Raw genomic sequence first — 72089 nt, forward strand, 5'->3', positions numbered from 1 at the left:
CATTGTGGTTTCTTTCTCAAGCCCCTCCCTCCCTCCATCCCTGCTTGTTTCCTAAACTCCCACGTTGTCCTGTGGTTCCTAAAGACCGGCCGCTGGCGTTTTCTTTGAAATGGCCTGATAAAAAACAAACATCTATCAGGAGGTCACACAAGGGGAGATACATGTACATTTCCCAACTCTTCTGTAAATAACAGTGTATTATATTTGTTGATGGCGTGTATTATTATATGAACTGAATACATATAGGATCACAATGGAAACAGTATTTTCGTTTGTTTTTGTTATCCTTTTAACCCATTTTGGGGCGGGAACCCCTTTTGGTGTTCCAAGCATTATGTTATACTTTAGCTATTGAAAAATAGCAGATCTACAAGCTTGTAGGTCTGCTATTTTTTTTAAATCGTGAAAATGTAAGGCAAATCTTCTTTCAGAGTGAAAATGTTTAACTCTTCTGGAGGGTCCCTGGAACTACATATTTTCAGATGGGGGTCGGCGGCCAATTACATAATTTTGGGGGTCTTGAAATGAAAATGTTTGAGAACCACCGACATAGAAACATGTTTTTTTTCAGACATTTGTAGAATATTTTCCCTGGTCTAAAATGGGTTAAGCCTTCATTTCATACTACGTGTTGTTTAAATTTCTGACAGCTAATCCAATCCAACCAAATGCCCCTGCTATGAGAGGGTATAAGAGTGCAATGTGTTTCGGTGTCGTTTCCTGATAACAACGTAGCAGAGATAATGAACAACAAAGAAGCCGATACGGGAAAATGAACAGCAGAAACAAACCTGCCAGGGTGATCATTAGACCCCGACGCGACAGAGGTTTACTTTAGAGCACCATGAAAGAAGTTTGTTGTGGAAAGACTGCTGTCTTTTCAGGGTTTTGTGGTGGAGGGGGAGGAGTGCACGGAGAAGAAACTTGAAGGTGTGTGTGTGTGCGCGCACGCGTGTATTCATGTTCATTGAGTCTTACAGGGGGACCCTTTGCCTGCTGTTGGCCTAAAACCCACGCAGGTTGACCGGAGGGGTCCTGTGTGGGTGGACAACTCAATGGAGGTGCTTAGGTGCGTGCACACACACACACACACACACACACACACACACACACACACACACACACACACACACACACACACACACACACACACACACACACACACACACACACACACACACACACACACACACACACACACACACACACACACACACACACACACACACACACACACACACACACACACACACACACACACACACACACACACACACACACACACCCTTCCTATCCATTAGGAGTTCATTTGGTTCGACCAAAACAACACATCAGTTGGGTTTACCAATAGACATTACTTGATTTGTTTAGTGAGAGGGCACACATGTAACCAAATGGACTATGAAAGTGATTTGTTGTCGTTACTTAGATAGCATTTGATACAGACTTATAGCATGTTATGTAGACAGCACTATAATTGCATTGTATGTAGTCATAGCACGTCATAGTACATATGTATAGCATAGTAGTATATAGTTTATATGTATAGTTTCATTATATAGATATTCCACTGTTACTTTCTTAGCTTACGCATGTTTCATGATAAATGTTTGTATGTGATGTACTCCCATGCTTTTTTGTTCTTGCTTAATGTAAGTCGCTCTGGATTAAGAGCGTCTACTAAATGCCTATTTGTAAATTGTAAATTGTTATAAACAATGTGATTCTGATAGCCATCATTGCTAAAATCGAGTGCTTATATTCAGTAATAGGGGGCTGCATTCCCATCTCTCCGGCTCTTTAGTAAAATGCAAATAGAGTGAGTGGCATAAAGTGAGGGGCAAAATTGAGTGGCAAAGTGAGTTTAACGTCGTTTAATGCAATCATATAGGACTTTTCTGTTTGGACATATGCGCAGTCAAGGCGTATGCTCAGTCAAGACGTATGCGCAGTCAAGGCCAGAACGTATCGGTAGTTTTTTTTGCCACTCTGGCGTTCTCGCATAACTTACGGGTATGATGATGTCACAAGCATAGGAACCCCAACCTCATCAACTGCATTTTCTGTTTACTACAGAGCTGGAGAGACAGAGTGGAGAGACCAGCCCTGTTACTGAACAAGCACTCTATACCAATGATTACCGTCACAATATAGAGCTATTTAACACTGTTACTGAACACACACTATAGCAATGATTACCGTCACAATATAGAGCTATTTAACACTGTTACTGAACAAACACTAGTACTCTAGCATCGCTTACTATCACAATATAGAGCTATTTAACATTGTTACTGAACAAATACATACGCTAGCAATGATTACTATCACAATAGAGCTATTTACCCCATTTAGACCTGAGGCCAATTCTAAACAAATGGCTTCTAAATCAGACAGTTTTCTGGAAAAAAATCAATGTTTCTATATCAGTGGTTCACAAACTATTAAGGACCACAAAAAATGTATGCAATTGGCCACCTACGCCCACCTGAAAATATGTTGTTCAAGGGACCCCTCCCCAGAAGCAAAGATTGAGTTAACAACATTCGTTCTGAAAGAATATATCTATTCAAAGATTTGCCACATTTTCAAATATTGCAGATCTGCAAGCTCATAGCACGAGTATTTTTGAATGGGTTACTGTTACTGAACAAACACTCTATAGCAATGATTGCTAACAAAAGAGGTTTATGGAACTAAATGGAGCAGAATGGGTCCATTTGGTTCGATCAGTACACTGCCAGTGTTAAATTAACGAGTATCACCGCTGTCCACCGTGCAGAATAACACTGCACTATGGTGTGTGTGTGTGAGTGGGGGGGGGGGGGGGGGTGTATGTGTGTGAGTGTGAGAGGTGGATTTGCAGCTTCCTCGCCGAGGTTTCTCTGTATTACTATTTTTAAGTCTGTGCACGACACGCCATACGAACGGGGACATCGGTGTGTTCCAGTGCGTGCGTGTGTGTGTGCGTGGCGGGGAGGGCGTATGAGGGGAAAGCAGAGATAGGAGGCTCTGTCATGAAGAGGAGGGATTAGCAGGGATTAGTTGTAGAACCAGACGATTGCTCCGTTTATCAGCTCACCTTTCCTTTATCGGACGTCAAGATAGGTCACACACACACACACACACACACACACACACACACACAGGTGACAAATTAAAGCAGCAATCTGTGAATTGTGTATATGTCCAACCTCAAAATGCAAACCATGTCTCATGCGTGCGTGCATGGCAGACCAAACACCAGTACGATGCAATCCTTCCTCGCTTGGCAAGAACGAGGGAGAAAGTGAGCTCATGAGCTCATGAGTGTGTGTGTGTGTGTGTGTGTGTGTGTGTGTGTGTGTGTGTGTGTGTGTGTGTGTGTGTGTGTGTGTGTGTGTGTGTGTGTGTGTGTGTGTGTGTGTGTGTGTGTGTGTGTGTGTGTGTGTGTACATGTGTATGTGTGTATCTGTCCATCCTATGGCCCTATGAATTGAATGCATAGGGCCTAAATGGAAACAAAATCGCAAGGACGTTTTCTTTTTTTTGTGCTATCCCTTTTGGAATAAGTGTTTGACTGTATAGGCCTACTCTGTTGCTGTTTTTACATGTATGTCTAAAAAACTATCAATCCTGTGTCAATTAAGGATGTTCAAATGGTCCCCCGGCCGACATCATGTAAATCATGTTAGCAAAGCGCAGAAGATGTTTGATCTGTAGTTCTGTCTGATGTTATACTGTGAACCGGACCGAGACAACACTGACCCCATGTGGTACAGATGCACATAACTTGTGAAGAGCATGAGCAGAAAGGGGGGGGAAGGGGCAAAATACTTAATTCTTACCCAAACAAAAGTAGCAATAATTTGTGCCAGCCATGTATAGCATAAAAATTATACTCTGTTACAACAAGCACCAGCCCTGTATTCTACACAAGTATCCCACTGAGCAATTTGAGTTAAAAACGTTCACTCTGAAATAATATATATTCAAATATTTGCACCACATTTTCACAATTTTTCAAAAATAGCAGACCTACAAGCTCGAGTGCCGCCCTATGAGCTTGTAGATCTGCTATTTTTAAATAGCTAAAGCATAACATAATGCTTAGAACACCAAAAGGGGTTCCAGTCTAAAACTGGGCTATATGACTGGTCTAAAAATGAACGTTTTTAGTGGTCTAGGTTTAGCTTAGGTGTTTATTAGCTGTGTTTGTGGGTTTTTTCTATACCTGTATATAGACCGAAATGGCGTTGTTTAAACGTCTAATCTAATAAGCCTAGACCACAAAAAAAACCTTTCATTTTTAGACCAGTCATAACCCATTTTTAGATGTCCATTTAGACTTACTAGAGTGGTGCCCGTTGGAGCCTCTACAGCGGTGCCCGTTGGGCACTGGCTACTTGGAACGATAGTATAACAAAGTATAAAATGGGGCTTAATTAGCCCTTCGCTAAATAAAAAGCGATTGTCCAATGCCAATGCAAATAGTTTAGCAACTGTTGCTATGCAGGTCAAGCTTTCACCACCTCATAGCTGTCCATGTTATTTTGCATGGCTGTGTTGTTGAACATATACACGGCTTAACATTAAGAAAGTTACACGACTGACCCACCCAGGTGATGGCAATAATACTAATGACCGTAGTCTTACCGTGCAACATCAAAACTCCTGTCGGGTGGTCATTAAAAGTAGATTTCTCCCTCTGTCATTTCCTCGTATTTCTAGTTTATTTAAATAATGTCATGCAAATTTGTCCAGTGCATATCCTACTGCAGGCCTGGTTGACTATAGATTTAGAAGACATGTTGATGCTCTTGCTACTGAAATGATCGATTATTTATATCCCGTCATTTAACATGCATCGCTATGTGGGAGAAGGACAGCTTGCCCTGTCTCCTCGCTGCTAACGTGCCTATTGGACAAGGACGGGGGTTGGGGAGGGACTTAGCGAAGGGCTAATTAATTAATGTTTTATTTTTTAATTAATACGAATCTAAATCGAGAGAGGAGTCGAAGTATAAGGCAGAAAAACATGGAAGACCCAAGTACAGTATACGATAAAAGTACCATTGTACTAAAGTCCAATACCAACCTGACCAAATGTACTTCATTACTTATACCACTGTGTGCGTTAGCCCTACAAGCAGAACCCAATGCTACCAAGTTTCTGACATTTTTGACGACCCAGATAGCATGGGGTCCTGTTCCAGCTCTACCCTGCCACCTGGTATGCGGACATAAATAAAACATAAACACCGTGAATACGGCCTGTCTGCGCTCTTTGAGGACTTTTTTTCGTGTGAGGGATTCTGAATGTGTGAAGTATAAGTACCTATACATACCGCTGCGAATATCTCCTGTGGCGCGGAAGCCGTTAAGTATTTTTAATCTTTGTTTGACCGATTTGGTCGCTTTGATTCTTCTCTTCCTTCCTTGTTTATTGACACCTCATTGTACCGCCTATCTGGCTAGCTAGTGGCGCTATAGCTATGACAGAGCAGATCAGAGGCAGGAACGTAGCCGACACAAGCCAACCGCACACCGGGAGGCGGTACAATAAACGGTAAATAAACAAGAAGAATCAAAGCGACCAAATCGGTCAAAAAATATATATATATACTTAACGGCTTCCGCGCCACAGGAGATATTCGCAGCGGTATGTATAGGTACTTATAGTTCACAAATTCAGAATAACTCAAACAAAAAGAGGCCGTTAAACGCCGCAGATACGAGACATATTTATGTCCGCGTTCCAACATTCCCATACGAAAATATAGATACGGTCAGGGACCCTACATAAAGTGACATCCAAATTTCAGAAAAGCTTTATGGAGGGTTCCGAGAGGGGCTATGTGTGCGTGAGACTACATAGACTGATGTAGGAGTCTGGATGTATGAGCGAGTCGACCGCATGCCCACGGGCAGCAATGTTTCACAGCTTCTGAAACGAAGCGGGAAAGAGTCAAAGTGCGGTCAGATGGATATGGATATGTAGGTTTATTATTATTATACATGTAGCAGTATGTTAACCCATTTTGACCTGAGATCAGATTCTAAAAATGTCTTCTACATCCCGAAAAAGCTGTGTTTCTATGTATTCCTACAAGCTCATAGCGCTACGAGCTTGTAGATCTGCTATTTTTCAATAGCTAAAACTTAACATAATGCTAACACCAAACGGGGTTCCCGCCCCAAAATGGGTTAAAGGAATTGATTGTTTTCTGAGCTCAATTGCACACAAAAAACTCTTTAACATTCAATAGATTTTCTGTGGTCTGGGGTTTTCTGGCTCAAACGAGTGCTCTGATTTTCCTGTGGAGTGTGATGTAAGAGCCAGCAAATCCCATATATTACAATGGGATTTGCCAGCAGATGTCACCGTTTTCACTGTTTTGCCCGTTTTCATTGCAGCTCAAAAGGCTTCACAGACACAGAGAAAACCCCAGACCACAGAAAATCCACTGAATGTTCAAAGTTCAGAGGTTGTTTGGGGGTGTAATCGAGGTCATAAAATAAAAAATAAAAATAAATGTAAATTCATCTCATAAAACCTTTAATGTCAGGCAAAACCCTCCTAGCCATATTTTCTAACTGTTTGTGTTTGTTCCTGAGTCTGTGCAGTGTCCACATAGGCTCAGCTCGTATATCCAGCAGTCCGATTGCTGCTATAGATAGAAACTTTAGAAAAGTGCTCATGAGTCTGGCGGTATTTCTCCCGACGCTCCTGTATCAGTTGCTCTCACTCAGTCAGACCCTTCTCATCATGGCCTGTTCATCCTCATGCCGTAAGGGATTAGATACAGGAGTGTGAAATCCAGCGCTATACTCGGCTGCTAAACGGTTTCTTTTTCCCCACGGCAATTTCAGATAGCTGAATCTCAGAAAGTTTTAACTGTACAAAGTTACACACTATGCCTATGGAATGAACTCACTATTTAAATTTGAACTTCCGGACGTAATCTGAAGACTCACTTCTTTAGACTCCACCTAAGCCCGTAGCACTTGCCTGATATAGCCTCGGCAACTTTGCAGGCATATAAGCAACTAAAAATTATTTAAATTAGTTATACGATTGATTTATTTATTTATCTGGTAAAGTTACATTTTAACTGTTTTTTTGTGCACTGATAATCTCGCTGTGGATGTGTGGAACACAATTCTGTTTTTTATGTGAACCATAAAAATGACGAATAAACCTATAAACCTATAAACCTATAAACATAAACCTACAGGACTGTAACTCAAGAGTGTACAAAATGGAAAACCATTTGTACACTCTATAGCCTAGTTGTGGGGGATCCTTGAAATGAAAAACCACCGTACTAAAACATAAGTCACTGGTGATATTTATTGGCATTAAGAGCCCAACGTACCGTCTGCGATAACTCTTATAAGTCAGGACCACACTTTATTCCACCTTCCTGTAAACACATTAATCCTTTGCAGTCCAGTTCAGTTCAGTTCAGTTGAAGAGTTCAGTTTATTTCCAGCCCTTTTGGACAACAAAAAGGTGCATACATTGTGCAATTAGTGCCATTTGGGCCGCAAGACATAATCATAATCACAATCACAAGTCCAAGGCACAAGTTGTCAAGTCCATTTGACATAATGAAGTGTCCAAGTTGCTGGAAAAGGCGACGGGGAGAAGCATAATGCTTATCGAGCCCTACCCCTGGCTCATTTAGCAAAGAATTGAAATAAATAGATAGTTACAATAGGTTTACAGTGATTTATATCACACTTCAACATAACGTAACATAATTTACACACATTCATATAATGACATACCCTCCCTGTGACCCTCGCTCTCTAACACTCAGCACACTCACAACTATCTCTCATGTGAGAGTCAAGACAGCAAAGAGCTATATGTGTCACTGTGGAATGGGTGGTGCAGGTCTTACTGAAGGTATAATAATTATCTATCTATAAATGTCTCTGTCTGTCCGTCCGTACGTCCGTACTCCACGTAACACGAGAACCGTTAGCCCCACCAACTTCAAATTCGACATACGCGTTCCACACCACCAGGGGGTGCCCGGTGTTGAGTCGGTCGGACCCATGGTTGTCCAGAACCGCCAAAAAAGGCCTCTGCCCGGGCTCTGGACCGGGCCCCAGCCCATGGTCCATATATGGAGCTGGCCTGTTCTGACATCATTCTGACATCTGCACAGACTCCATATTTGGGCATGCCTGACAAAGAACTCCATGTGGGCATAAAAGGGACACAGACATAATATCTGGGTGGGGCATGCATTTCCAACTTGTATCGTTCCAAGTAGGCCAGAGCCCAATGGGCACCGCTCTGGTAATAATAGAAATAGGTATAATAATAACTTTTCTATGAATAATGAATTTCCAGGACAACTGAGATCGGATTACAGAAATCAGGTACAGTACGGCAGGTCCTGAACCGAACCCAAAACATTGCTCTCAAGTGTTGGATGCGCCACCAAGCTGCCGCCAGTCAAAATGTGCTTTTTTCAAACTACTTCAGACAGAGAAAAATCATTTTATGATTAACCTTGAAGGGATTGTTCAGATTTTTTTAACTTAAGCTGTATGAAATGCTTGCCATTAATATAGTGGTTGCAAGTGTATTAATTGATTTGCCCGAGTCCCGTGGTGGGAGTTCTGCTCTGGTTTTGGTGAAATATTAAGCAGTTCCGGTCATTTTGTGGGTGGAACTGGGGCCACGCATTAAAAGTAAATTAATCCACAAAACTAACGTCTTGTATTGTCATTTGTATTGTTGACCCATTTCTAAAATATTATTGCAACTTTCGATCATTTTTTTACCCCTCTATCACACGGAACTATATGTTTTTTGTGTCCATATCACTACGCCAAAAAAAATTGTGCCATGTGATAGAGGGGTCAAATACCTACTGTACAATAAAGAATGAAGTTTGAATCCCGACTATGGAGTCCTGCAATTTCCTGATTTGTTTATCTTTCATCTATTGGCATCAAACAATGCTACAGCACATTGGACTGGGGTCGATAAAAAAAGAATGCTTCTAAATCCTAATTATTTTCTGAAAAACCCATGTTTCTATGTCAGTGGTGCTCAACCTTTTTCATGTCAAGGACCCCCAGAATTATCTCTATTGGGCCACGGACCCCCATCTCAAAATATGTTGTTCCAGGGACCCCCCAGAAGGCAATATTTTAGTTAAAAATAAATTCAAAGATTTGCGCCACATTTTCACGACTTTAAAAAAATAGCAGACCTACAAGCTCGTATCGCGCCACTCGGTGGCGTGCTATGAGCTTGTAGATCTGCTATTTTTCAATAGCTAAAGTATAACATAATGCCCAACACCAAAAGGGGTTCCCGCCCAGAATGGCTTAAACAGGTGACCGCTTGCGTGCGTATGCGTGCACGTGATGCAGCGCTCCAGTAGTTGAAACGTCCACACTACATATACTGTACAGTGTACACACCACTGACCGCAACGCACGTGCAACCATCATGCATCGTGTAGTATGTATAGCGTGATGTTTTAGAGATGTACGGAGTGTTGATAACGTGCCCACATGTAGGTCAACCACAGCTGGGTTTGGAGTCGTCAGCTTTATTGCAGTAAAGAAAATGAGGTCAGCAGAACGGGAGTGGTGGCTTTTTGACAAGCATCACTTCTCACCACAGAAGCAACACGCTGGGAACGCTGAGTGTGTAAAACATCTCACAATGTACCGATGTGGTGAGCTTACTGAGCTTATAGCTGGAGCCTGGAGGCTATGCATGTTGGACTGACACAGTGGTTCTCTAACCGTTTTCATGTCAAGGACTCCCACATCGATATGCATTCGGCCGTAGAATATGTTGTGCCAGCTGCCAGGGACCACCAGAAGAGATTTGTGTTCAAACCAATTCAGAATTGTCCAAACATTTTATATGTTTCAACAAAATTTTACTTGTAGGTCTGCTATTTATGAAGAAATCGTGAAAATGTGCCTCAAATCTTTGAATATATATTATTACAGAGTGAACATTTTAACTCAAATCTTTGAATATATATTATTACAGAGTGAACATTTTAACTCAAATCTTTGAATATATATTATTGCAGAGTGAACATTTTAACTCAAGTCTTTGAATATATATTATTACAGAGTGAACATTTTAACTCAAATCTTTGAATATATATTATTACAGAGTGAACATTTTAACTCAAGTCTTTGAATATATATTATTACAGAGTGAACATTTTAACTCAAATCTTTGAATATATATTATTACAGAGTGAACATTTTAACTCAAGTCTTTGAATATATATTATTACAGAGTGAACATTTTAACTCAAATCTTTGAATATATATTATTACAGAGTGAACATTTTAACTCAAATCTTTGAATATATATTATTACAGAGTGAACATTTTAACTCAAGTCTTTGAATATATATTATTACAGAGTGAACATTTTAACTCAAGTCTTTGAATATATATTATTACAGAGTGAACATTTTAACTCAAATCTTTGAATATATATTATTACAGAGTGAACATTTTAACTCAAGTCTTTGAATATATATTATTACAGAGTGAACATTTTAACTCAAGTCTTTGAATATATATTATTACAGAGTGAACATTTTAACTCAAATCTTTGAATATATATTATTACAGAGTGAACATTTTAACTCAAATCTTTGAATATATATTATTACAGAGTGAACATTTTAACTCAAATCTTTGCTTCTTTCGACGTCAGGCCTGAATGGGTTAACCCTGCAAGGAGGGACATTCTGTTTCAGCTTCACCCAAGCTGATGGCTGCTACTGCCGCTCAGGCGGTCATATTGAGCACATGCAGAGACACTTTAGGTACATGCTAAACATACATAGCCAGGCTGGGACTCAAATCTGGGAGGTTCCGTTTCACAGGCAGACGATCTCTACCCATTCAGCTATATGGCCAAACCGATGTGAGGTGATGAGCTCGTATTGGCTATGTTCTGTATTCTGTATGACAGTTGTTAGCCTCGAGTGATTAATTATGCTGCTATGTTTACATTGCCATGTCTGATATATAATGCGAGCCTGTGACTAATGACGTCCCACCTGCACATGAGACTACAAGTAGGCTATAATAGGCTAGTTAGCAGAAATTGTGACCAATCTGCAAAATAAATGCTTACCAACAGCTTTCTTCACAAAATGTGTTCATAAAGGTGTCTACTATCAGCTCTCAATTTGTTCCAAGCCAACTCCCTTGGGGATCTTTGTGACAGCTGCTGATAGTTAGGGTACCATTAACAACCTACAGTAGGCTATTATGCAGGCAACATTTTAAAAGAATCATGCTGAAGTAGCATATAATTATGTGACAGGGGTCGACAATAGGGTTGGCCCGGTGTACTTTCCAGATTGTCCAGGCCAGTACAAGTTATCATATACTGGCCCGGTTTGGCCAGTGGAAAAAATGCCTTGAAAATTAAATAATAATAAAGTCTAATTTCACATTAATGTGCAAAAACTGCATGCAAAAAATCCACTCCAGTGCCAAATTCCCTAATGTCTACCCCTGATGTGAGGGGTCAAACTAGGGTGGGTTTCATGATTCTGTATCCATACTTCCATAGCAAGTAAAACAAAAAGATTCCTTGGGCTAAAAACGGCCATAGTCGTCATCACAAATGTGATGAGGTCATCACATTAGGAAAACACATTAAATGTGTTTACCAATAGCTTCACACATTTTGTGAAGAAAGCTATTGGTAAGCATTTATTTTGCAGAATGGTCACAAAGTGTTACAGTAACTAGGCCCCATCTATAAGGATGCACAGAGGTCTATGTTCTAGAACTGTTAATGCTCTTTTGCTGCAGCATTTCGGCTGCTTCTTTTTTTTTTACCTCGTCATATATTTGGGGTGGAAACCTCACACATGGATATATCCCAAACTGTTACTTTTCAGGATTCAAATACAAAAGTAGCAGATCCACAAGCTCGAAATGTGCTACTTTGTGCCACGTTTTGAGCTTGTAGATGAACTTGTGTGATCAAGTAACTAGGGCATTAATTTACACAAAATGGTAAATGGTGCATTTATATAGCGCCTTTATCCAAGGCGCTTTACATTGATTGTGCATCAATTCACCCACACATTCATACACCGATGGCGGCGGAAACCATGCAAGGCACCAGCCAGCACATCAGGAGCAATTTGGGGTTCAGTGTCTTGCTCAAGAACACTTCGACACCAACTCTGCAGGAGCCCGGGTTCGAACTGGCAACCTTGCGGTTACCATCCAGCCACTCTACCCCTGAGCCACCGCCGCCCCGTAGGGCATTTCAAAACATTTGAATATGGTGATAAGAGGTTCCTGGCCGACAACAATGATATCATAATATATATTATATTTAGCTGCAATTAACTGCCTCGTACGACTGGCTTTTCTTTTTCTATAATTGGTCTGACCTGCATAATATCTCACTGCGCTGACATCAGGGATATGTGAATATCTGCTCTGTTATCCTTCTCCTTCCTACGTCCAATTCTCCCTCCCTTTCTCCTGGAAACTACAAACGATGGGAGCCCACTCAGTCGAGTACAAAACAAACCATTTCACCCACCGCGTTAGGCCCGTAGGCCACACCTGTGATGTCACAGTCGGGTTGAATTTGAGTTCATATGCAGCATTGATTGTATCGTTGCTGAATGTCGGCCAGAAACCTCATATGAGGTCGTGTCGACCCAACAGAGACTGTCACGTAAAATCTGAGTTTCTGAAAACGGGGTCCGTCGGGGGGGGGACCCCCAATAAATGGTCCCCAATGGGGTTTCCCAAGCTAAACATTTTTGCTTGCCTCTTGAAGAGGGCGGTCGCTCTATTTTCTCTCTCCCTCCCTGTCTGTATTCCCTGCTCAGAGCGTCTCTTCTACACTGTCTCTTCGAAACCCCTGAAACTATCAAAACATGGAACTAATCATGGAATTAGTGTGCTGGTCTCTGTACGTGATGGACAACATTTTTTTCTCATGTAAATTGGGTTCTGGAGAGCCTGCTCAATACCCTGATGGATCTTCCCCCGACTATCAGCGTAGAAGAGGCATTATTTGGATTTATGGTGACAAGATTTCTGCTGATTGGGCTGTGCATTGGTCTTGCGTACCGAAGAATTGGAAAAATGGCAACGCTGAACAGAGCCCCTATGCTGCCTGCCATGATAGACTCGTTGCCTTGAAGCAGAGATTGTTGGGCAGGGCACTTGGGGAGATGCATCAGAAGATGGACACGATCTTGGAACAGGCCAGCGCCCTGTAGATGCATCAGAAGATGGACACGATCTTGGAACAGGTCAGCGCCTGAGTGTCATGACTGACAGAGAGACATAACGGACATAGAGGAGAAATAGCCATATTGCTATCCCTCACTCTAAACATGAATCTGGATTTCCCCCCCCAATTGACAATCTCCACAAGAAGAGACAGCGTAAGACAAGATCCTCTGCCCCCCCCCCCCCCACACCTCAACCCCCACCCTCCCTGACACCTGTTGTGACTTCGTCTGGGCCGTGTTCGTCTCCACTGAACCCGCCATGATAACGCAGGACAATGAGGCAACGTGACATGACCTTGGGGAGATATGCCAGGAACACACTTACACAAACACATGGGAAATGAACTTTCCACCGAACTGTTCTCATGGACACACATGTCTTTACACACAGCCGCCTTCTACTGTGTGTGTGTGTGTGTGTGTGTGTGTGTGTGTGTGTGTGTGTGTGTGTGTGTGTGTGTGTGTGTGTGTGTGTGTGTGTGTGCATGCATGTGAGGAGTGGTTTTTCCCCCCTCTCTCCCCGGGTTCTGTGCATAACATCCCTGCAAGCTTATTAACCCAGATAGCATAAATATAGATGAGCCGATATGAGCCTCTAATGCATCAACGCAAACAGCTTCCAAACCGTGCACAGAACCAATATTCTCCCAGGCCCAGATATAGATGAACAGGCCCTGGCACCATTGCGTAATAATGGGTGCAGGAAAGGAAAGAGAGGATTTAAAATTTGCACTGAAGAAAGATACTGCGTCGTCTGCATGTTTGTTGTCAGCATGATGCAATAGGACAGTTCCTGTCCTCGATTTACTAGGCCACAGGTTAGCGCCGAACCTGAGCGCTGGCACGTATATACATGTATACAGTAGCTATATAAGCAGTCAAGAGGACTTTCATCATTTTGCATATAGAGGTCCATCTCCTCGTCACCATGGCGCCCATGTATCTGGTCGCTGGGACAACGGTGCTGCTGTGCTGGACGCTGGTCACGCCGGGCGCCGCTGTTCGTGAGTTCACCTTGAAACATTATCGGTTTTAACAATGTCCATTAGACGCCACCGCTCGCTGGGTTTCAACTTGAAACATTATTTTAATATATTTGTTTACGTAGTGCTTGCAAGGTTGGGGTCCCAGGGAGGAGGAGACACCAAAAGTATAATTTTGGGTGTGTTAAAAGAAAATCTTCCTAATGATGATGTCACTGGAAGACGGTTTCTAAACTGCCCACAGCCCTCCTATGAGAATTTTTTTTGCCATTTTATCATGATTATTAGTGAGGACCTATTATATGAAGATAGGTTGAAAGGTGGTGAAGTGGTCCTTTAAGTGCATGGATGGCTTGCCACAAAAATGATCATATGCAGAGACAAATAGAAGCTAAGACACAAATAAATATCATCATAATTGTTGCTGATGTATGCCAGTTATAGTCAGACCTAAATCATGCATACATCATAGAATATAAATTGCTACAATACTGGTATTCATTATTTCATTCATATACACACCCATATTTCTATGTATGTTTCTGTAAATATATATTTTCCCAATATCTGTTTCTGTACAGTCATACAGAATATATTAAGAATTACATTTTTACTAGAAAGCATAGCTTCACAATTGTGACGCATCTGTCTGTCTGTCTGTCTGTCTGTAGCAGGTCGTCAAAGCGGTGCGTGCTGTACCAGTTACAACAGGAAGCCCATAGCCTTTCGCCTCATAAAGGGTTTCAAAGAGCAGAGCACCCTGGCGAACTGTCACCTCAGTGCTGTCATGTAAGAACCACTTTATACATCTATACATCTATCCATCGCAATGTTCTGTTGCCAAGATAGAGGACAATATTCTTTGTTGCCTGTTGCAGATTCTTCACGACTCGTAACAAGAAGATCTGCACCTCCATCCAGGATCCATGGGTGAAGGAAGCCCTGGCCAGACTCAGGTAGGTATAGGCTATACCGTATAGTCTCTGTCGGCTGGAAACCTCACATGTCCAAAACTGTCACTTTTCAGAATTCAATTAAAATAAAATAAAAATAGCAAAAGTAGTGTTTTGTTTTCTACAGCTCTAAACTCAAGAAGATGTCTAAGCCCAACGCTGCCCCGGGCACAGCCAAGGCGAGGACAAACGGGTTCCTAGAGAGTGGACCATTCCTCAACTCCAACAAAACCTTCCTCAACGCCAGTGGAACCTTCAGTGCCAACGGAACCTTCCTCAATGCCAGCGGAACCTCGGCAGACGTCTACATCTATGGTGGTAATGCCACGACCCTCTCTGATGACTATTAGTGTAAAACCCCCCGACCCCCAACCCTGACTGCTTACCTTGTGTCCCATCAGGATTCAGGGGCGGTTGCATTCCATGCATTCTCCAATCACACCAGGGTTAGGGCATATAGGAACAGACCTAGGACCAGAAAATACCAGAAAATCGGAATAATGAGAATCATTGTGGTCAATGTCAGGCGACGTGTGGGGCCTGAATATGATCCATTATTTGATATAAACATTAGAAAAGCAGATGCCAGTGAATTTAGTTCTCTCTTAAATACTTCAGTACTTCAGTCATATGATGAATACTTAGCAAAACTAGCTGGAGTGAACTTTGTTCGGTGGAAGTTTTAGTATTTTCATTATAAGCTTTCTGTCTTGAGCAATTAAGCACACACCGTAATAAGCTACTGTATGTAATATGAATGTGAAGCATTAAATGTGTAACTTAATTTGTGTTTTTTGCAAAGCCTTTAGGCCACTATACAAATGACAAAATTGTTCTCTCTCAAATATCAAAGCAACAAACAGCATTACTTTAAATTGCACATGAGGTGATGGCAGCCATGCAATATATAACATCCATCTAATAATTGACTGTACAGTGTGTTGGACTGGTTATATGATATGAGTCAGTGAAGGTGAGATACCACCATCGTGTGGCCAGTATACTACGGATACTTTCAAACTAAGGGACAGGTTTACTTGTTTGGGTCATTTTAACGTCTACTCTGGCTTTTGTGAGCACTCCAGGGAGGCCCAATTCACATTCGAAAAAACATTCTTTACATATTTTATGTTATTTTTTACCAGACACAGCCCATTCCTATAAAACCATTACAACTTAAAGCGGCACTGTGTACAAAAATAGTTTAATTACCGGTAATACAAGTGTAAATGAGAGTATGTTATATAACGTAAAACGTATACAATTGGGGTGGTGGTTGTATTTTGTCTCCCTGCTCTTCTATTGAGACATACTTGTCAGGTCATGTGCGTCTCACCTAGAAACAGGATTTGATAAAACAAAATTGACCTGTCAAGGGACGTGCACACATACAGTAGACATCAAAAACAACTGCTCTCTCCAGACCACGAATGCAGCATTTGCTATGGTGAAAGAAGTGCACATGCCCCTCCTCCCCATGCCATACTAGCGGAAGGCAGCATTCAGTCTCCTGAACTTCAACACAGCATTTTGCGTTGAACAAATTAGTTTAGGAATCCATGTCGTTACACCGCATCTCCACTGCTCTAAAGAGTGCTTGGTTGCTCCCCGAAAATAGCTGATCTACAAGTTCTCAACACATCACAGTGTGACGCGTTGTGAGCTTGTAGATCTGCTATTTATTTGTCGTCCAAAAGTGCCCTCTTACGGGATGTCATCCCTTGCCTCTCTAACACTCTCTGCACGCTCCTGCTGTCAACTGATTCAAGTCATCCCCTGAGCAAGCCTGAAGCAGGCAGGCTGCCAGGCTCTATTAGCTGGAAACCGGGTTCAAATCCAGGGTAGAAGAATAAAGTTACATAGTGCAGGTTATTTAACTTGATGAATTTAATACATAGAACCACAATGGAAAACAAGCCCTCAGGGCTTTTTGTTATCCTTTTAGCATTATTGTATGACTGTACCTCTGTTTGTTTTTTTTGCAAACTGTTAATAAAGTATTAATCATGTTTTGGTATGTAATCATTTGTAAATCATGTTTTGGGTGATGTCATTACGCAGCCAGACTTCATTGGCCTTTAATGCATATGGCAGCACAATGGTATAATTGATATCGCAACGCGAGGCTAGTCCATCATGGTAAATTTGGGGTGGGATTTAGTGAAGGGCTAATTGATTACCATGGCAACCCCACACCTGCCAATTGATTACTTAACCGGACCACTTTTTACAGTCAGTTTGCACTCTTCAGGCAGACAGATCTCCATAGACAGTATGGGCACAAAAGGGACACAGATCACAGACAGATAGTTAAAATGGGTGCTATCATTCTCAAGTAGGCCGGTGGCCGACGGGCACGTACAGGTCGAGTGCATTAAAATAGCACAGTTAACAGCATAGACTAACAGAGAATTTTAATTTTAAAGTATAAGTAAGTAAGTACATTTTATTTATAGAGCACTTTTCAAAACAAAGTTACAAAGTGCTGTACAGTAAAAACAACAGTATAAGCATTTACAATTATAGTTACATCTGCCCCATTTACATGCAGAAATTAATTCGGAATGAATGGATTCATTCCAGTCATCAGAATAAAAATGCTCATGTAAACACCTCAATTGGAATAGAATATCCCATTCCGAATGAATTTTCATTCAGGTCTGGAGGGGTGGTACCGTTTGAATCTGTATAGATCAGGGGTTTTCAACAGGTGGTCCGTGGACCACTGGTGGTCCGTGGAGGTATTGCATGTGGTCCCTGACCATGCATTTAGTAATGTAGCAAAGTGAAGATTTTGTATTTTCTTCCACGGAACAGTGCACTAAACGTCTGTGCACTCACTGTTTGCAGAATTACAGTAGGCCTACATTTCAAGCACAACTCAATACAAAGACTGTTAACTGTGAGTGGACGACGCCAAAGCATTACACTTGTTTACAAGAGCGTCCATTGATTAGCCTGCAGTAGTAGGCCCATAGTACATAACTTGCCATCATGCCACAGTTGCCACTGTTCTGCACCTTTTTTCTGTAGGCTTATTTTATGTCAAAATATTAGTCTAAGCTAAGTCATATCATTGATATCAAACGCATGCAGCGTTACGCAATAGCTTTATTCATGATTATGCAACTTAATTTCAGTCACCCACCTGTTTCAGGCTGTTTGCTTCAATTAGCTGAATATTCCTCCTCTTGCTTGCACTCTGCTACGTTCTTTTTTACCCAAGCCTAAAGTTGACGACCATAGCCTACGGTACATGTGCATTAAACTTAAATGAGACATTCAAATGCGTTTCTGAAAACATTTGAAGTGATAGCTTCGGCACTACGACGAGAGAAACAAACTAAACAAACACACAGCCGCACGCAGCTGGTAGAAATGAATCATGCTGCAGTATCACAAACTGTCCACAAGATGGTAATCCTGACCCAAAGGAAGATTTCAAAACCATATAGTTATTTCTTGTCCACATAATACTTAAATAACAGGATGGTGGATTTGACTGCAGAGATTGAATGAATGTCACAAATTGCAACAGTGGACATTTATTGTATTCACATAAGTCAACAATTAAAGGGCCATACACACAGTTTTGACCCACTTTAATTTATCCCATGCAGCTGTACATGGCTGACATGATAACTCTGAATAAATATCACAGGCTAAGACATTGCCACGGAGGAAGGACAATAATAAATATACTTAATAAATAATAATGATGTTGTCTTGTCGTTCTTCCAGCAGACATACATCATAGAAATGACTTTAAATAACTTAAGTTAATTCAATTGGGCTAAAACTGTACGCAAAGTATAGCCTATATAATGTGCACAACAAGATGGGTGTGTCTTCTAAGAGGAAGGGGTAGAGGTGGTCATGGCCGTAGTGCTGTTGGTGATGTAAGAGGAAGGTGTAGAGGTGGTCTTGACCGTAGTCCTGTTGGTGATGTAAGAGGAAGGTGTAGAGGTGGTCTTGACCGTAGTCCTGTTGGTGATATTAGTGTTACTTCTCTGAGCCCTGCGTAGCTCCCTGTAAGACACACAATATGAATGCATTATTAATTGAGGTCTATGTATTTGCATAAAGCCAGTGTAGTCTGGGGACCCCCAGGGGTCCTTGACGGGATTCTGGGGGGCCCCAGCAGCAAATAGGCCTATATAGCGTCACAATCATTTTAACTATAGGCTACTTTATCCATTCATACTATTCACAAATAGCAGGTCAAGCTCACAGCATGCCACTTCTTGCAGCGTTGCGAGCTTGTACACCTGCTATTTGAAATTGTTATAAAAAAATATCGAAACTGTTTGGACATTTTTGAATAAAGATTGTTGTTGAGGTCGTTGTTTTGTTTTTGTTTTTCAAAAATCTTCTCGTCTGGGGTCCCGTCACAGAACAATTTTTAGATGATGGTCTGGCGCCAATTTTTTTTTTTTTAATTTGGGGGTCCTTGATTTGAAGATGTTTAATAATCACTGTAGCTTGTATACATCAGTAAAACAGTAGGCTACATGGATAATGAATGGTTGCTTAAAAAAGGGTGATGCCCCAAAATAAATATTTGAAATATAGACATATCTTTGACCATTCATAAAATATCGGAACTCACTCTATTTCCTTAATCCTCTGCATCACCCAGGGCTGTTTCCAGTGGCTGCACACATGTCCTTCGGTGGTCTCAAAGCTGGAGGTGGACAAAACAAAATGGAGAAGATCAATCACAATGGTCAGCTGGTCACATTGTCAGCCGAAACTATGGATAATGTATGGGATTAATAGACTCATCTTGGACCCTGGAGATGATCATTAAGATGCCTGTTCATGCACTTATATTGTAAGTTACTTGTTACTTACAACACTTAAGTGTTACTTTCTTAGCTTACGCATGTTTCATGATAAATGCTTTTTTGTGATGTATTCCCATGCTTTTTGTTCTTGCTTAATGTAAGTCGCTCTGGATTAAGAGCGTCTGCTAAATGCCTAAATTGTAAATTGTAAGTTGTTACTTTCACTTTACTTAGCTGTGCTGTATTGGAGCCTATACTTGTGGACAGGCGACACCTTCTTATAGCAGTCAGTTATGTTGTTGTAATGAGGAGATTCGTAGCCTAGGCCTACTTGTTTTGTTTTCTGATTATAATAAATCAACTATATTCATAAATATATTATATAACTACTAACTGTAACTGTTACTCAGTTTAGTAGTAGTAGTATAGTAGTAGTAGGCCTAGTAGTAGTAGTAGCTTTATTTGGTCATAAGATTAGGCCTATATTATTAATATGTCACACCATATTAGACCAAAAGGTATATTTTGCATTTCGCCTTCGATTCAAAAGTCAATCGAAATGAAAACACAACGAAAACAAGAAAAAATATATTTTTTTACAAATGTGATCACTCAGATTTGACTGAGTCTTACAGATTGATACTCTCATATAGGACGGCTATCGCTGTATTTAGCTACTTATACTGAAGCAGTTTTCAACAGATAGGCTATACATCTCAACTTGTACTTTTTGGGATGTTTCTTACATGACAGCGCGGACACAGGGCAGGTTCCTCTTCTGGATCCTGTAGCCCAGGATGGGAGCACTGACACTCCTGATGGACGCCTCTGTGCAGCAGGTGGTCAGCTTCTGTGGGGCTCCTGATGAAACCAAACAGGCATTTTACCTTAAGAAGTATGCAATAAAACGAGTTCTCTGCAGCAGTCCTTCTCACCTTCTTTATATCCTTAAATATCTCTGGGAGCAGGACCCCAATCTACACTCACTGTAAAATTTAATATCAAACTGGGGGTCCTTGAATGAAACAATATAAGTGGAAACCCAAGAGAATATAATGACCCTTGGGGGTATACGTGAACCACACATTGAGAACCACTGCTCTACAGTGTTTTTTTTATCAATACATAAAGCATGGTACGGTAAGCGGATTTCTCTCTGCGGAACACAGGATGCCATCATACAATGTTGTCACAGAAGTTGGAATTGCGTGACTTACCGTCTCCTCCCGTAGCCATCATCATCAGGGCCAGAACTCCGCTCAGGAGAGCCAGACAGAGCAGTCTTCTGCAGCAAAGTTCCATGGTTTAGAATGGGGCTGATGTGTTCCGGAAGCTTCTTAATAGCAGAGGCAGAGAGAGGGCTTGTGGCCTGTTCAGATAGGACACGTACGGTGACTGAATTGATCTCCCTAATGGCCAGAGCCACATCTTTAATACTCACAAAAAGAGGAACCGAGAATGACGCCCTCCGGATCTTATCCATGCAACGTCTTCCTGATGAGGATGATGGTGAGGTGTAGGGCAGTGGTTCTCAATGTCGGGTCCGGGGACCCCCAGGGGTCCTTGAGGGAGTTCCAGGGGGTCCCCTGCAGCTAAATGATTGTTAGGTCTAGTAGGACTATAGTAAATGATAAAAAGAAAGCCTCCGCCCCCCTGTCAAAAACGGCTAAAATCCCTAAAACGAAAGAAAGCACTTGCCGGTAAGCTGTATGAAATACTTGCAATTAATATAGTGGTTGCAACTGTATAATTGATTGCCCGAGTCCCGTGGTGGGAGTTCTGCTCTGGTTTTAGGCAATATGAAGTAGTTCCGGTCATTGTGTGGGGTACACAACAAGGGCCACGCAGTAAAAGTAAATTCATTCACAAAACTAACATAATTTGTATTGTTGACCTATTTCTAAAATATTAGTACAACTTTCGTTCAACTTTAACCCCTCTATCACATGGAACAATTTGTTGGCGTAGTGATATGGACACAAAAAACATATAGTTCTCTGTGATAGAGGGGTCAAAAATGAACGAAAGTTGCACCAATATTTTAGAAATAGGTGAACAATACAAATTACGTTAGTTTTGTGTATTAATTTACTTTTAATGCGTGGCCCCCTGTGCCCACCACAAAATGACCAGAACTACTTAATATTTCACCAAAACCAGAGCAGAACTCCCACCACAGGACTCGGGGGATCAAGTAATACAGTTGCAACCACTATATTAATGGCAAGTATTTCATACAGCTTAAATTTAAAAGAATCTGAACTATCCCTTTAAGTACAATTTTGAGGAATCTGTGCATTACTTGAGTACCAGTTTCCAATACTTTTACTTCTGCAGTTCTACTCCACTATATCTCAGAGGCAAGATTTACTTCACTACACATATTTGAAATAGTTAGGCCTACTAGTTAATTTGTAGATTTCCATTATTATAACAAAACACACATTGACCACTCCAGCCCTATACAGATTTCAGCCGATCTACATGCATTGTGAGCTTAGATATCTGCTATTTCTAAAGGATCTTTATGCATTTGAAAACTGTGGCATTCTGCATAATGGGTACTTTTACTTTTGTTAGCCTACATTAAGGCTGGGGGAGGTGGTCAGGCGGATAGGGTGACCCTGGTAAGCCAGATTTTCCACAGAATGTCACCATGTGGGCACCAAGTCAACTCGGGACCAAGGTTATAATAGTTTTGGTTTTTTCATTATAGTTTAGTTTTAGTTAGTTTTGACATATTTTTTTCGAATTCAGTTAGTTTTAGTTAGTTTTTAGAGCGGGTTTGCTAGTTTTAGTTTAGTTTTTATTTTGTGAAAATGCTTAGTTTTAGTTTAGTTTTAGTTTAGTTTTAGTTTTTGCTGCCTTACGGTGCTGAAAAGTGCCGTAAAAACGGCTCGGGAAATAAGGAAAAGTACCGAATTAATTTAAAAGGTTTATATTCTAGATGTCCGTAAGGCATATAAATATTGTTAAAAAAACGATAACGAATGCCATTTTGTCTATCATTTCAGTTCGTTTTAGTTAGTTTTGTGAACACACAATACAGTTTTAGTTTAGTTATCGTTTTTTAATTTATTTTAGTTTCAGTTTAGTTTCAGTTAACTAAAATGTTTTTTTAATTCTAGTTTTCGTTTTTTCGTTAGTTATAGTTAACTATAATAACCTTGCTCGGGACTCCTGGATCGCTGCCATGATCGCTGCCCGGCAAATTAATAAATGACGACTTACACAATTTACAAGAAAGAGAACTACTACTCTTTCAATTCTCCACTCACTCACATTCATACGGGAATCCCTATTTCGTAATTGTACCACACTGCTTCCCTCTGCATAGTCATTTCTGCTTTTCACTTATGAAGAACTGTAGCATTGTCAATGTATCCTCTCTCAATTAGATCACTGCAACTTCACCCAAGTTACTCCTGTCCTGTCTCAGCCGAAGCTCACTAGCATCACCTAAATATCACCCACCTAAATAAGTCTACAAATTAACCAAGGTCCTTGACATTTGACCTTTTCCTTTCCAAATAATCACGCATAACTGGATAATATCCAACAAGTTCTATGAAAATCTATATCATGTTGCTCATGGACACCAGACAGGGGCCTTTACAATATTGTGTGGCTGCAGGCATGGAATGATTATGCAACCACGCTTAAATGGAGCAATGTCTGAATTTAACTTTGAGACTTAAATGACTAGATGGATGTCAGCGATGGACCCTGCTGAACCAACGTTTACGTACCCGGGTCGTCGGCTTCAGAGAAGTGGGGCCTATGGCAGACTGCCGCCCACATAATCAACACCTGACCCCTGTATGGACCACCTTCAGAGGAAGCTATGGCCTCTTCCTAGACCAGGGCAAGGACTGTCTAAAGAGGACAAGAAGCGAAGACCGTAAGGGCGCCGCCATGTTGATCACATGGTGCTCCATGGAAGGAAAGGAACATGCGCAGTTGCAGACCAAGGAAGCTGAACGTGGAAGTGTTGGCTGCATAAAGCCCACTGCGCATGTTTCTTTCCTTCCATGGAGCACCATGGAGCAACATGGCGGCGCCCTTACGGTCTTCGCTTCTTGTCCTCTTTAGACAGTCCTTGGACCAGGGATGATATATTTCACTCACTCCAGAGGGCCACGTTGCATATTACTGTCGTAGCAAAAATAGCCGATCTACAAGCTCAAAACGCGTCACACTGCTATTATTTGAATTGAAATCCTGAAAAACAATTGGCAATTTTATTTTATTGGAATCCTGAAAAATAAGCTTTTTATTGAATTTCAGATGAATTTAGTTATAGTTATGTGAACTTTATGAACTAAATCCAAACACATTGGACATAGAAAAGCGGGTCATGTTTGCATGTTTGGAATTGTAACAGCTGAAATCAATAATATCTCAGTATTCTGATATTAACCTGAGGGCCGCATTAAGTGAAGGTGGGGGCCGCATGTGGCCCCCGGGCCGCCAGTTGCCCATGTATGTTCTAGACTCAAAGTAACCTCGCATCACCAGGCTTTCCACCGCCTCGGAGGAAAGCCTGGTCTCTGTTTCAAAAGTCTGTATGATCCGGGCTGGGGCCGGATGATGTGGTTACGTCATGTTGTAGTATTGTTTTGTAGTCGCCAGACTAAGAGCTTTAGCAATGTGTACCCATGTTACCGAACAAACACTGTACAGTCTACAGCAATGATAACCATAAGAATTAAAACATTGTCAATATATAACTTTGTAATACCAATAATATCACTTACAGCACCATAGATTAAACAGTTTAATGACTATACGTATAGCGTAATGCAGATAAAGAGGCCAATCTTAGCTGTTGGAGTGTGTAGTAGAGACATAACTGCACTCACATGACCATATTTGGAGGGAGAGGATGTTGGGAGGATTTGCGGTCTGTGAATGGAAGTCTGTGGGTTCTTTTTTTTTCTCCCTGGAAATAAAAACGTCTGGGTTTCCGGGGCTAGTGGGTTCATATCTTCCTTCTCCTTTTTAATGAATGAGAGAGAGAGAGGTGTGTGTGTGTGTGTGTGTGTGTGTGTGTGTGTGTGTGTGTGTGTGTGTGTGTGTGTGTGTGTGTGTGTGTGTGTGTGTGTGTGTGTGTGTGTGTGTGTGTGTGTTGAGGCAATAGGAAGGTGTCACATGACCATGCCAACCGAAGCCATATGACTCTACATGGCACATGACAAACATCACTGTACTGAACCCCCCCCCCCCCCCCCCCCCCCACCTCTCTCTCTCTCAGATTCACACTGAGTCACACTGAGTATACCTTTTTTGGCTTCTTCCTCACAGAATAAGTGGTTTGGGCTGCCAACCCTCTCCGCCCCAGCAGGCCGCCGTCTCTCTAGGGCCGTAAGGGCAAAATGCGGCATGAATTATCTGGGTGACGCATGTGTTGACAAACATTATCAAAGCCCCCCTTGCAAGTTGCGCTCCCTTCCCAGACCTTTTGTTAGGATGTTTAATTTAAAGAACACTGGGTGTGAGCTGCCCAGTGTGGAGGACCTCTAGTCTACACCCAGCACGTACTGCCTCAAAAAACTCCCTGAGGATTATTAAGAAGACCCCACCGACCCACCCACAAAATACTATTTTCACCCAACAAGTCAAATAGGATGAAGGGGAAGGGGTACAACTTGTACCCCTACAAGGTCCTCCCACTATGCACAAGCAGGCTGAGGAACAGTTTCTTCCCACAGGCTGGCAGGAAGCTAAATGCAACTTAGTGACTATGTGCACTGTGCACCTAGCCTGGTTTCCAGCCCAAAGACCCCACCCACTCGACTGAGCGCACTGGTTCTTAATCTGGAGGCTCTCAGAATCTGACAATTAGGCTAGGAAAAACATGCACCTATGTAAACGATAGTCTTTCTTTACTCTTTGTTTGCCCTCTTTTGTATATTGTATCCCTTTGTTTGGTGTGTTTGCTAGTGTTTGATGTTATATGCTGCTGCATTGTCTCTTATGTAGGCCTACCTGTACACAAGATAAATATATATAAACAATAAAGTACAAGCTTCAACCTTGAACCTGTTATATTTGTTATTTTGTAGGATATTTGTTAATTTGGAGCAGAACCCCATTGACTGACACCGGTACTCTTCCTGTTGTCCAAGACAACAAATACACATTACTTAGATTCCTATCGGATCTCTTCTTTTTTTATATTTTATATTTGTTGAAAATGTTTGCCCAAAAATAGGTATGTCTGGGTGAAAGTGAAAGTTAGAAGCCCACCCATATGATTCCCCCGATGGAAAACCCCTGAGTGACAACCCAACTGCTATAGGCCCGGGTCTCTGTCTTGTGGAAGGAAACACTGAGTGAAAACTCAACTGCTAGAGTCCTTCTAGTGGAGAGTGGAGACAGTTTTTTTGTGGGAGGAAACCTCGCACTGTGACTGTACTTTCCAGCCGTGGCCCGTGGGACAGAAGAACAGTATACGTGGGTGGGTGAGCTGTGAACTGAAGGACTTGTAAGAAGGTTCTGTTCTGTGTTGCTGGTGGGTTTAAATAGAGACAGCCAGACACATGTTAATCGTGAGGATTCCTCACATCACATCAGCATCACATCATGCTAGTCATGACTAGTCTAGACAGACAATAAAGACACTCTACCTCCCCCTACTGTTGCTCACTACCCTCTGCACGCTGCCCACTGTCTCAGCTAAAGGTACATTTGAACCAGTCAGTCAAGTATTGTTTTATTATATTTCATGGCATACGATGATGGTGTTACGTCGAAAAACATAACAAACCAAATAAACATAAAATAGTGACATATTTTACTTTTCTGTAAATGTTTTAGATTGGTGGTTCTCAAACATTTTCATGTATAGGATTCCCCAGATTGATAGCTGTATTTGGCCATGGACCTTGAACATATATGTTTTGTAGCCTACCAGGTACACCATAAGAACATTATAGGAGTAATAGCTGAGAAATATAACAGTGTTTAAACTGTTCCTCGTTTTGCTGGGGACTCCCTGGACCAAAACAGGGTAGTTTTCACCCATTTAAAACCTATATATGCAGAGCTTGTAGATCTGCTAATCCTGTCACAGTGTGTGTCAGGTTGAGGACCCAGATGCAGAACAAGCAGGCAGGCAGGTAAAGTCAGTATTTATTAGACAAAGAACACTTAACAGCTTACATGGTGACGAGGCAACAGCAGGACAAAACAGGCAGGAACACTCCGTAACATCAAACATGGATCTGGCAGTGTGAGAGCAGAATGAGTCCAGTATACTTATAGACGAATACTGGACTACTCGCCCCGGTGCTTGCCCGTTTTTCCTCCCGGAATTTTCCCCAGTGAGGGGGATAACTTTGTAACCCAGAGGAGCGTGGCCTTCCTGCATGGACGCAAAGAACAGACCCCCTACTAACACTACCTCCTCTACCACAACAACATCCACACGTGCAGCCAGCCACACACCTAAAGCTGACCCAGCTCAGAAACAGAAGACCATGCATGGCTCCATGTCCCTCCACTCACCTGACACCAAGCTGACCTTTCAATGCTTTCTATCAAGGACCACAAGTAATTTAATTTAATACATTATGTTATGCAAAACGTGTAAATATTGATCAGTATTATTTTTGTGTTTTTTCTGCATGTTTATTTGCTATTCAGATAAACAGTAATGTCGTGAATATTAATAAATAAATGTTAAGCCTGGCATTTTTTCTGTTTGTTTTTAATGTTTCAAATTTGGGAAGCAAATAATAGCAAAAAATAATAGATATACAGCAATGGCTCACGTTGCAATGTGACACAATAACAAATTATACAAATCATTGGATTTTTTGAATGGTGGGTTTAGTTGTACTGCTGTTTCCATCATGGGGTCGTGGTGATGTGTATGCGACTGCGGTGAGTGAGTGAGGGGAGAGAAAGTACAGCACTGTCTCCACCTCCCACTGCAGTGGAAGTGACTGGCTGGAGGTTATGTAAAGTGACTGGCTGAGGTTATGCGTATAGAACCCTGGGTTTTTGCCCCTATACGCGTGGTCACAGCCCCCCACTGTTGTTCCTGTTATGCATGTCTCACGCAAGCCTTACTCAGGTATTATGTAACTTATGTTATGCTATAGTGTGCTAGATCTAAAATGCATACCATTTCACTTGTATTGGTGTCTATTTGATGTAGACATAGAGCACAATAATGCATTTTCCAAGGATATTCATTAATAAGCACCACAATGGAAACAAATCCCCAGGACGTGTTTGTCTTATCCTTTTTTAACCTTAAAGTGGAACTTTTTTTTGTATGAATAAAAATTAAATGTTGTCCAATCTGTATATGTTAATAGAACGTACATACAATCTGTATGTTATAGAGTGTTAATACAATATAACTTATGCAATTGGTGTGGTTGCATTTTGGCTCAGTCCATGCTCTTCTATTGAGACATTTAGATCATGTCAAAGGTCATATGTCTCATACACACACACACACACAGGATCTGACACGGATTTTGAACTGATGGTCAAGATTAAACATTCACGACTTCAAATTCACCTTCAAATCCTTTCATACTGTACATGCAAAGTATGTTAGAATCATGTATGCATATAAGGAGCCCTCAAATGCCTCTGCACATTTATTGAAAGGAAGTACATCATAGACGTTGGTTATTTCCTATCAGTTTGCCTGGCGTATCTGTGTCACAGTTGTCACAACTGTGACACAGATACATGCCATCCATGACCACAACTGAGTTGTGTGCATGGCAGCAACATTGCTGTTAATCAGAGCGACCGATGTGAGGAGTTGAGCTTCTATGAAAAAAGGCCCCCTGTGAAACCCCCTTGAAATGCACACACGCACGCATGCACGCACGCACGCATACCTCTGTCAGGACAAGGTCAGGTACCGCTGTTAAGTTCCAAGTGTTGTAAGCCGTGTATGAGGTCTAGGAAAACTAGCCCCAACAGGTCAGTTCAACTTTATTAAGGGAGACAGTGTAGGAGAGACAGACAGTAGGACAGCTGAGAGGAGGACAGTGTATAGGATAGACAGAGAGGAGGACAGCTGAGAGGAGGACAGTGTAGGAGAGACAGACAGTAGGACAGCTGAGAGGGACAGACAGTGTAGGAGGGACAGACAGTAGGACAGCTGAGATGAGGACAGTGTAGGAGAGACAGACAGTAGGACAGCTGAGAGGGAGACAGTGTAGGATAGACAGACAGTAGGGAAGCTGAGAGACAGACAGTGTAGGAGAGACAGACAGTAGGACAGCTGAGAGGGAGACAGTGTAGAAGAGACATACAGTAGGGCACCTGAGAGGGAGACAGTGTAGGAGAGACAGACAGTAAGACAGCTGAGAGGGAGACAGTGTAGGAGAGACAGACAGTAGGACTTTTTTGAGTGGGGAACATATAACCTCTTTTTGGTTGAGCGGGGATCATTGAACCTTTTGTGGGGACCTGGGGAACATAGGGATGACCCCGAGACGTGCACACAGGAAATGGTGCCGTTGCTGTTGGCCCAGCCTGCATGCACTCTCTCCACTGTGCTGGTGTTGGTGTGTGATCAATGCAGTTTCCAGTCTGGTGACAATAGTGTAATAAAGAAACTGGGCCTCTTCCCTACTTCCTTCACAGGTGTTACCAACCAATGCTCTGTTCCATTGTGGTTTAACAGAGTCAGGGTGCTGATAGTGTGCACGTTGGGGTCACTGGAAATACTCTGCTACACCTAGTGGGTCTCAACGCTCTGATTGTACAACTAGAACCAAATTGGTCCATGTTAATTGTTCCATTTACAATGTTCAACGTTGTACTTTATTGTTACATCTTGTGTACAGGTATACATTAGAGTAAACCTTATTTTTGTTTGGCTTCATTCAGACAATGCAGCTGCATATACAGTAGATAACATCAAACAGCATTTTTCCTACATTTTTCCAGAACCACTGCTTTCCACACTCACTCCAGAGGGCCACTATATTTTCACACTCACTCCAGAGGGCCACATTGCATATTTCTAGCAAAAGGCAAACTCAAACCGCATTTTGAGCTTTGAGTTTTGTAATCCTGAATACTTTTTTGCTATTTGTTTAATTGGAATCCTGAAAAGTTTCATTTTTATGAATGAACTATATACAAACACATTGGACATACAAAGAAATGACAATAGAATTGTAATACTATAGTCATCAAGCCACATATATACAGTTTGCATGTTTGGAACTGTAACAGCTGAAATCAATAATATACCTGCAGTATTCTGATCTTAACCTGAGGGCTGCATTAAGTGAAAGTGAGGGTGGCCCCCGGGCCGCCAGTTGCCCACCCATGCTCTAGATGCTGGGTCAAAGCGGGGGATTGGAACACTTTGACTCTGCTGTGGTGGGCCGGTATACTTTACCCCAGCTGCAGCCTGCGTCATCACAATGCCCTTTCTCAGCTTTTCTGAAGGAATGAGAGCAGCTTGTATAGAAGCTCAGCTGACCACAAGGTCACGGTGCGTTGTGTTAAAACCATGCACAGCCACACTGCCGCTCAAGTGACTAGACACAGACCCTTTGATCTTGTGTTGTATCTGCTTTATTTTACCTGTTCTGTAAAGCACTTTGTGACTTTGTCTAGAAATGTGCTATACAAATAAATTCATTATCATTATCATGTCAACATGTTCAGAGCACATATAGAAAACGTTCCAACACCCTTATTCATTTGTCAGCCTTTGTAATAACCACCAAACTGTAACGACAATGTCTGATAACAATCTCTTTATTGATTTTCTACAATATGTATGTTTACCAACACAAAGTGCACACAGAGTATATAAAAGTCACACTTGTGTGAAGTGAGGGGCACCCACTGTATTTATCAGCCAGATGATATCTGACGTCATTTACTGCACTAAACAAACATTAAATTCCATAGACTTGGCTGGCAAGCTAAACAAATCATAAAAGTCATAAACAAATATTATTAAAGTCCATACACTTTTTCTTTTTTGCTAAATAGAGGGTGAACTGACCTATCTGAGAATAGAAAAATCACACTCATGTGAAGGAAGGGGTGGCTTTTGGGGGAACCCACAACGTCATAGTAAAAGGTCCATAGACTTGGCTGCCACTGGATATCACTGGGGGAACACACAAAGCCTGTGTCATTATTATTTACTTCTGAGACTGTGTCATTATTATTTACCTCTGATGTAGACTGTGTCATTCGAAACGTGGTGAAAGTTGGCGCTCTACAAGTTCACAATGTGTCTGAGTCGGTTTTTGACCTATAATGACATGCCTATAGATACACCGAGTTGAAAGTGTGACTAAAGCATATCTACATTGGAACCCAAGGTTCATGAGCTGTTCACGCTTTCCTCACCTTGAACTTGTACCCTGATCCTTCTTCTGCCATCCTCCCCTTTATCCCAAACACCTCCCCTGAACCCCCTTCTTCCATGTTTTCTGCCCACTCTCTGCATATTCTCATGCATGTTGCTAGCCCCCCAGTGTTTATGGTCTTAGGTGGTGCAGATGTTGCTAGCCCCCCAGCATTGATGGTCTTAGGTGGTGTGGATGTTGCTAGCCCCCCAGCATTGATGGTCTTAGGTGGTGTGGATGTTGCTAGCCCCCCAGCATTGATGGTCTTAGGTGGTGTGGATGTTGCTAGCCCCCCAGCGTTTATGGTTTTAGGTGGTGCGGATGTTGCTAGCCCCCCAGTATTGATGGTTTTAGGTGGTGCGGATGTTGCTAGCCCCCCATCATTGATGGTCTTAGGTGGTGTGGATGTTGCTAGCCCCCCAGCGTTTATGGTTTTAGGTGGTGCGGATGTTGCTAGCCCCCCAGTATTGATGGTTTTAGGTGGTGCGGATGTTGCTAGCCCCCCAGCATTGATGGTCTTAGGTGGTGTGGATGTTGCTAGCCCCCCAGTATTGATGGTTTTAGGTGGTGCAGATGTTGCTAGACCCCCAGCGTTTATGGTCTTAGGTGGTGAAGATGTTGCTAGCCCCCCAGTGTTTATGGTCTTAGGTGGTGCGGAAGTTGCTAGCCCCCCAGCATGGGTTTGTTTCCTCGCATCCACCTTCGTCATGGTGCTTTGGGCCCAGGCGTCGTTCGGGTCGGAGCAGATCCTCTTCCCTGGCAAGGTTTTGAACCTGCAATGGAATTCAGCCATGGAGCCAAATGAGTCATGTCACACTGATTTCTGTAGTTTTACAGTAATAATAAAATAATATTGGTCCCCACTATACTTGTGATGTTTTTTTGTCACTGTATAGGCTATATGTGCACATATGTGAGATTTGTCCTCTGTATTTTACCCATCGTATAACAACTAGGAGCAGTGAGCAGCCATTCTACGGTGCTCGGGGAGCAATTAGTATAGTATTCCAGACCCAACCCTGCAGGGCTATAGAAAACGTTATGGTGTGGAGTGAACATAGTGTAGACACTAGACTATAGGCAACACTTACACTATGGCGTGGACGGGACATGGTCCTGGACGCTGGACATAGTAGTCTTGTATTCGGTCAGCATGGACCCTGGTGTTGGACCACTGGAGACAACAGCTGCTGACCACCGGTCCATGAGCTGTACGGGTCAGAGAGAGAGAGAGAGAGAGAGAGAGAGTTAGATGGCATTGCACAGCGAAAATAGCAGATCTGCTGGAGGTCACAAGATTTGGTAGTGTGTATAGTTTGTAGTGTGTAGAACCAGTTTGTATAGTGTGTATTTTTGTGTGTGTGGTGTGTAGTTTTTAGTGTGTAGTTTGTGTCCAAAACTCACTTGTAGAGACAGAGTCCAGGCATGTCGCGACGATGAGGATGAGGCTGACCTTCATCTCTGTGTGGATGTAGGATCACTGCTGTGCCAACACAACCAGTACCAACCAGTACCAACCAGTATACCAACCAGTAACAACCAGTATACCAACCAGTACCAACCAGTACCAAGTACCAACCAGTAACAACCAATCAAGTATACACAGGCTGAGAAGCCCACACTAAATGAAAACACTGTTTGTGACCAAAACAAAAAAAAAGGACTGAAACAGAAGATGTGACGGTTCTAGCGATGAGACGGTCGCTGCAGTTCCTCGTCGCATTGTGACTGTGTACGCTTTTGCTGTGGTCTTATATAGGAGTCACACTCTTCCTCCGTGGGCGCACGTGCACTCGTGCACACGCACACAGTGCACGCACGCACTCACACACACACACGTGTGCACGCACAAGAGATGGTAAATGGTAAATGGTGCATTTATATAGCGCCTTTATCCAAGGCGCTTTACATAGATTGTGCATATTCACCCATTCACACACACATTATACACCGATTGCGGCGGAAGCCATGCAAGGTACCAACCAGCACTTCGGGAGCAATTTGGGGTTCAGTGTCTTGCCCAAGGACACTTCGACTAGACAGGAGGAGCCGGGATTCAAACCGCCGACCCATGGATCATTGGACGACCTGCTCTACCTCTACCACAGTCGCCCCTATAGATGAGAGATGAGATATTGAAAGTGTCTCTCTCGGATGGTTATGTATACAAGCTTAGCCAAATAAAACATTGTACATTCATGCTTCACAATAATATTTCTCAGGATTAGAAGGACTACAACTTAGGTTTCATATAAGGCCTTTAAAAGTCCTGAAAAGTGCCCCTTTTCCCTATGTTTAGGCTTAGAATAATATTAAATAATCTTCCAGGCAACAGTCGTTTACTGTGGACGTGTTTTACTTTGACGTGGAAGATAACCTGACCTCAGTGTCAGGCAATGTCCCTGCATGGTGGCACCATGTCGTTTCTATTTTTACCAATGCAATAATATTAAAGGAACTGTCGCTTGTTGGCGGGTATCAATACACTTTTAGACCGACAATACAATTACAATGTTTGGGAACAACTACAATACCATAGTCATCACGTCTAGCCTGACCAATATACATACTCATCAATGTACAGGAGAATAAAACAGTCTACAGCAGTAATTACATTTGTCGACTTAAACTACAGCAAAGATTTGTGGTTGTAATAATAATAATAATCTTTATTGTCCTGAATGATATTCGTCTTACGTCTGTTCAAACAACAACATCAAAACAACACATAGCACATGACACCAAAAGGCAATACAAAGACATCAGGTCCCCACTGTATACAGAACCATCCTACTCCTATACTAAAACAGACTTTTTCCACTGCAAGGTTCTGTATCTTTGTCCAGATGGCATGAGATTTAAAAAAGCGATTTGATCATCACCTGTCATTTGATATTGAAAGTGCAGACAGACAGACAGACAGACAGACAGACAGACAGACAGACAGACAGACAGACAGACAGACAGACAGACAGACAGACAGACAGACAGACAGACAGACAGACAGACAGACAGACAGACAGACAGACAGACAGACAGACACTTTTGATAACAAAACCTGCCATGACCATTTCTGCATAGCACAATTTTTTTATTGATTTTCTACATAATACAATGTCAACATCTATACACATATAGGCTATAGAAAAATAAAATAAGATTTGTTTTTACAAACTCATTCACTTCAACATAAATAAATAACAACACCACAAACAGTCCTATATGTGGTTTTGTGATGCCAGGAGAACATTCAGTATGTCGTCTCTGTTGGGTGTTGAAACCCAATGTCCAAAACTGTTACTTTTCAGGATTCAAATCCCCAGTCACCATTTTCTGGAGCCGTCGCTGCTGCTGTGAGTTGAGATCTTTCTAGCCATGTTTTACACACTCTTTATTTTTTTCCCCTGGTCCTTTTTTCCCCTCGCTTTCCTCCCTTTACCCTTCTTCCCTTTTCTATTCCTCGTCCTCCCCACCCCCCCTTGCCCATTTTGTCTTCCCTTTAATCTCTCTGACTTCTCAAGCATTGCAGATGTTTGCAGCCCCCCAGAGTTGATGGCCTCGGGTGGTACAGAAGTTGCTAGACCCCCAGCGTCGATGGCCTCAGGTGCAGCAGTGCTTGGCGCCCCCCCGGCATTATCGTTAGCTCGTTTCTTCTCGTCCACCTTGTTCTTTGTTCTTTTGGCCCAGTCGTTGTTTGGGTCGGAGCAGATCCTCTTCCCAGACAAGGTGTTGAACCTGGAGTAAAATTCACAACAGCTAAAATTAGTGACAATGACGTTTATTCAAACCTTTATTTATTCTCGAAAGACATTGAGGTTACCCTCATTTGCAGAGTCGTTGAGGTACAACATAATACAACATTTTCAAAGCAATAAACAAAAATAGAACTGAACAGCAACATTTCCTCATCGCATGATGTAATACATGTTTATGGGAGAACAGATCTTTAATACGCTGTGACAATGTGCAACGTTCAGAATATAGAGCTTTAACCATTTTAATACAATAACTTTTTGTTTGTTTAAACCACCAGCGTAGACAGGACATGGTGCTAACAGGGCTCTTACACTATAGCGTAGACAGGACATGGTGCTAACAGGGCTCTTACACTATAGCGTAGACAGGACATGGTGCTAACAGGGCTCTTACACTATAGCGTAGACAGGACATGGTGCTAACAGGGCTCTTACACTATAGCGTAGACAGGACATGGTGCCAACAGGGCTCTTACACTATAGCGTAGACAGGACATGGTGCTAACAGGGCTCTTACACTATAGCGTAGACAGGACATGGTGCTAACAGGGCTCTTACACTATAGCGTAGACAGGACATGGTGCTAACAGGGCTCTTACACTATAGCGTAGACAGGACATGGTGCTAACAGGGCTCTTACACTATAGCGTAGACAGGACATGGTGCTAACAGGGCTCTTACACTATAGCGTAGACAGGACATGGTGCTAACAGGGCTCTTACACTATAGCGTAGACAGGACATGGTGCTAACAGGGCTCTTACACTATAGCGTAGACAGGACATGGTGCTAACAGGGCTCTTACACTATAGCGTAGACAGGACATGGTGCTAACAGGGCTCTTACACTATAGCGTAGACAGGACATGGTGCTAACAGGGCTCTTACACTATAGCGTAGACAGGACATGGTGCTAACAGGGATATTACACTATAGCGTAGACAGGACATGGTGCTAACAGGGATCTTACACTATAGCGTAGACAGGACATGGTGCCAACAGGGCTCTTACACTATAGCGTAGACAGGACATGGTGCTAACAGGGCTCTTACACTATAGCGTAGACAGGACATGGTGCTAACAGGGCTCTTACACTATAGCGTAGACAGGACATGGTGCTAACAGGGATCTTACACTATAGCGTAGACAGGACATGGTGCTAACAGGGCTCTTACACTATAGCGTAGACAGGACATGGTGCTAACAGGGCTCTTACACTATAGCGTAGACAGGACATGGTGCTAACAGGGCTCTTACACTATAGCGTAGACAGGACATGGTGCTTCTGGCTGGATGTAGTAGTCGTGTATCCGCTCTGCACGGACCCTAGTGTTGGACAACTGGAGACAGCAGCTGACCACCGGACCATGAGCTGTACACAGAGAGAGAGAGAGAGAGAGAGAGAGAGAGAGAGAGAGAGAGAGAGAGAGAGAGAGTTGGTGTGTTAGAATTTCCAATGTACAGTATAGGTATTTGAGATTTATCAGACACTCTTTATCCAGAGTGACTCACAATAGATTTGGTATAGCACATAATATAGACAGTGTAAAGCCGGACAGGTAAATCAAGAACGTATAGCATCAGTCTAAAAATAACTTTTCTTATAGACATTTTAAACAATTATTTAAATTGTTGGCTATGATGGTGTTGCAAAAACAACAGATCTAAAAGATTAAAATACAAACAACAACAACAACTACTACTAAGTGGTTGAAATTGGTTAAAGGGATAGTTCACAAGTTATCAATTTAAAAAAGAAAAGCCATTTTGGAAGTGAACTATCCTAAGCCTCACATTTCACCACAAATAGCTACAGAGTATCAGTAATTGCAAACAAGCATGCTAGTAGTGTGTATAGTTTGTAGTGTGTAGTTTGTAGTGTGTGCAGTGTGTAGTCTGTGTCCACAACTCACTTGTAGAGGCAGAGTCCAGGCATGTGGCGAGGATGAGGATGGTGGACGACACCAGGCTGACCTTCATCTCTGTAAGGATGTGTCACTGCTGTAGAAACCGGTACAAAAGCAGTACCACGGAAATCACTGTTTTCAGTGAGCGAAAAGCCACAACAGAAGATGTAATGTCTGGTTCTAGTGAATTAAACTGTAGCTGAAGATCCTTGTTCACATTTGTGACTGTCGATGTTTGGCTGTCTGATCTTTATAAGAAGAGTAAAGTCCTTCCTCTTCACCCCCACACGCACGCACAGGTGACAGTGGTGTCACTACATGTGGTCACGCAGTGTAGAGGAAACTGTAAGTGAGGGGAAGATTCCACCGAAAAAAAAGACCCCCGGTCCACACCACACGTATACTCGAGTAACATTTTGAGACTTAATTATTCTATAGCCTACATCTACTCACTACAATAGGTTCTAATTTAGGCTACCCTATTGTATGTCCTACGTCATTACAATAGCGTATAGTCTACCACCACCACAGATCAAGACTGTGTCAGTACAGTATGTAGTACAGTGGAAGTTACAGTGGAAGGTTGCCCCCCCCCCCCCACACACACACACACACACAAGCATCATGCATGGTGGAAACACTGGAAAGTACATTTAATCAAGTACTGGTTTACTCAAGTACAATTTATAAACGAGCATATGCCATTTGAAAACTGCATCACATTTTTTTTTTGCTTGACAAGCTCACAACAATTCCCGATATAGCCCCAAGGTCATCAGGGTTTTCGGGTCTCGCAAACATCATACCCCTCACTTAATTGGGTGACCCAGCCGGGGTGATCAAGTCCCGACTTACGTCCCAGTAGCTATACACTCGATCAGACCCACTAGGGAAAGATCACGGTCACACAATCCGTTGGATCCACTCCGGCCAAAACTGGAGAAAAAAAAAGACATCTGCGCTTAATGAACCACCAACGTAATCAAAAAAGTCAATCAAAGAACAAGATTCCGTTACAGGATCTCCTCACTGGTCAGCAAAAACACCTTGAAGACCTTAACAGGAGCCCTCGTACAAGGTTTCTTTGACTATGCATCCACCTCTTGGTACCACAGCACCTCAAAGGCCCTTAAAACAAGGCTCCAGACCTCCCAAAACAAACTGGTCAGGCTCCTACTTGGCCTCACCCCCCGATAGCAGTTTTATGCATCTTTGAAACATCTCACCACCACTTAAGCGGAGGCTCAGCACGGCATGAACGGAGGGTATGTACATCTGTCTACCATAGAGAGTGGAAGAAATACAAAGGGACCCTATGGGGAAGCGATGAAAAGAGCTTAACCGAGGGGGTTCCGAGAGGGGCTAGGGGACACCCCATAAGACACATGCACACACATTTGTGTGCACGTGCGCAACAAGCACAGACACTGTATATTAAAACATGCAGACGTGTATAGCCTATTTAGAAACAGAGTGTACAATGCTTGATCGTATCCATAAAAGTTTCCCAAAAAAAAAAGTGGGGGATGGGTGGAAAAAACCTACAAATCTGCCTTAACCAGTGTTTCTCAATCTTTTTGGGGGCCAGTGCCCCTATATGCAATATCCGGGTCCCTTACTGGTTTGGGCTAAATTTGAAATAATAATTGCACATACTGAAATTAAGCCAAAACCAAATGAATTACAATTTGTGATCATTCTACTTCAAGTACTTGGATCACCTAAATCACTCAGGTATTCAGTTCCACAGCTCCACCGTGTGGGGGAGGGGAGGCATTGTTTTCATTGTGTTGAACTAAACAGCTCACACCAAAACCAGCAGATACTAAATATTCATAGGAATGTGACACTTCTGTACAAAGCAAGTGTAAGAGTTGTGGTGTTTGGGCCAGTGCCCCCATTTCATATCTCAGGTCCATTACCTTACCAACAACACCCAGTTAAAATGTAACCTTGTTTTCTATTGTGTAGTGTAGACTGTAAGAGCCTCACCTTTAGGGGCAACTCAATGTGACTAGTTTGACACGTGCACATCATATTTCAGTCTTCTTTGGATATGTCAATCCGTTTATGCACATGAAGCCATTCAGAGTGTACACAGTGGAAAACTGTGTGGCTAAAATCTCCCATTGCACACCTGCAAGCCATCACACGCTGCTGGGCATAAATGGCAGCCATAGTAACCAGACACCCTCTGTTTAGCAAGGTCATTTAAATAAACACAGCAAAATAAAACAGGAAGGCAATTTGGCAATACAATATAATTGTATCATAATATAATTATAATATAACATGTCATTCTGTCTAATGTCACAATACTATAACATATTGTTAAATACATTCTTATTAGATGCTAAAGGGATGTTTGACAGGTTTATTTCAATGAAACATCATTCCATCATCGTGTACTGTTTTATTTACAGATCTATCTCAGAAATCAGACCATCATATTTTGTACAGTGACAGACAGGATAAAACATTTTACAAAAAAAGCTATGTAGAAATAGATTAGAAGCCAGTTAGACTATTTACATTTACAACAGCACCCATAAAACACATGCTTATCATCTTCTAAACATCACACACGTGCAATCATGAAAACCCACAACCTTATTTTAAAGAAATATGCAATTTGATTAAAATTATTAAAATAAATCAAACTCTCACTTAAAGATGCGTATAAAGTGTGTGTGTGTGTGTGTGTGTGTGTGTGTGTGTGTGTGTGTGTGTGTGTGGAGGTGTGTTTAGCAGCAGGATCAGAGATTGACAGCTTTCCTCTGTCCCAGTCCAGCTGGACTTGGATCCTCTGAGGATTCTGCTTCAATGAGAGCCGGGGCTGACCCGGAGTTCTGTCTATACAGCTGACCATTAATCCAGCATTGATGAGCCCCTCCACACCCATTCTCCAGGATCTACTGTCTACTCTCCAACATCCCAGCTGTGACTCCAGGCCATCAAAACACAGCACAAATAAAAGTCAAATAAACTCTCTGGGCTGTCTTGTCAGGAAGCAGCTTGTGTCCGTTTGTTTGTTTTAGAACTTCAGAGTGGATAAATAGTCTATCTTCAGACATGATCCGAGTCTCGGATTGGCAGTGTTGTAGCCCAGAATGACTTTGAATGTCAGGTTGCACAGGTGTTTGGTCATATCTATCACTGCTTCTGGTTCTGGGTCCATCTGTGGGTCCCGCAGTGTGAACTCACTGAACTGGACTCTTTCCATTGTGGTCTTGTAGTTGTGCAGGAATGAGATGTGTTCAGCTCTCAGGTCCTCCTCTATGTCTCTGATTGTGTGTGAAAGGGTTGATATCTTCCTGTCCAGATCCTCAAGCCTCTCCTTCATCATCTGACACTTCTGCTGCTCTTCCTCCTTCAGTGCAGCGATCCTACCCTCCTCTTCCTCTTGTAGAAACTTATGAAGCTTCTTAAATTGTTCCTTTATCTGCCATTCCGTGTTCATGGCCTGGATCTTAATGTATTCTGCTGTTTGGTCACAGTTTGTTCTAAAGTCATTGAAAACCTCCAGTTTCTTCTGTAAAGGTGTCAGTGATCTCTGGACTTCCTCCCTGCGGTCCAGTGCAACTTCACACATGGTTCTGGATATGTGGTTGGTGTGTTTTTCTGAATGAAGACACACAAGGCACACCGGCTGTTGACATTCCAGACAGAACAGCTTTAGTTTCTCAGCATGCAGACCGCAGAGATCCTCTGACCCTGATGACGGTCTCCGGCGTTTCAAAGCTCTCTGCTGTCTCTCCTGTGTGACAGTTTCACACAGGTTCTTCAGAGCCAGGTTGCAGGGTGGATTAGCCGTTGGAGATATCGCCTTACAAACAGGACATCCCGCTATCTTCTTCTCTCTCCACCATCTCTGCAGGCAGGCTTTACAGAAGCTGTGGCTACACGCGAGGACAACAGGATCTTTAAAGATGTCATGACACACAGGACAGAAGAAATCCTCTTCTGAAAAATAAAACTTTGAAGACATTTCGTCTCCCTCGGAGGAAAGCCGTAAACTGCTCGAGACAGGTATTCAGCCTGAAGTTGACTTTCACTGAGAATCCTTGTTCTTGTTGAAGTCCCTTGAGCCAGCTGTAGGTTCCAGTGGTCTGGGTCGTGGATGGAAGGACAGTCTGTCCTCACTGGAAGGTGTGTGGGTTTGATCTGATCATCTGAAGCTGAAGCTTGTATCATGTGTGATGAGACTGGCAGGGGTGTGGCTTTGACACCCCACAGACCCTTGTATGCAAATATCTCTCTCTCACACTCACACTCACATCTCGCACTCACGTCTCACAGCACACACACACACACACACACACACACACACACACACACACACACACACACACACACACACACACACACACACACACACACACACACACACACACACACACACACACACACACACACACACAGTGTGATTGCACTGTGCAGGGTTAGACTTTTAATTAATTTGATCAAATTGATTCAAATCAATTATGTCTATCAACTGACATGTCAATTAGATTTACACCACATTTGTTTTGTACAGAAGTGTCTCATTCCAGGACTATGAACATTTAGTATCTGCAGATGGTTTTGGTCTGAACTGTGAAAAGCATCTTGCCTACAAGCACAACTCAATACCAAAGCCTGTTAACTGTGAGTGGACGACCAAATAAAGCAGTGGAGTGGGATGTTCCGATCTGTTCGGTTCACACACACACACACACACACACACACACACACACACACACACACACACACACACACACACACACACACACACACACACACACACACACACACACACACACACACACACACACACACACACACACACACACACACACACACACACACACACACACACACACACACACACACAGTTGTGTGTGTTGTTGATCAGGAACCAACCTCTGGGAGGAGTCAGAGTTTAGACTGGGAGGAACCGATCACACCATTAGTTTTGATTGGTGGGAAACTCATACACACTCAGCCCGCGCTCTCATCCGTCTCTATGATTGGTGGGACGAACAACCCCACACAGAGTCTACTAAGCTGAACATATAAAACGTCTCGCACGCCTCTCCTCCATCACATTATTTTATTTTCTGAGTCTACAAATAAAAATTCAAAATGAGTGGACGAGGAAAAACTGGAGGAAAGGTCAGGCAGAAGGCTAAGACCCGCTCATCCCGTGCCGGGCTCCAGTTCCCCGTCGGTCGTGTCCACAGGCTGCTGCGTAAAGGCAACTATGCCCAGAGAGTCGGTGCCGGCGCCCCGGTCTATCTGGCGGCTGTCCTCGAGTATCTGACCGCTGAGATCCTGGAGTTGGCTGGAAACGCTGCCCGCGACAACAAGAAGAGTCGTATCATCCCCCGTCACCTCCAGCTGGCCGTCCGCAACGACGAGGAGCTCAACAAACTGCTGGGTGGAGTGACCATCGCTCAGGGCGGTGTGCTGCCCAACATCCAGGCTGTTCTGCTGCCCAAGAAGACCGAGAAGGCTGCCAAGAAATAAACCTCCTTCATTTCGACTGAATAAACCCCACAAAGGCTCTTTTAAGAGCCACCCACTGTTTCTATACGAGAGTCATTTCCAATACCCCCATCAAAGTATGCGCACTTTATAACCGTATCGCTATTACGCTTCGTAGATTTAAGACATACTTCCTATCAGTCTGACCATATGTCTGCATTAACAGTACAGTGAGTTATTAATTTATTTGTTAAGTTCTAATTTAATTAATACACTGCTGTGTAGTTATTTTCTCATTCTTGGGCTAAATTGATCCTACATGTGTGCCATGCTTGGATGATAAAATGGTGCAGTTTGTGTCTTCTATATAGCAGCATGAGCAATCACAGTGATCGATGTATTCACAACTTGAAACATACAGCACCTTAACTCGCGTGGATGGCTTTAATTGGCTTTTAATACGCATTGAAGCGAATGCAATAGAAATATGAATACATATTCACAAGCTCCTCTAAACAGAGACTCACATTGTCTTTGTTACTGCATAATGTTCTCCCACCTCAACTTTGAAAAGCCAACACCGATAGAAAAAATTTCATTAGATTGATACGAAAACTCTCTAAACGTGCTTTGTACATAAGTGTCTCATTCCAGGACTATGAATAACTACTGCTTTATATGGTCAATCTAAACATTGAGTTTATGCAGAAATTGGAAGAATTTGGAAGATATAAAATCATGTTTGCAGCTGTTATGACACCCACATTGCCCCAGTTTACTTACGGCTTATTCATCTATAATTTGTATATGCAATGATACAATTGCTCTTGACATTATATATATTATATATTTATTATAACTTTTTGATCATAATGTGCTCATTTTCCATGCAAAAACCACATTTACAGCAATCACCATTTTGTTGCTTATGAATTAATGCACAGTACTTAATTATACAGTTTCATTTCAGGTTTTAGCATCCTTATTCAGATCAGCATCAGACGACTGAACTACAGGCTCTGTAATGGCCATTTGATTATAGTATTTGGATAAACCCTTTCTTAGAAAAGATGGGTGGTCCTTAAAAGGACCGTTGTGTTTAGAGCAGACAGAACAGTTTACTTGGAGCTGGTGTACTTGGTCACAGCCTTGGTGCCTTCAGACACGGCGTGCTTGGCCAGCTCACCGGGGAGCAGCAGGCGGACGGCGGTCTGAATCTCCCTGGATGAGATGGTGCGTTTCTTGTTGTAGTTAGCCAGTTTGGAGGCTTCACCGGCGATGCGCTCGAAGATGTCGTTGACGAAGGAGTTCATGATGCCCATGGCCTTGGAAGAGACACCGGTGTCAGGGTGGACCTGCTTCAGGACCTTGTATATGTAGATGGCGTAGCTCTCCTTCCTTCCCTTTCTGCGCTTCTTGCCGCCCTTCGTGGCGGTCTTGGTCACGGCACCCTTCTTGGAGCCCTTCTTGGGCGCTGGTTTTGCTACTTCAGGCATCGTGATTGTATTCAATAGAATAGTTCAGTTGCAGTGAAGAATGTGTAAGAGGCCGCTCTCGTACCACTATTTATACAGAGCCAATCCAAATGAAGCGTGGGACTCCTAGCATATGATTGGCTGATCCTGCCACAAAGAGTCTTTGTTTTCTGTATTATGTTTTCCCGCTCGTGTGCTCTATTGTCCCTGTAACATTATGAGGGGCTAAATATAATAGCCCCTTTATGCATTATTAATATGTATGGTAAATTTATAATTTAAAGCCCCTTTTTATCATAATGTGTTTTGACAACCACACCCCAATTTCCCCATTATAAAGGCATATCTATATCTGCATATTAATTTGCCACAACTTAAGCTAACTTTACCTAACTATAAAGGGGAACACTGTATTCTGAATATTGCAACGTAAAATAATGATAAACTGAGTGGGTCTCATGTCCAGGCTTCAGGTCCCACCTGACAGAAACCGGCCTGTTGAAACCAGGAACCGGATTAACTACTACATTAATTAACATGTTCTTTATTGGCACCACATTTCATTCATCCAGACAGAGTACAAGCTTTACCAGAAGTAATAGAAACTGTTGTGTTGTTTTGATAGTTGTTTTTATCCCTTCCTATGATGTTTGTTTTAAAAACGCCATGTATTGACAATGAAGGGATAATTCATGTTTGTTTTTAGTTCAATGTTTTAAAAACGCCAATGACAAAGATAATGTTTTGTTTGTTTTTTATACAGAGCGGTCCTCTTGCCTGGAATTGTAAGAAACATCCAAATTCAGTTATGCAATGATGTTTACCAATAAACTTGAACATTTGATTGAGACATTCAGTCAGAGGCTACTGTCTTCTTAACCTCTATATTTGGAAGGTTGAACTGAGTTGGCTCTGTACTTGTTCTCCTCCACCCTGTCTGCTCTTAATGTCCTGTAGGCCTGCATCTGCTTCAATGTGTTGCACTGTCAGCTTGTAGGTCTGCTATTATTTTTTCTGTTATCTATCCCAACTATTTTATTCGTTACACCCACAGGGGCAATTTGTGTGTGTGTGTGGTTTAACAGCACACAAAGTAAGTTTCAATTTTAAATTATTCCAAAGTCGTTGTTCAACAAGTCTTTTGTGGTCGAGGCTCCACAACAAAGTCTAACCACTGGATCCTGCGCTAACAAATAATTGAACAGTAATCAATACACTACTATGTTAACGGTAGTCTAAAATTGGGTAATACTCTTTAAAGAAGGTGTGGGTGGCTCTTAAAAGAGCCTTTGGGTTGTTGGTAGATTAGATCAAGTCAGCGTTATTAACCTCCGAATCCGTACAGAGTGCGTCCCTGTCTCTTCAGAGCATAGACAACATCCATGGCGGTCACGGTCTTTCTCTTGGCGTGCTCGGTGTAGGTGACGGCGTCACGGATCACGTTCTCCAGGAACACCTTGAGGACACCGCGGGTCTCCTCGTAGATCAGACCGGAGATACGCTTTACTCCGCCACGGCGAGCCAGACGGCGGATAGCGGGCTTGGTGATTCCCTGGATGTTATCACGAAGAACCTTGCGATGGCGCTTGGCGCCTCCTTTTCCAAGACCTTTTCCTCCCTTGCCTCGACCTGACATTTTGAGTAGTAATGTAGTTGAAGATAGAAAAGTGAATGATTTGAGAGCTCAGAGCCTTGCCTTTTTATGTGTGTTCTGAGGACGTAAGGGAGGACAGGCACAGAGAGAGCTACGTGAGCGTTGCCAATGTGCACCGCCCGCCCCCCCTACACACACACATACTCCTCCCCCTTGGTCACATCACCCATTTGTTTTTACAGTAATATTGCTATTCAACTCTATAATCATTATAATTGCTGTTATTTTTGGTCAATATCTTTGGCACTCCAATATTGCTTTCCCTGTTTTTTGTTTGTTTTATTCCTTGGCATATATTTTCTCTCTCCCTAATAAAGTTGATTTTACATGTTGCCTCTTCTTGCCCCTCATCTGTAAAGTGTATTTGGGTACTCACAACTCAGAAAAGCGCTACATAAGTTTGAGATACTATTATTAAATATTATCATGCAAGAGATTGATACAATAATTTATATGTAAACGTTTGTGAAAACCCTTGGAAAGCATAAATAACATTCCATGATGACTTCATGACTTATCTTCCCATGCTGCAGTCTCGATAATGTAGGCCTTTTATGATTTGGAAGTATTTGCGCGATTGCATGCTCTCAGTCAAATCTGGTCACATGTTCATTGTCCACTATTCATATAAGTATTTTATTAAATTTCCACAAAATTACAAGTCATCACATTTCATATATCAACGTTATCCATACAGAAAATATGCTGCTTGTCATCATATAAATACATAGCATCAAATACATACATCATAATACATAACCTCAAATACATACATCATAATACATAATACATACATAAAAAAGCACAGACACCTAGGCGCCAGAGAGCGCGAGCGAACAGCACCATGCTTTGGTGCCATGTGTACTATCTTTTTTTTATTAAATTTCCACAAAATTACAAAAAATTACAGAAAATATGCTGCTTGTCATCATATAAATACATAGCATCAAATACATACATCATAATACATAATACATAACCTCAAATACATACATCATAATACATAATACATGTGTACTATCCGCAGCACCCCCTAACGCCCAAATGCCTGCACCTGCATGTGCTGCTCTGAAGGTCTCGCCACCTAGCCTGGTTAATAAACCAGACTAATATCGCACGGATCCGCGGGATATTAGTCTGGGGAGGCTCAGCTTGGATTTCATTTCCAGGGAAACATTTTCTCTTTGACGCAATTGGTCAGAGCTACTGTCAGTCAAAGGTCTCAAGCATTGAACGTCACTGTACCAAAGCCCGCCCATATTGCATACCGTGTCCCTATTGGGCGCACACGTTTTCGTGTGTAGAAAATGGGCGTACAATTGAGCCTCTCCAGACCAAAATCCGCCGGTAGGCAATTTTTTTTTGCCAACGGCTGATTCGGTCTGGTTTATTAACCAGGCTACTCGCCACCCGCCAACAAATAGCACCATGCTTTGGTGCCATGTGTGACTATCCGCTGGCATGCGACAAGACCCCAGAGCCACACACTCAGCATGAACATTTAAAAGTATAAAACATGTAGACGCAACCGGGAGTCACATCAGGATATTACTATTTGTCTGGGCTGTTCTAGAATTACTACAGTGCCAAGGTGGGCCAGTTTAGGTGCGTGTGCAGTCTCTGCAGGTCTATTGTTTTTTTCCTTTTAAGTTCGGTTTTAATTTGTTTAAAAACAGTGTTTGCGTCAATTACCACGTTGTCCATTGACATTTTGCACCGAGTCTTCCAAATCTTAAAAATGGTCACACAAATACAAACCCAAAATATATCAAAATGTTCTTTTCTGCAGTTAAAAATACCGTACAAAATGTTCCTGTGACATGGCACCCTCACGCCTATATCGTGCATCTTGCTCCAGATTGCTTTTGACCTATTGCAGTCTATGAGCAAGTGCCATATGGTCTCTAGCTCTTCACAGTCTGGCATGGGGCATTCGGTTGTGGTCACAAAACAACTCCATTTAACCACTGCTCTAGTTGGAAGTCTACCGTGGGCAGTTAGCCACATAACGTCCTGCATGTTTCCAGTAACGAGGCCGCTGTTAAAATTATTTACTAGGTTTTTACTTTCTTCAAGGGAGCAGTGTTTAAAACGTACCATCCCTCCATATATCTTATTACTTATTACATTATATATTATTTTATTTGATTGGGTTCCCCAGTTAATATTTAAATTGCTATGTTTTGTGGTGAAATCCCCATATGCCAATTTATAGTATGGCAGTGACAGTCTGCCCCTGCCCCTCTGTCTTCTCCATGTTTTGAGGTCTCCTACCCAAGCTGCTCCACACAGAATGCCCCTAGCCACATTATCACAGAAAGCAATCATTATTTTGCTGCCGACGTCCATTGCGCCAAGGCCTCCCTCTTTGACACTTTTAAACATAAAAATCCTTTTGGTAACCTCCCGGTTGTTTCCCCAAATCAAACGTACACACATCCTATTAATTCTTGTTATGCACTTCTCAGGTGGCGGAAAAATGGTGGCCAGGAACAATAACTTTGATAAAATAAATGTTTTTACAATCCCTATTCTCGATTTATAAATTGTGTCCCTAACTTTCCATTTTTCAACTTCGGCATGTATTTCAGTTTCTTTTCTGTCCCAATTATTTTTAGCACAGTCCCTATTAGCAAAGAAAATGCAAAGTATTTTCATTTCCTCTTTCACCTCCATGAGCAGGGCCGGCCTCCGATCCTCCTCTCCTATCCAAATACATTCCGTTTTGGTCTCGTTTAGCTTGGCCCCCGCGACCTGCTCATAGAGGTGCAAGTGTTCTCTAACAAAATCAAGTTCTCTCTGCGATTTTATAAAGGCAGTTACATCGTCCGCGTATGCGGACACCTTGGCTGCCGTTCTATTAATCCGAACTCCTTGTATTCGGTTATCATTTTTTTTTTTTTTTTTAGTAATGGGCAAGAACGTAGAGTCCACTATTCAATGTTGATTTGAACCAATGATTCATGGTATAGCAAAATTTGGGCATGTATTAGGTATGAGAGAAATGCTGGATTAGAATGTATAGACTTCTAATACACAGGCATGGTGTCTGAACACAATTATAGTGAGGATAGGATACTCTTATAAAACAATGTGGTTGGCTCTTAAAAGAGCCTTTTGTGGGTATAAATATAGAGCAGACCGTTTACTTCTTTTTGGGAGCTGCCTTCTTTGCTGCCTTGGGTTTGGCAACCTTCTTGGCTGGAGATTTCTTGGCTGCTGCGGGCTTCTTGGCCACTTTTTTGGGGCTCTTTGTGGCCTTCTTCGGGCTTTTAGCTACTACTTTCTTTGCGGCAGGCTTCTTGGCTTTCTTGGGCGATTTCTTGGCGGCTACGGGCTTCTTTGCTGCCGCCTTCTTGGGTGATTTCTTAGCCGCTGCGGGTTTCTTGGCTGCAGCGGGCTTCTTTGCTTTGACTGCTTTCTTAGCAGCAGGCTTCTTTACCTTCACCGATTCTGCCTTGTTAATCTTGAAGGAGCCAGACGCGCCGGTGCCTTTGAGCTGGACAAGGGTGCCTTTAGTGACCAGGCTCTTGACGGCGGTCTTTACGCGGACCTTGTTCTTCTCCACATCGTAGCCACCGGCAGCCAGAGCCTTCTTAACCGCAGCGAGAGAGACACCGCTACGCTCCTTGGAGGCGGACACGGCCTCGACGACCAGCTCAGCGACGCTGGGGCCGGTCTTCTTGGGTCGGGGAGCTGCCTTCTTCTTAGCGGCCTTGGACGGAGCTGGTGCTGGAGCGACTTCTGCCATTATTCTCTCGGATAGTAGGTTGCTGTGTGCCTGTGTAAAGTAAACTCTCAGAGTGATGCCGAACACACTGAAGGGGCTGGACTTAAACACCACATGAGAACCTTGTAGACTCAACACACACACAGCAGCTCTACTGTAGTATCTTAATGTGACACTTTTGTGCTTTCTCCTCGATTAAAACATCATATAACTATCTACTGGGTATATTTTGTAATGCAACAAAGAGCTGACCAGTTAACACACATGCTCCTTTTTTACATTAATACATCTGAGATGAAAACGGCACTCTAGTTTTTAAGTTCTATGATAAAAACACCACCCTTCCACAGTCCGACACCAGCGTTTACTAGATCATTTGTCTTCTAAAACATTTTAAACTACGATAAATTAACAATGATACTCAAACTCGTCTTAGCAGACATTCATGGCGACGCAATAACATTAACTATATATTTGTTTTGTCTTCCGTTTTTCTATAAAAAGAAGGTTTTCTGACACAAGTAAACACACTCCAGTTGACAACAGCATGGTGGAGTTGATATCACATTCCAATGCCAGAGGTTGTAATACTTGGTCAATTTGTGGTCAAAAACGTATTGCTATCAAAATACAGAAAACGACATGTGTTTTCATCTTCAATCAACTGCAGGTACATTATATATTTGGTTATGGTTATGGCACACATAGGCTATACACTTTCACAGATTCCATGTATTACCACTAACAATAATGTGATGATGTGAGCAGACAAATGTGACTTTGGAACATGATGTTGTATGTTGGCATGCATTATTTTACTTAAACTGGTGTGTACAGTAGACTATACCTTTGTATTAATACAAAAGTATTTGTTGTAGTGTCACATTATGGACATCTTTTATGGACACTACTTCATAATTATGTATTATTTTCAGAGCCACCCACACTTTCTTTCAGTGTCATGATCAATGAGGCCAATAATTAACTACTTATATGTAACCCGTTCTGAACAGTGATATCAAAGTACATTATAGTAGTAATGGATGAATTCATGACAGAGGTGGCAATGCATATTTAGGTGAGGCGACTTTGAGACAAGCTTGTTTGTTTATGGTTATGGAGCCTCACACAGCTGGACTCAAGTTAACATTAAGAAATGAATGCAGTGATGTGCAGATCAAACTGTTTTCATTCTCCATTATTGCATATGTCAGTTCAACATAAAAGGAGTAAATCTGAAAGGTTGTGATTATCTGGGTCAGAATGCCATTGACAATGAATGGCCAGTTTTGAGTGTTTGTGTTAACACAAACATTGAAGACAAGGACATACATTGTGATTGGCCAGAATGAGATGATGTATGATGACGTATGATGATAAGAGCGCCCCTGACTTCACACAGGTGTGATTTTTGTTTGCATTGTATTCAGTATTGGTGGCACCTAAACCAAGAACAAATATTCTTAAATCTTCTATTATCTATAGAGCAGTAATAGGTTGGAATGCAAAAATTCATCTTTAAAATCAAGTTAAAAGAACACCTTATGTAAACCATACTGCAGTAACCCTGGGAAAATAATTCAAATGTATAATGTGTTGAAAGTGATTTTTAGCTATGTTTTTCTTTGTTTTTTATTACACCTATGTTTTGTATTTCTTATTTTATATTACTATGTTTTATTTTAAGTTAGTGTTTGTAAACAATTGTAAGTATTGCCTTTGTTAAATGTTTGTCTGTGTGGACCCCAGGGAAGCTAATGGGGATCCTTATAAACAAGTATTCTAATGTAATTTCACAAATGTTTATTTTGCTTGGTGTTGTGTAAAGCACATTGCCTTTGTTGAAATAACATTGGCTTTTCCTTTCATAGTAACCCCATTTAAATGTGTATTTATAACTCTATGGGTACCTCCCTAAACAAGGAGGTTCCTTGCCACTAACCAATCAGAGAACGACGGCGTCTCCCAGGCGCTAATAAAAGGGAGCAGTTTGCACTCTTCTTGCTAAGTTGCTATTCTAGTCTCAACCTTTAGTAATAGTTAGAAGATAACATGGCAAGAACTAAGCAGACAGCTCGTAAATCCACCGGCGGCAAAGCGCCCAGGAAACAACTTGCCACCAAGGCAGCCCGTAAGAGCGCGCCGGCGACCGGCGGAGTGAAGAAGCCTCACCGTTACCGTCCCGGTACAGTGGCTCTGAGGGAGATCCGTCGTTACCAGAAATCCACCGAGCTGCTGATCCGCAAGCTGCCCTTCCAGCGTCTGGTGAGGGAGATCGCCCAGGACTTCAAGACCGACTTGCGCTTCCAGAGCTCCGCCGTCATGGCTCTCCAGGAGTCGGCAGAGGCTTATCTGGTCGGTCTGTTCGAAGACACTAACCTGTGTGCCATCCACGCCAAGAGGGTGACCATCATGCCCAAAGACATCCAGCTGGCCCGTCGTATCCGTGGAGAACGTGCTTAAACTCAGCTGTCACTATCACACCCCCACAACGGCTCTTTTGAGAGCCACCAAATGTATTATTTAAAGAAATTATTCCCATGCAATAGCTATTTTTAAATCGGATACACTGATCTATTTATTCATTAAGACTTTTATCTACTCTTCTGTGCTTCGAAAGCAGAAGTGTGTGTGTGTGTGTGTGTGTGTGTGTGTGTGTGTGTGTGTGTGTGTGTCCACACGTGAGTTTGATTAATTTTAATCTAATTACATATTTCTTTAAAATAAGGTTGTGGGTTTTATTGATGTGTGTGAGGTTTAGAAGATGATAAACATGTGTTTTATGGGTGCTGTTGTAAATGTAAATAGTGTAACAGGCTTCTAATCTATTTCTACATATAAATATGTAGTAAGTAGCCTAGCCCTAGAACGGCTCTTGTTGTTACATACAGTATGTACAGTATTTCACATACAGAGCCATAGAACAGAGCCATGATTTGTGGTAGACCGTTACCATATGCGGCATGAATGTGATAAATGCTCCGTTTGTACTCACCCATTAAATTATTCCAAAGACGTGGAGTGAAAAATGGTCCTCTAGTTTTATATCCATGTGAAAGTTATGGCACAAATTTATTTAGTGAATTATCTCCACTTTTTCAAGAGATGCACACGGACGCCTTTCTCTCCGGCGAGGGGACGATTTTAGATACTTCCTGTTGTCATCACAAATTGACCGGAGAAACACAAAAGTTTGCGGTCACACAATTGGCAGGTGGTGTGATTAATTACCCAGCACCTATCGCAAAGCACCTGCCAATTGTGTGACCCAAACTTTTGTGTTTCTCCGGTCAATTTGTGATGACAACAGGAAGTATCTAAAATCGGTTCATCGATATTCCAGTGCCCCCCCTCGCGCGGAGAGAAAGATGTCCGTGTGCATCTCTTGAAAAAGTGGAGATAATTCACTAAATACGCGTTTTGTGCCAGAACTTTCACATGGATATAAAACTAGAGGACCATTTTTCACTCCACGTCTTTGGAATAATTTAATGGGTGAGTACAAACGGAGCATTTATCACATTCATGCCGCATATGGTAACGGTCTACCACAAATCATGGCTCTGTTCTATGGCTCTGTATGTGAAATACTGTACATACTGTATGTAACAACAAGAGCCGTTCTAGGGCTATAAGTAGCCTAGACTCGCTGAATGTGTGGACATACACTTTGCTTGAATTTCAAAGGTTTTACTGAACCTTTGGATAATCCTGTCACTGTACAAAATAATGAAAATATGATGGTTTTATTTCTGCTATAGATCTGTAAAGGTAACAGTACACGATGATGGAATGATGTTTCATTGAAATAAACCTCCCTGCTAAACATCCCTTTAGCATCTAATAATTCATTAACAATATGTCATAGTATTGTGACATTAGACAGAATGACATGTTATATTATATTGACATTATATATATTACATATTATATGATAGAATTATATTCCTAATGTTGGAGCCAAATTGCCTTCACGTTTTATTTTGTTGCGTTTATTTAAATGAATGGTAGTGACCTTGCTAAACAGTGATGACATCATGTCAATTAATCTGGCTGGTTACTATGGCTACCGTGTGATGTCTTGCAGGTGTGCAATGGGAGAATTAATCTAGCCACACGGTTTCCCACAGTGTGTTGCTGCAGCGTTCAATGTAATATTATCAAGTGAGTTTTATGTTTATCTGAATGGCTTTCATGTGCATAAACGGATTGACATATCCAAAGAAGACACAACAACTCTGGACATTGAAATATTATGTGCACGTCAAACTACTTTCAAACTTTTCTGTCGAAGTTTCCCTTATGTTTTTGAGACCGCCGCTAGTGTCCGCTACCGTAGTCAAGTTTGAAAAAAGGACGAAGAAAGGCGCAACAGTTTTCTCAGTGCTCACGTGTCAAACTAGTCACATACCAGTTGCCCCTCGCTGCAGCACGTAAAGGTGAGGCCCGCTCTACACTACACAATAGAAAACAAGGTTACATTTTAACCGGGTGTTGTTGGTAAGGTAATGGACCTGGGATATTAAATTGGGGCACTGGTCCAAACACCACAACTCTTACACTTACGCTTTGTACAGAAGTGTCACATTCCAGGACTATTCATATTTAGTATCTGCTGGTTTTGGTGTGAGCTGTTTAGTTCAACACAATGAAAACAATGCATCCCCTTCCCCCACAGGGTGGAGCTGTGGAACTGCATGTGATTTAGTACTTTTCATGTAGAACGATCACAAATTGTAATCCATTTGGTTTTGGCTTAATTTCATTTTGTGTAATTATTATTTCTGATCAAATTTAGCCCAAACCAGTAAGGGACCCGGATATTGGATAGGGGCACTGGCCCCAAAAAACACTGGTTGAGGCAGATTTGTATGTTTTGTTTTTGTATTCTTTGATTGTGTTTTTTATTGTTTTTTATTTGAGCTAATTGAGCTAATCAAATGTAAACAGCATTTTAGACCAAGGACCTCAAAAAGAATAAAGTATGCAAGTAACTTGTGTAATTGTAGACACACACTGTGATTGTGTAATGACTTTAGTCCATGCGATCCAAAGTTTGACCTTCACTTAACCTTAACCATACAACTGATGGAGACATCTCAGGGAAAGAACCAGTTGATTGTGTTGTATACCGTATGTTGGGTATGTGATTCATGCCGTTTCTGACTTGTGTGTGTGTGTGTGTGTGTGTGTGTGTGTGTGTGTGTGTGTGTGTGTGTGTGTGTGTGGGCGGGCGCTGTTGTGACAGTACAATATAGAATATGCATACTATGTTGTGTTGTTGAAGTTGTGACAGTGTAGACTCTACACTGTAGAGTATACGTATACTAGGGTGTGTATGTTGTGTAGTTGAAGTTGTGACAGTGTGCAGTATATTTCAGTAGAGGGCGCCAATACACAGACTCTTTCTTTCTTTCTTTATTTCTTTCTTTCTTTCTTTCTTTCTTTCTTTCTTTCTTCCAATCTTCAGCATTGTGCTAGTACCAGTGTGCTTTATGAATCTTGTGTTTCCCACCCGGCCGCTCTATCGGCCACTCTACCCCTGAAACGGTGAAATCTTTAAACGGGACATTCTGCATAACGAGTACTCTCTACTTTTCATGCTTTACAAACACTTTTGTACTTGTAGGCCTATTCAATTACATTTTGAATTCTGATTTAAAATGTTTAAAAAAATGGGGTTCTTTATCCACCACTGAATCTTAGCAAACGCAAGAGCAGGCTGTGCGTCTGGAATCATTCTGTGTCTGGAATCATACTTTCTCTATCAAGACAGACTCCTGTCTATTTTTACCAGTGGTGGGAAAAGCCTAATACTTTTCTTTCTTACTTAAAGATGGTGTTTTTTCCCCCAGTTGTGCATGTGTTTGGTTGACAGTACATCATTAATTAGACCCCTTGGTGTGGTTACTATGTGCAACGATGTTTTCACTTTGTATTTAGGGTTTCTTCCTGGAGGCTGAAACCTTGACAGTCAAACGTGCCAGTGAAAAACACAGTGATATAGTGGCATTACAATGTCATCCCCTCACCTCCCTTAACCCCATCTCCTTTATCACACAACAGCAGTTCAGATGCGGCTCACCACCCATCACCACCCACCAGGCAAACCAGGGATGCTTAATGAACTGGTGGGCGTGACCACATAAAAAAGACATTTTAACAAATACTGTACACTCTTCCTCCTCACGGCACTCCATCTTTAAGTAAAAGTATCCATACTGCAATGTAGAAATGCTCTTACTTGAGTAAAGGTACCGAAGTATTGGCATCAAAATATACTTAAAACGCAAATAACATGCATTTTAAAACTGCTTTTAATATTTAATAATCATATTGTCTATGTCCCTCAAAGTTATTTCTAATGGTTTGAGCCTCAATCACCACTCAGATATAACCAGGCCTTGTCAATTCTTTCTGGACTTTGAAAGCAGTTTTAGCTGCAGTACCACACTGTCCTGAGGTGGAGAGGGAGCTGATATGCAGATTATTTTATATTTGAGTCATTATAATACTCATGCTAGATAACACCAGGCTTGTTTCCATTCCATGCCAGCTTGGAAAATCAACAATGGTGGACATGCAAATTTGCAACTGAAGACTGAAGAAAAGGAGGAATTATACAAAGTAGGGTGACATTGATGACATCACGATGAGGCCAAAATCAGTCGAGCTGTTTCTGAGAGCAATTTCCATTAAAACACCCATATGACATGAAGGCCTGATTGTTCAAAATGGGTTATTTGTGGGGATAGAAAACACACATGGGAGCCCCAAAAACACAAAATAAATTGAAAAAGTAGAAAAAAGTAGAAAATGGCAGATCTACAAGGTCACAAGCTAGATCTGCTGTTTTCAAATAGCCAAATTAAGATTAAATGGGGCTGAAGTAAGTAGTTGCATGTTTTATAATACAAGTAACTAAAGTTTTCAAATAGTTTTAGTGGAGTAAATGTGCAATGTCAGCCTCTGGGATGTAGTGGAGTAGAAGCAAAAGTATTGATAATTCCATTTGGCTTATAACTTGGCAAACATTTTAATACTAGAGGGAATGAATAGAGACAGAGCCCTGATGCCAAACTTCATGTATCTATGCGCAATAAATGTGTAGTATGAATTAATTCTCAGAGTTGACGGAAGTTGTTTCAATCACAAGCCTCCCCATCCATCCATGCTGCTGTTCTGATCGCTCCAGTCTTTTATTCAGCCAGACCAGCCAGTTTTCTTTTCACCCAGTGCCAATTATCTAATGTAATCCTGGGCGCTACACTTCCTCTGCCAACCTGGGGGGGCAGCGGACTGACCTCATGCCTCCTTCTATGCATGAGGAGTCCAAGCTGCTTCTTTTCACCTGACAGAGGGGAATTTCCCCGGCGTGGAAGGGACACGTTATTCCGACCAGCTCCTTTCCCCTCCATCAGGCGCCCCGGCTGGCCAGGTGGAGGTAGCCAGACCTTTACTGATCTGTCCACTCCAATGGTCAGTATGACACTGCAACAGATGAGCAAGCATATGTGTATGTATTTACTCTCATGCATGCACAAAATGTGCATGTATTTGCATATTACCACATAGTAGCCTATATAAATGACCTAACATGACTACCACACATTACGGCCGGGCTACACCGGGCGACTTTGTGCGCGCAGTGCGTATGAGTTTACTGTGTGCGTACAGTGCGTTTGGAGTCACAGGTAGTTATGTGTAAACATGAAACATGTATTGTACTGTAAAAAGGTCTCTTTTCCCTTGATCTTTATCTTTTTTAGTATAATAATTAGATATTACGGCTCTAACAAACGGCTCTAACAATATTAGTTTGCCTCTTCTACAAAAATGAAAGTTACAAGTTACTGTTGCGTATTGACATTCTCTTGTACTTCAAATAAGTATTATTTCCCACCACAGAGCACCGTTGCATCTCGGAGGACAGGCAAGGGCGGCAATGTCGGTAACCCCCCCCCCCCCCCCCCCCCCACCCCCACTGTAGAGTACATGTGCACATCTTGTTACCGGGGTGACCGGGGGGTGTTCCAAATCACACAAATCACTGAATGATCCTTTGAAGGACGACTTCAATCATGTTCAACCTATCTTCATATAATTGGTCCTCATACTATGATGGCATTTCTGTCAACTCTGCCAGTGTCTCATAGGAGGGCTGTGGAGAGTTGAGAAACACACCTATACCATTGATAGTTTGATGGGGAATCCAAGCTTATAGAATGCAAACATGGAAGCCATTGTTGTTGCGTTAACATGATTACATCTACCTTGGTATAAACGCACCATGGCCCTCATTTATCAACCGTGCGTACGCCAAAATATGGGTGCACGCCGAAATTACAGACATTTTCGACATTTACCATTTCCGGCAAAGCTTGAAATTGAACTTGAGTAGGACAAAAAGTCACGTCTGGTCGGGAGCTGTCTTACGCTTTGTCCTTGGCTGTTTTTCTGTCGTACACAAGCGGAGCAGCCTTGTCTGAACTGCTGACACGCTGTCACAGGCATCTAAACATAATGTTTTCACTCCTAAAATGTTAATATAAAACGGTATGTGTATGTAAAAAACTAAAGAGAGATTTCCAACTGTACAAGTAATTAAAAACAATATAACATGTTTACAATGTATTAGTTTGTGCTTAATCAAACAGTGCTTTACTGGCCTTGTTATGCGAGCGCACTTGTGAGATGATTTTGGAGCGCATGCGGTGATGCGGCATATGTGATTATGATATTATTAAAAAAAGGCATACATGGACTGCACGCCTTTATTTCCAAGTGACAATGACAAGCATACAGCTTGCCTATTTGTAGTAAGTACTAGCAGGCTATAGGCGTAAGGGGCTTAATCATTCACCATTTAAATAAGTGCTTAGACAGGTTTTGACAGTTTTGACAGTTCAGATAAAAGCGAGATCATTTTCGGGGGTCGGGAGGACGGGACCGCGGCGTGCGTCGCCAACACATACCAGCACACATGCAAGCAAGCCTTCATCCATATGTTTATGATTCGTTCATCAATGATCAAATCACTACATAAACGTTGATTATGACTGCCTTGACGACATGATAGCCTATCTCTCATGCAGGCATCACTGAGTCACCCACAGGACTTTAATATCACAGCAGTGCGCAGTATCACGCCTTCGCCGTGCACTGCGCAAGAATGGGTAAAATGTATATACTGTAGGCCAGCCTACAAATTAATTCCATTCATGGCGATGCGATGTCGATGTACGTGTCATGTAGGTGCGTGCGTGCGTGGACATGACAGCAAGGCAAGCGAGGTGAGAGGGAAACAGACAGGGTAGGCCTACAACTTTATTTAATTCATGCAGGTGTTCGTTCTTTATTTAACAAGACACCAGTTAGTTGGGCTTGCAAGTTGCGTGTGCTTCTGTGTGTTTGTGTGTGTATGAGAGAGGTGTGTGAGGCGGGCAGCAAGGCACGGGAGAAACCTTTTTTCCATGGTTTCCATGGTTCCCACAGGTCGTATTTCATGTGTTCAGTACCAAAAACGAGGGCGAGGCTTGATTTCATAGGGCGTGCCAGATAGATTTCAGCCGTCACATTTATTAACATCAGAACGAAATTAAGGAAGGATCAGCTGTTTCAGCTGATCACTTTATAAATGCCGTGGCGACGTGGGTGTACTACGAAACCTGCACTCGAATCTGTGGCAGATTGTCTCTGTCTCTGTACGTACGTGTGTATGCAGGCTGTAATCCACGTAACTCGAGAACCGTTCGTCCCACCTACTTCAAATTCGACACACGCGTTCCACAGCCCCACAGGGACTGCAGTGCCCTGTGTCGAGTCGGTCGGACCAACGGTTGTCCAGAACGGCCCCCAAAAAGCCCCTGCCCAGAGTCCATATGGAGCTGGCCTGTTCTGACACCACAGTAACTACAGCCCTCCTATGAGACACAGACCAGAGCAGAAGATTCTTTTATATAATGAGCACTATTATGGACTAGAGGATTGGAGGACCAATGAAGATATCTTGAAAATGGAAGAAGTCGTCCTTTAAGTGCAGTACTTGAGTAAATGTATTTATTTACTTTCCACCACTCCTTTGTGTCAGACGTATAAGGAGGATGAGGGGGAGGCTCTAGTTGAAAGTACAGAAGGAATTAGATTAATTCATAATGAATCAAAGTCTATGACAGAGAATGTGTCAGGCCCTTCCTACAAGCCATCTAATTAAACACCTTCTCACCCAGCCAATTAAAGTGTGTGTGTGTGTGTGTGTGTGTGTGTGTGTGTGTGTGTGTGTGTGTGTGTGTGTGTGTGTGTGTGTGTGTGTGTGTGTGTGTGTGTGTGTGTGTGTGTGTGTGTGTGTGTGTGTGTGAGTGAACTTGGTAGCCTACTAAAATGTAGAGAAAGGAGGTAACAAATTAATTGGGGAAATAGTAGACCGTAATAGTGAAGGATTTTCACTTGTAATGCAGCATGTCACGGGCCCATGCTGGTGATGTCATGAAAACTATGTTGGATACCGTTCAAATAATGAGGTGTGTGTGTGTGTGTGTGCAGAGCTTTAATTAGAATAGCGTGTTAATAAGGTCACCTACTGACATTCACATCATATAAGCTCTGAATTATGGAGCATAACTCATGTCCATTTTGTCGAGGCCTGTGAACGTTTTCACGCTGATTAATTTCTTCATAAAGGGCCGAAAGAAAACAGTGTGGTTTAACTATAATGTTTCTCAACGTTCGGTGCCGGGACCACCAGGGATCCGAATTGACCCCCGTACGGGTCTGTCAGTGTACAAATTAAACCATTTGAGTTCCATTCCATCGCTCAGGTAACAGTTAAAGCTGTTGTTACTGTATGCAAAGTAGTAGCCATTTCAATTCAGCACGGTATACCCGGTGTGAAAATAGGGGGGGGCGGGGGTGCTACTTGGTGTGTCTTGGAAAGTCTTGTGACTCGAGATAAGGTGCGTGTGCATCTTCTCTTGACAGCCGGGCTACACCGGGCGGTTTTGTGTGTGTTTACGCAAATACGCACACGTGTGTGCACACGCTTTTAGGTCAGTCCTATTTTAAGTGCGTGTATGTGGGGCTCGCGTGTGCGCGTAAACATGGGCAAAAAGCCTGGTGCTTGGCCTTCAATCTAGGGGGACGCGTTCTAGCGTACACGCACGCGTGCACCGGTCCGTTCCGTACCTGCGCGTGGGCACGTCACTTTTTTTCTGGTAGGCTACCGTGGCATGAAACTGCATTTTACGAGCATGACAGCCTAGAGCTTTTGATAGTATCGGTCCCTGGGCATGATGACCATATAAACATAACTTATGGTGTCACGCGCCAGGAACGGCTGAGATACGCTCTCGCCGTTTGTTTTTTATTGCCCCAAAAAGTGTCTCTGCATGTCGGCCAAAGCAAACGGTGAAAACACCAACATACAGTGAGAAGGCAATGTGTTTCTGCAGGTTAACGCCTCACACTAACACAGGGAAGCTGTCGGAACCTTCCCTAAAAAAAACATCCTGGACAACGCTCCACACGTCCCAGACTCTTCTCCCTTCTGACTCCCAAACTGTGTAACAAACTCCCCGATGCAGTTAGTTAGAACGTATATCTTCCGCCGTAATCTCAAGACTCGACCTTAGCCCGTAGCACATTGACCTGTAGACTTGACGACCATTCAGTCGTATGCAAAGGTTACATTTTAATTTAGAGGTTTAGACAGATGCCATGTTCATCTGTTTAACGGTCTGTTCATCGGTTTAGACACTATACTGTCTCTCTGCATTCTATGTATGCGTTTACCAGTTTGCTGATGCACTACACTGTCTCTCAGCATTCTGTGTAGGCTTGTGTTTACCTTGCTTACTATAAGCCACTCAGGATAAAGAGTGTCTGTGCATGTGTTGTAAATTGTACACTACTCCACTACACAAAATCTTGACTACTTCTGCCACCACTCTGCAGTATCATCCACAAAAAAAGAGCTGCACGGTGGATTAAAAATGATGATGATAACACGGAAAGAAAAACAGTTGCCTAGGAACCACCTGTGTTAAATCTGGATCTTGTGTAAATCTAGTAACCACCCTCACCCCCCCCAACGCCACAAACCCCCAGGAACAGGCGTCACCACAGGAGATCAGATCACATGCCACCAGAAAGAAAAATAAGTTAGGGTGATCTGTCTCGCTGTTTCTAAGCAACAAGGCAACAAGTTGTGTTTGTCTCAGGCTTTGGCCATTTCTCCGACGTGGTAGTGCCTGGTGGGAGCATGCAATACTGAAGGAAAAGTAGCAATGCTCTAATATAGAAGTAGAAGTCTGTAATTTAAAATGTACTTGGGTAAAAGTACAAAAGTATTGGCATCAAAATGTCCTTAAAACACCAAAAGTAAAAGTACTCATTATGCAGAATGTTTTCAAATGTATGAAAATCTTTTGAAAATAGCAGCTCTGCAAGCGCATAGCTTGTAGATTGTCTATTTTCAAATGTAGGTCTGATGTGGTTAATGTATGTTTTGTAATCTAAATCAAATAAATAAATACGTAAACATGAATATGAATGTAGTGGATAAAAATGTACTGGAGTAGAAGTAAAAGTACTGAACATTGGACAGGCTCAAGTAATCTAACCAGATTCTAAAAGGTCTTCTAAATACTGACATATTTTTTTAATATGAAAAACGTATGTTTCTATATCAGTAGTTTTCATACTTTTTCATGTCAAGGACCCCTAAAATGATTTGGTCACGGACCCGCACCTCAAAATCTCAACTTTTTTTTACTTCTAAAAACAGAGTCCGTCAAATAGGTTAATAAACCTTGACTGGGAGCTTTACAAAGTTACAGTGTGCAGACTTTTATTTTATATATTGCCTTATCCACTGCACTTGCCATCCAGTAGATGTGCCAGTTCTACTGTTTCTCTTTGATTTAATACCACCCCTGCTCTGTGAAATCCTGGATTTGATCTCAGATGTATACCTTTAATGCGTGCTCAGTGTCTTTGCGACATTCCATGCAAGACCTTTCCAGCTCAGGCTCCGGGGATGAGCTCTGGGTAATTATCAAAGGCCCACTTTAACAGAAGACCGTCAACTATAGAACTGAGGGCTGTGTGTTGAACAAAGTCCACTCAGTCGAAACTCAAACACTCTCTGCAAATGGAAGGAGATGGAGAATTTCCCCCGTTGATGTGGGGGAAGACATGCACTCAAAATGAATCTGCTCTTTCACAGTGGTGGAAAGTAACTAAATACATTTACTTAAGTAATGTAGCCTACTTAAATTAAATACAATTTTGAGGTGTTTGTACTTTACTATTTCCAATTTTCAATATACTTTTACTATATTCCACTACATCTCAGTCTCAGATCAAAATATGTATATACTAGTTAGTTACCTTGCACATTTTTATTATTACAAAACATACATCACACTCCTTCGGCCATTTGAAAACGGCAGATCTACAAGCTCACAATTTGTGTGACACATTGTGAGCTTGTAGATCTGCTATTTTCAAAAGAGTTTTTTATACATTTGAAAACTTTAAATGGGACATTCTGCATGAGTACATTCTACTGTTGGTACTTTAAGTACATTCTGATACCAATACGTATGTACTTTTACTCAAGTACATTTTTTATTCCGGACTTTTACTTGTAACAAGAGTATTTTCTTTTAATATTTCATTATTGATACTTTGAACCCATTTTGGGCTAGCCTGGTTAATAAACCAGACTAATATCGCACGGACCGCGGGATATTAGTCTGGGGAGGCTCAGCTTGGATTTAATTTCCAGGGGAGCGGGTTGAAACATTTTCTCTTTGACGCAATTGGTCAGAGCTACTGTCAGTCAAAGGTCTCAAGCATTGAAAGTCACTGTACCAAAGCCCGCCCATATTGCATACCGTGTCCCGATTGGCCGCCCCATTTCTCTGGTGTAGGAAATGGGCGTACAATTGAGCCTCTCCAGACCGTAATCCGCCGGCAGGCAATTTATTTTTGCCAACGGCTGATTCGGTCTGGTTTATTAACCAGGCTAATTTTGGGCGGGAACACCTTTTGGTGTTTTGAGCATCATGTTATACTTTAGCCATTGAAAAATAGCAGATCTAACTACTCGAAGAGGGCGGTCGCATTTTCTCTCTCTCTCCCTATCTGTATTCCTGCCCCCCTCCCCCCCCTCCCTCACTGTCAACACCCCCACCCCAACCCTGCCTCCCTCCCCCCCCCCCCCCCCCCCCTCCCTCACTGTCAACACCCCCACCCCAACCCTGCCTCCCTCCCCGCATCCTCCCATATCTTATTATCATTATTTCTTTTCTGCAAGGAAGAAACTAGTGGCGGCGCACTCACGTGCAGCGGCTCAGTGCACTCTTTGTACACCCTTCATTTCATTGTCTAAGTATTTGTATAATCTGTACAGTGACAATACATTGAATCTAATCTAATCTAATCTTGTAGCTCGGCACCGAGTGCCGTGCTACGAGCTTGTAGGTCTGCTATTTTTGAGGTTTACTACCTCTGGGAGCTGCTAAACAGTGCGGACTGCCTTCCTTTCTCCACTGAAAATGTTGGAACTGAACCCTATAGTGGAGATGTTTGAAAAAGCTATACATTACATCTGAAAGTTGTGAATTTACTGATGTAGCCCAATACAAAAAAAGTGAATCACTTTTTGTTTTACTGTCACTCAAGTACTTTATATTCCACTGAGGAATACTATCATCGTAAAATGCGTATACTACATTGGCATGGGGTGGGAACTGTCTATATGGCACATCAGGAGTATACATTCAGGGCTATAGAGGCCGGTGTGTTTCTGGTAATATTATTGGCAACAATTTTTTAATTTCTGTGGCAAAGGTCTTATATAAATTATGTAAATGTCCATCTCAACCCAGAATGGTGATGAATGATGAGCCCATGGGCGGGAACCCCTTTTGGTGTTTTAAGCATTATGTGATACGTTAGCTATTGAAAAATACTCAATACTCAGCACTCAAGTGCTGCACTACGAGCTTGTAGATCTGCTATTTTTGAAAAATCGTGAAAATGTAGCTTAAATCTTTAAATATATATTGTTTCAGAGCGAACGTTTTGAACTCAAATATTTGCTTCTGGGAGGGTCACTGGAACAACATATTTTCAGATGGGGGGGGGGGGGGGGGTCGGTGGCCAATTACATTGGCCAATTCATTTCTGGGGTCCTTGCCATGAGATATTGAGCACCACTGATAGAAACATAGGTATTTCAGAAAACTGAAAGGCATGTTTAAAATTTTGACGACAGGCCAACATTTGATAAACGCTTGACAAAGATCTGCTATTTTCAAAATAGTTTTTTATACATTTGAAAACTTTAAATGGGACATTATGCATGAGTACATTCTACTGTTGGTACTTTAAGTACATTCTGATACCAATATGTATGTACTTTTACTCAAGTACAAAGTATAAAGTATTGGGAAATTGGGAAATACTCAAGTAAAGCACAAATGCCTCACAATTGTACTTACGTACAGTGAATGCTTAGTAGTTATACTTTCCCAACACTGCATTTCAAAGCCTCTATACTATACTTCTCCATAATTATGTAAGAACTTGTTTCCATTCCAACTGTTCCTTGGTTGAAGTGTCATGACATTTTGCAGACGAGGAGCACCTTCAGCGTTGGAAAAGCACAGTACAGTAATGAGAGACTGAATTCCTTCCCAGGCATGTCGTTGTGAGTAGCCTAGTGTATATCCCATTCTGACCTGAGATCAGATTCATACGAGGTTTCCACTGGACACACACTGGTCTGATGAACCCATTCTGACCTGAGATCAGATTCTAAAAATGGCAGTCGTTCTTCGATTTTTCAAAAATAGCAGACCTACAAGCTCATATCGCGCCACTCGGTGGCGCGATATGAGCTTGTAGATCTGCTATTTTTCAATAGCTAAAGCATAACATGATGCTGACACCAAAATGGGTGCCTGTTCAGAATGGGATAACTGACACTGAGTCGTTGTGTCGAACAAACGTATAAAAGTAATGTAGCCCTTAGGGAGACACTCTGGATCCTGTGGAGTAGTTGCTTCCAGCACATACGGGCGGGACAATAATAGAATCAAATATGAATTTTAGCATATACTGTACGTTAGCATATTGTTGCAGTCGTGGAGAAACCTCACAAACGGTTTTCTACTATTCAGGAATATATTCAACTGCAGCAGCAAAATAAAAATAGACGATATCTTAAGTGTTTTGAGCTTGTAGATCTGCTATTTTGGATACTATACTGATGCTGTTGTATGATGAACTACTTGGGCATTAATTTACAGTGTTGGAAAGTATTCAAAGTACTACTTAAAGTACAAGTTTTCCAGTAACTAGTAATATAACTAATTACTTTACATTTTGAGTAATAATATTATTAACTTGATCCAGGGAAGATTCTCACACGTCTCCCGCCCCCACAGAGTACAAAACTCTGTTGCTGGCATTCAAAGCAACCAAAGGTATGGCTCCACCATATCTTGTAAGTCTGATCGAACCCTATACAAACCCTCCTGCGCGCTCAGATCAGCCAACGCAGGGAAGCTGGAAGTACCTTCACTAACAACACCTGAACAACGCTCCACGCGTCCCAAACTATAGTCTCCCCATATGGCTCTAGTCTCGAGTAGCCAGACAACTATTCCACAATCTCCGTATGCTAGAGTCTGGAACTATAGACCACATGAGCTGCAATTTATAGTTCCATGTGGGGGGGTGCGTCAACTAGGTTCTGGAGGTAACAGGGGGTGCATGGCCAAAAAGGTTTGGGAACCGCTGCTTAGATTAAGAGCGTCTGCCAAATGCCTAAATTGGGTTAGGGTTAGAATTGTAACTTTTAAAATTGTAAAAATTAACATGTGGATTGAATTGTTAAAATTTTAACTTTTCTAGTTTATTTGTCTTATTTTCACAAGCCTTATACTGTGGTTTTGAGTGTTTAATTATAATGGTAGACTGTGTTGGGATGGAGTTGCTTTGCAGGCTGCTGATCTGATATAGACTCTAGAGCGGATACGGAAACGATGCACACGTGTCTGTGGATAGGCAGGCTTTAAACGTCCAGAACAACTGGGTAGTGTAACACTATGGAAGATAAAAAATAAAGATAAAATATGCAATTACAAGGGTGAGGGGAAAAAAAGTAAAGTACTTTACTTTAGTAATATTTAACGCCTAATATTACATTTTTAAGTAACAACAGTAAAAAAAACATTGTACGTTTTCCAACACTATTTATTTATGAAAAATAAGCTATAAAAATATGGAGATGAGAGGGTTCTACAAGAGAGCACTGAGGGTTACAGAGCATTTGAGCGTGAACGAGAGAGACGGAGAGTCAGAGAACAGAAAAACATGTCTGTCTGTCTGTCTGTCTGTGTGTCTTCTGTCATACTGTCAATACAATCATGTTGGTATCTTTGTTATAGCCAAGGGAGTGAACTGACTGTGTGTGTGTGTGTGTGTGTGTGTGTGTGTGTGTGTGTGTGTGTGTGTGTGTGTGTGTGTGTGTGTGTGTGTGTGTGCTTGCGCGTATGTGTGTGTAATAGGAGCCGGTGGTTGTTTTTAATTTGAATTTTGAGTTGAAGCAACAAGCACATTGCTGTGGTGTTAGACACACATATCTGCAGAGTGCAAATTAAAGGTCTGGGTGTGGGCGAGATGTTAAAGTATACACTCGATGTTATTTCCAAATCAGTGAAGTTGAGACGTGCACTGCAGCATGCTGGCCATGCACTGCAGTTGGCACAAAGTCTTGTAACCGCATGTTCTTTCTTTCTTTTTTTGCTAATGATACTCTAAGCCTCATGCCTGATGGTATAAGAGATCAGCTTCAGGGCAAAGAGTGTGGGTAGAGTCATTGTGAATCTGAACTGGCTTTTTGTTTATGGAGCGTGCATGTTAAATATTGGAATGCTTCCAGCAGTCGATGATGCCCGTCGAGATTTTGTTAGGCGAAGACAATTCGTGTGAAGCGAAAACAGGAGGGGTCCTACTCCTACTCACTGGTCGACCCGTTACATTTGGGGTTAAGTGTTGAACTACACAACCTGTCACAGGTTGACCCGTGCATACGCTAAGGCTGTACCCTAGCCCTTATTTTAGGACTCGAACTTCGGCAGGAATTTTCGAGCGAACATCCGGACCATTTGTTTCTAATTAATTAAAAAAATAACCGTCTCGATCAGAGCGCACAGCGCGTCTCCCCCGCTCTTTATCAATCTCTCTCATCTCTCCCAACACACACACACACACACACACATGATCCGCAAATTCGATCAAAAAAGCTCAAAGCTGCACAGTTTACATCCAAAAGAATGTGTCACTCTCTCGGTTCTGCACTGCTGTGCTGGAGAAGTATAGCACTTTCGGTTCTGTCGAGGGCAGAGAGAGAGAGAGAGAGAGAGAGAACTAACCTTTATCTCAAATTGTGCGATCGTGCTGGTGTGTGTGTGTGTGTGTGTGTGTGTGTGTTGCTGATTGGCTGATTGGCTGCAGGCCCATCACCAAATTAATGTGCACAGCGGATTTTGGAGAGGGACAGCACAACAAGGAATGCACTAGACATGCTCATATCATATTCTCGCAGAGATATATTTTCGAGTTAATAAAAAAGGAAAAGAAATATATATATATTTTTTATAAAAAAAATATAAATAAAAAAAATGAATGGTTCAAACCCATTCATTAAGATTCGAGTGCCAACCCTAACGAGCGAACATTCGAACCTTGAATGTTTGGGGACAGCCTTAGCGTACGCACGCGTGGCACACACACACACACACACACACAGCAAATCATCGGTCATAACTACAAGGCTGGACAAGATAATTGAGAAGCAAAAAATTATAATAAAATAAATCCAATTGCTCACAGTAGAAACGGAAGTAAAATGCTATTCCACATATTACTGAAAGAGCCTATTTTATCCATCTTCTAGTTGCCATGGCTTTCTCTTTTGCAGTTATTTCTAAACTCAAAAACAAAGATCTCAGTCAGTGACACTCTGATTCTTGGTGCTAATTTTATATATTGGTTCATTGTCAAGTGGCAAACATAGGCCTGGTTCCGCATTTCTATAATGCCTTTCTCCAAACTCCAAGTACGTGCTGCCGATACAATCAGTATGAGAGATAGAGAAGGCATTTCTAAGAGCTACAGAGAGAGCGTGCGTGCGTGCGTACGTGCGTGAAGATCACGGAGGACTGGTGTAATATGATCTCTGGAACGTAAGCAGACGGGCAGCTGAGTTCTTTTTTTTTAATATATATTTTTTATCCCACGATTTTGTAACCCATTTTTCACCCCTGTGTCAATCATCTAATGTGATCCTGGGCTCTACACACCCTCCGCCAACCTGGGGAGAGCAACGGGCTTAACTCATGCTTCCTTCATGCTTTAGTGTCCAAGTTGCTCCTTTACACCTGACAGGGGGGAGTTTCCCTGGTTGGACGTAGCGCGTGGAAGGAACACGTTATTCCAACCAGTTCCTTTCCCCTCCATCAGGCGTCCCGGCTGGCCAGGGGGAGGCAGTTTAGAGACCAGGATTACTGCATGTTTTTGTGAGGGTACCTACCCTAGGGGACACGGGGAGAACATGCAAACTCCACACAGAAAGGCCCTTTCGCCAACCCCGCCTTCGGGTATGGGCACTGATGACGCGGAGGGGGAAACACGGGGCAGCTGAGTTCTGGACATATTGAAGTTCATTGAGGACTTTAGGGGTGGTGCCGTAGTGGATACTGTTGCAGTAATCAAGGCGGAATGTGATGAAGGCGTGGTCCTGGTCTTGTGTGTTTATGTCCACTTGTATCTGTCGATTTTCTGTTGTCCAGTAGTTTTATGTTTTGTGTCCCATTATGTTGTACCGAGTCAATATCCCTTTGGGGATTAATAAAGTATATCTCATCTCATAATTAGATGAATTACATCGTGCCAGTGCACAGGGGAAAATACGCTAAAGTAGGTCAATGCAATTTACTGAAGCGGACTTTGAAGCTCACTATACTAACTGACCAGCTCGCCTTGAAGTTCAAACCATAAATATGACATGTAGAATTGAACCTTCACTTTGTTCAGCAACAGCAATGCAACAGTTATGATCAGGCCTACTCTCATTATGCATGTTCACCTACAAAAGTTGGATTAATTCTTCAAAATGAGACCAGATTTGACTGAGAGCCTGCCATCGTGCAAATTCCAGCTTTTCACCAGAGGAGAAAACCCTTTTTTTTAATGAGTTAATATCACAGGCAGACTCTTCACATACTAGAGAATGTCTGAAATACGTGTCATGTAAATATGAAATAAATGCTTTAACATTACACCTAGCTACATGTTTTAGACCACAGAAGTGAACCTTTCAAGCCTGTTTTCTCAACTCGCTGTTTTCTGCAAGACATTACTTTATAAGCCTCCAAAACTGGTGGGTCAAACTAAACAACCATATGACATGAAAAAACGAAAATTCAAAAAAAGTCCAGTCCCTCAGTCAAATTTGGTCACAAATGGACCGGCGATCACAGAGGCAGCTATACAATTTAAGGTACTGCCAAGTAATTAACAATAATCCAGTAGACCGTATTGGATGTGATTTCTCCATCGCAACACTTTCTCCATTCCAACACATGGAATACATACTCAATTAGCTTATATTATTTTACTTGTTAAAAGCAACATTTGATTAAGACATGAACGTAATATGCGTGCAAAATGGAAATGTGTAATAAAAAAGTGCCCCTTTCAGATGCATGCGAGAGGGACTTGATGCAGACTTTTGAGACTCTGCCATGAATGCAACACTCATTCTGGAGAACATGTTGCCTTGCCAACCACTCCCCACTCTCTCCCCCCCCCCCCCCCCCCCCCCCCCCCCCCACAGCCTTGCGAGGGTTAATCTGTACGATGGTTCTCATGCCAATGCAAATATAGCCAGGGTTGCCAGCCATCTGTTTTCACAACAACACTGAGTCTCATTCACACTCCAAGACAAAGGAATTAATAACAATCAAATATATAGATGTACAGGACGGCTATGAGCAGCTGATTGCATTGTTTCGATTGCATACTATACCCTAAAGGCATTGGACAAACAATGATGACATACGTAGTGGATATTATATGTAACCCTGGCTTAGACAACAATAGATATTACATATCGTGGGTCGTGGCAGAAACCTCTTATAGTCAAACTTCTTGTCTTTGTTATTTTTTTTTGGTTTTTCTTAAATTCATCTACTTGATCATACTACGGCGACATACAAAAGCAAACGTATAGCAGATCTTCAAGCACAAAATGCGCCTTGAAGCGAGGCATTTTGAGCTTGTAGATCGGCTACTTTGGATGCTACTTTGAATTTGAATCCTGAGAAGGCCCGGTTAAAAAAAAAAAAAAAAAACATGCAAAAGGTTTGTACTTGGGGTTTAACGATATAGTAACTGCAATGAACCATTGATTATAATTTCAGGAATTTAAGTATATCGAAATGGAAACTCAACATATCGTATCGTTTGACTTTGTATCGTATCGTTTTGAAATGCAAATAATCGGTATCGAATCGTTTTGCAATGCAAATAATTGATTGTATCAATTCGAAGAGCTTTGTATTTAGCAAATTTAAGAAGAAAAAAGTAAAAGGAGTTTAATTACTTTTCCACATATCGCTACACTTGCTCTATCGATACATTTGTGTATTCGCTGTGTTCATGTCAAGATGCAGGTTTGTCCATAATGTGTTCACATATAATGTCTATGCATTTGCCAGTGAATCACTGTGTACTTTATATCCATAATAACAAATGTTTCCCTTAAAAAACTATCCATGTTTCACACCTGCTCTATACACCCCTAGTTTCTACGCAACATCGACAATATGGTCTTCCCAGCATGCAACATGGTACTTTTTATAGCTGTGGCCAATAAAGACATTAACTCATTTTGGCCTGACGTCGAAATTTAAATGTCTTCTAAAATCATCAACGGTTTTCTGAAAGTGCTCATCTCCGCAGTATAGGAATATTCCACACAGACTACGTGTCCGTTTGCAAAAAGAGCCGGCGATCTGTAAGGATAACGAGGCGTTCTGTTACAGATGGTGTGAGATAATGAACAAAATGTTCATTTGATCTAACCCATTCTGAACGGGCACCCATTTTGGTGTCAGCATCATGTTATGCTTTAGCTATTTAAAAATAGCAGATCTACAAGCTCATATCGAGTGGCGCGATACGAGCTTGTAGGTCTGCTATTTTTGAAAAATCGAAGAGCGACTGACATTTTTAGAATCTGATCTCAGGTCAGAATGGGTTCATCAGACCAGTGTGTGTCCGGCGGAAACCTCGTATGAATCTGATCTCAGGTCAGAATGGGCTAATGGCTCTCCGCTAGAACATCCTGAATGTTAGTTTGATCTAATGGCTCTCCGCTATAGAACATCCTGAATGTTAGTTTGATCTAATGGCTCTCCGCTAGAACATTCTGAATGTTAGTTTGATCTAATGACTCTCCACTAGAACATCCTGAATGTTAGTTTGATCTAATGGCTCTCCACTAGAACATCCTGAATGTTAGTTTGATCTAATGGCTCTCCGCTATAGAACATTCTGAATGTTAGTCTGATCTAATGGCTCTCCGCTATAGAACATTCTGAATGTTAGTTTGATCTAATGGCTCTCCGCTATAGAACATTCTGAATGTTAGTTTGATCTAATGGCTCTCCGC

The 72089-nt window shown here is 42.0% G+C and overlaps 9 protein-coding genes across 9 annotated transcripts; 3 read left to right on the forward strand and 6 right to left on the reverse strand.

Moving 5' to 3' along the window:
- The first annotated feature begins 14173 nt into the window (after positions 1 to 14173).
- Positions 14174 to 15606, forward strand: LOC310871507 (C-C motif chemokine 19-like). Its single transcript, XM_083783069.1, has 4 exons — positions 14174 to 14278; positions 14929 to 15046; positions 15136 to 15213; positions 15338 to 15606. Exons 1-4 carry the CDS (start codon positions 14203 to 14205, stop codon positions 15558 to 15560), a joined length of 495 nt encoding a protein of 164 aa, XP_083639195.1. The 5' UTR covers positions 14174 to 14202; the 3' UTR covers positions 15561 to 15606.
- Positions 15607 to 18877: 3271 nt separating this feature from the next.
- Positions 18878 to 21299, reverse strand: LOC310870698 (uncharacterized protein; the record flags this gene model as incomplete). Its single annotated transcript, XM_083781971.1, has 4 exons — positions 18878 to 19239; positions 19820 to 19894; positions 20744 to 20858; positions 21215 to 21299. The coding sequence occupies 4 exons, from the start codon at positions 21297 to 21299 to the stop codon at positions 19062 to 19064; spliced, it is 453 nt and encodes a 150-aa protein (XP_083638097.1). The 3' UTR covers positions 18878 to 19061.
- Positions 21300 to 31283: 9984 nt separating this feature from the next.
- Positions 31284 to 32909, reverse strand: LOC310871461 (uncharacterized protein). The gene is made up of 4 exons (XM_083782994.1): positions 32759 to 32909; positions 32446 to 32563; positions 31408 to 32127; positions 31284 to 31350 (listed from the first exon to the last, which is right to left on the reverse strand). Exons 1-4 carry the CDS (start codon positions 32811 to 32813, stop codon positions 31341 to 31343), a joined length of 903 nt encoding a protein of 300 aa, XP_083639120.1. The 5' UTR covers positions 32814 to 32909; the 3' UTR covers positions 31284 to 31340.
- A 1768-nt stretch (positions 32910 to 34677) lies between these two features.
- Positions 34678 to 37203, reverse strand: LOC310870699 (C-C motif chemokine 4 homolog; the record flags this gene model as incomplete). The annotated part of the gene is made up of 4 exons (XM_083781972.1): positions 37021 to 37203; positions 36365 to 36479; positions 34868 to 35089; positions 34678 to 34705 (listed from the first exon to the last, which is right to left on the reverse strand). The coding sequence occupies exons 1-4, from the start codon at positions 37085 to 37087 to the stop codon at positions 34678 to 34680; spliced, it is 432 nt and encodes a 143-aa protein (XP_083638098.1). The 5' UTR covers positions 37088 to 37203.
- Positions 37204 to 42138: 4935 nt separating this feature from the next.
- On the forward strand, positions 42139 to 42522 carry LOC310870540 (histone H2A-like; the record flags this gene model as incomplete). Its single annotated transcript, XM_083781779.1, has 1 exon — positions 42139 to 42522. The coding sequence occupies one exon, from the start codon at positions 42139 to 42141 to the stop codon at positions 42520 to 42522; it is 384 nt and encodes a 127-aa protein (XP_083637905.1).
- Positions 42523 to 43598: 1076 nt separating this feature from the next.
- On the reverse strand, positions 43599 to 43979 carry LOC310871516 (histone H2B 1/2-like; the record flags this gene model as incomplete). The annotated part of the gene is made up of 1 exon (XM_083783078.1): positions 43599 to 43979. Exon 1 carries the CDS (start codon positions 43974 to 43976, stop codon positions 43599 to 43601), a length of 378 nt encoding a protein of 125 aa, XP_083639204.1. The 5' UTR covers positions 43977 to 43979.
- Positions 43980 to 45225: 1246 nt separating this feature from the next.
- On the reverse strand, positions 45226 to 45596 carry LOC310871512 (histone H4). Its single transcript, XM_083783074.1, has one exon. It carries the CDS (start codon positions 45589 to 45591, stop codon positions 45280 to 45282), a length of 312 nt encoding a protein of 103 aa, XP_083639200.1. The 5' UTR covers positions 45592 to 45596; the 3' UTR covers positions 45226 to 45279.
- Positions 45597 to 48678: 3082 nt separating this feature from the next.
- LOC310871505 (histone H1-like) lies at positions 48679 to 49360 on the reverse strand (the record flags this gene model as incomplete). Its single annotated transcript, XM_083783067.1, has 1 exon — positions 48679 to 49360. The coding sequence occupies one exon, from the start codon at positions 49358 to 49360 to the stop codon at positions 48755 to 48757; it is 606 nt and encodes a 201-aa protein (XP_083639193.1). The 3' UTR covers positions 48679 to 48754.
- A 2022-nt stretch (positions 49361 to 51382) lies between these two features.
- Positions 51383 to 51993, forward strand: LOC310870164 (histone H3.2). Its single transcript, XM_083781247.1, has one exon. The coding sequence runs from the start codon at positions 51392 to 51394 to the stop codon at positions 51800 to 51802; it is 411 nt and encodes a 136-aa protein (XP_083637373.1). The 5' UTR covers positions 51383 to 51391; the 3' UTR covers positions 51803 to 51993.
- The last annotated feature ends 20096 nt before the right edge of the window (positions 51994 to 72089 follow it).

The sequence above is a fragment of the Protomyctophum parallelum genome (genome assembly GCF_964188405.1).
Source record: "Protomyctophum parallelum genome assembly, chromosome: 14".
Lineage (NCBI taxonomy): Eukaryota > Metazoa > Chordata > Actinopteri > Myctophiformes > Myctophidae > Protomyctophum > Protomyctophum parallelum.

Coding starts and splice junctions, on each gene's coding strand:
- LOC310871507 (XM_083783069.1), top strand. CDS start 14,203: ATGGCGCCCATGTATCTGGTCGCTGGGACAACGGTGCTGCTGTGCTGG. Junction 14,279..14,928: donor CACGCCGGGCGCCGCTGTTC/GTGAGTTCACCT, acceptor GTCTGTCTGTAG/CAGGTCGTCAAAGCGGTGCG. Junction 15,047..15,135: donor TGTCACCTCAGTGCTGTCAT/GTAAGAACCACT, acceptor TGCCTGTTGCAG/ATTCTTCACGACTCGTAACA.
- LOC310871461 (XM_083782994.1), bottom strand. CDS start 32,813: ATGAAGGTCAGCCTCATCCTCATCGTCGCGACATGCCTGGACTCTGTC. Junction 32,564..32,758: donor CCTGGACTCTGTCTCTACAA/GTGAGTTTTGGA, acceptor TGACCCGTACAG/CTCATGGACCGGTGGTCAGC. Junction 32,128..32,445: donor TGTCCCGTCCACGCCATAGT/GTAAGTGTTGCC, acceptor ATTCCATTGCAG/GTTCAAAACCTTGCCAGGGA.
- LOC310871512 (XM_083783074.1), bottom strand. CDS start 45,591: ATGTCAGGTCGAGGCAAGGGAGGAAAAGGTCTTGGAAAAGGAGGCGCC.
- LOC310870164 (XM_083781247.1), top strand. CDS start 51,392: ATGGCAAGAACTAAGCAGACAGCTCGTAAATCCACCGGCGGCAAAGCG.